The following is a 54,735-nucleotide window of genomic DNA, read 5'->3' as shown; positions in this document are numbered from 1 at the left end:
TTTGGCATAAGAGCTACATCCTAACATTTCTTTTAGCTTTACTGGCTACAAAGCTGCAGCAACATGGAAATTAACTTACATTTTTGTTCGCACACTATTCATAAAAAGACATAAATGAATCACAATCATTGTACGCACATATTCGTCCGCAATTTGCTTTCCTTTTGTTGGTCGTCATAATGTCTCCAGTAGATGGGAGCGGAGCCTGGAGAGTCTCGTCCTCGCTGGAGAGATGAAATGAAAGAAAGATGAGTCAATTAATGCGATGCAACGAGAATAATGTCTTTTGACGTGGGGAATGTAGTCTGAGGCTCACATATTGTCACTGCAGATGCACAAACACAAAAACACAATTACTGTGCGCATGCATCTGTGTGTGTGAGAGAGTTTTTGTCTTGGATCTGATGATCTTTGTTAATGGTTTGTGACATGCGGTCGGCCAGAGGACACATCATTGAATCATATTGGTCGCTGCTCATATTAGATTTTCTTGTTTTCTTTTCGTCACGTGACACAAGACACATCTCCCACCTGAGGCTGCTCTTACCTTCCTCGTTAATGTGCATGGGGTTTCATTTTCTCACAGGATCGATCCGATTTGGACCGCAGATGTGGAGGAGGGAGAGAGAGAGAGGGAGAGAGCGATGGAGAGAGAGAGAGAGAGAGAGAGAGAGAGAGAGAGCTGTTAATTTTCTTTGAGTGTCGAAGCATTATCTGCTTTTTAGAGGGTGTTGTTGTTCAGAAGCAGCCGGCTGGAGAGCAGTGCCTGCTGTACCTAATCGGAACAGAGAGCGTGACGCCCTGATTAAAAACCCAATGAAAGCACTCTCTCTCTCTCTCTCACACACACACACACACACACACACACGCACACAGACACGCACACACAAGCAATCCATGTATGCTTTGAAATCAACAACGCTCTCCAAACCTTCTCTTTGCTTAATTTACACACTTAGATGAAAGCACATTACGTTGGAGGTGCACAGAAAAAAAGACATCTGTATCAGGAGCAGATTTCAGTGTGTTCTGCTCGGGTGAAATGAACGTCTGTACCTGGACTCACGTCTACTGGGTGAGGTACAGTCTCCCAGTGTGAAGGGCAACACTGATCAGCACATGATGTGCTGTGGCTTGAATCCCACAATGGCTGTGATTTCAATGCTACAGCTACACGCTAGCATCCTCCTCAGTCATCTAACGATCGTCATCCTCTCGCCTGTGTGCAATCTGCGTTGATGCACATTCGGACTAGACATCGACGTAGTGCAGAGAACATGATGCCACAACGATCTTCTACTATTTTGTCCACACGGGTGTCGCTGCAGGATCCCGTCGCCACGTTGATTTACACTGCAGGTGTCCAAACGCCTGCTCCTCCTCCACCACTCAACCTCTGATCTGAACATTCAGCACTTCATTCGCTTTAGGGCAGATGATGAAGGGGTACAGGTGTGGGATGTGGAGGCAATATGTCTTACAGGAGCTTATACTGCATGGCCCGTCTCTGGTCTATGCATGCTCCTTTGAATGGAAGGTATTTCTTATGTACGCGTAAAATAATAAAAAATACAATTTATCGAAACATTTCCCCAACGTTCAAAAGTGCAATGGATGTTTCCAAAACCGCTGCCTCGAGGACTCGAGTGGATGTTTTGGGCCGATGAAGCAGACGTCATATCAAAGCCGGGTAAACCGCATGTATGCCAACACACACACACACACACACACACACACACACACACACACACACACTGAAGTCTGTGGATGCTACACTTCAGTGAAGGACAAGGCGGTTATTCATCTTTCACCCTCATCGCTCTGCTCGCTCTCTCCGCCTCTCTGTCTCAGTATCTCCCCTCTCTCACCTTTTATTCTCTGCCCTCCAAGTTCTCCTCTCCGCCCGGTGGTCTTGAGTGGTGTGTTATGAAAAGAGTACGGGAGGAGAGGGAGAATCTAAATTAATTTCCACGTCTATATCTCCCTCCATCCACCTGCTCTCGCTTTAGCAGAATGTAACCTGGAGTCAAGCCCAAGCCTCCATGACGAGAGGATTGCAATTATTTCTTCAATGCTTTTATCGCACCTCATAATCATCTTCATCCACCTAAGTTCTCTTTTTTAAAGCCTTTATTTGGAAATTGAGGGCAGAGCACAGATGCACTTTTCCGTAAGCGCTTAAGCTTACACGAGTAAATATATACACGTCAAAGTGTTCCCAAGCATGTCAAAATTATCCGTTTACGACCTCAAAGCTCTGCAGATATACACTAAACATGTTTTAGGTGAAGTTAACAAATAGAAAGCGTTTTATATTGCAGGCGACACTGCTTTTCAAAAGCATCTGACACAAGTAACCCAGACTATTTTTAATCTTTTTATGTATATAATACAATTTTTGTGAGGTTTCTTTTCGGGCAAAATAAGGAAACATGTATAATTTGTGAGGTGTGGCTCAGGTGGTGGAGCGGGTTGTCTGCTGATGGATGGTTGATTCAGATTCAACTTTATTGTCATTGCACGAATACTGAGATAAAGAAATGTAGATTGCGTCTATCCGGAGTGCAAAAGAGAAGCAGTTGAAGTGCAGCGTGGTGAAGTATGATGAAGACGTGGGGACAGTATGGTTCAATTCTAGATGTGGTGGACCGATTGCTTCCTCCTCTCCTGTCTTTATACATTGAACCACAATCTTTCCCAGATCTGAAGCAAACGGTTGATAAATTAGTGGAACTCAGCAGCTGTTTGGAAGCGAGGTGCGAAACATGAAGTTTGCACTTGACAGACTAAACATGCAAAACAACTTGTACTGACCCTGGAGGACCTCGCTCAGGGACATGTTGTTGTCGAAATTGCTGCAAGTTTTATTTATTCAACTCGGCCTCCCACACGTTCCAGACAGTGTGAGGATTATTTCACCTTTGCTCACCTTTACACCTCTATTGCTGCCCTGCATTAACTCTGAGAAAATAAGGAGGGCCATAAAAAAAACACATGTAGTGAATGATAATAGGTTGTTTTCTATCCAGCATGAGCAAATCTGCACACTTCTCACCTAAAGTGAGTGGAAACTATGCATTTAATGCAATAACTTCCTTTTTCCTGCTGCTCCACTTCCTGTCCTTGTCGTGCTTTACTCCTCATATGTCCGATCTGCACGAGGGGAGATAAGAAATGCATTAATCACCACTGGTGCTTGCAACTCCCCTGACAATCTTTAAAGCACACACACAAACACAAAAGATGATAAACTTTGCACATCCTCAAGCGCTTCGAAACTTCATGAAACAGTCGTTTAAGAACTTGGGGCATCTCACAGGGTTTAAAGAAGCAAGGCTTAGAGAGCCAGGTTGGGGAAGGTCAGGGAGAAGGGCACAGAGGATGGAGCTGAGGAAAGAGGAAAAGGATCCTGGAAAGGAGGAAGGTGGACGTTGAGGATTGGAGCACAGAGGGAGAGATTAACCGGCTGAGAAAAAGAAATAGGTCTAAATAAGAATATATAAAGCGTGAACAAGGGGAGGATTGACAAGTGAGTGGGTAGAAGTGAAGGGAAAATGGAGGCTTTGACAGAAATACAGTATGAAATTGGTTGTGGAGTTAGAGTGCGTTTGGAGACTCGCTGCCGGAGAGGACATGAAATGAGAGGATTGTGCAAAGAGGATAAGGGAGAAAGAAAGTGAGAGACCGTCGAAGCCTTTGGTGGTTACCTCCATTCACCTCAGACTGAACAATATATTCTCTGCCATAAGCGAAACAACACACCCACGTGCATGTGCTCACTCTTTTCTCTTTCACACTTAAACACACACAAGGTAGGATGCTGATCCCTGAACCTTGACTCAGCCATTGAGCCTGTGTCGCCACACTTTCCCTCTCTGTCTTCATCTCTCTGTCCCTCTACGGTTGATGTGAAATCAGGCCTGAAACGCGAAGAGATTATTCCAGCACAGTGCAGTTTATTACACCAGAACCACGCTCTGACGCAGATGCATCCAGTGTGGAGCTTTCCCTCAATACAGTACACTGCACAGGCCACTTGACTCACTCCTGTTGTTTTCCCCCTTTGGTAATGATTTTATATAAATATTATAAAGGTAGAGACTAAACCTAGAAGGTGCACTTAGCCAAGTGAAGAGAGAGTGAGCTTATGGCCAGGAAAGCTTTTCATAAACAGAGACCAGGCAGGAACTGGCACATTGCATTTGACTGCACTGTGAACTCACTGATGTGATGTAATGCAGCATTATAGTTGCTTAAAATAGCCCGCTGCAGCCATGCAACATACAGCTATGGTATGTAGGATGACTCCATGCAAACATGTATGGGCAGATTTGTAGTTCACGACCAGCACTCTACCAGATGAACAGGAAGTGCTTTGTTATTTCATGTTCATATAAGATATCTTGACTTTTAGTCCTTTAGTCCTAAAAGCTGGATCCTTCCCATAATGCAACATCATATGTTGTTGCACTCTCCTTAGCAGATCTCTTGTAATTGTCAAGTCAAAGCCGAGATAACACAGACGATCGCCATCTGTCAAGGGATGGAGGAAGTAGGACCCAAACGCCGTAAAACAGTTAAAAGAATATTTCTTTCCAACAATAAAGGGTTCTTAAAAAGAGACCAGGAAGACAGAGAGTACGAACCGACAAGGACACAGGAGACAAAATGCAAGAGCGAGGTAACGAGCAACAGGTGGACACGATGAGGGCAGCACAGGTGAAGGAAACACACAACCAGGAACCAGGTAGACACACAATCCAACACAATCACCAGGGCAGGAAGTGCAGAGACACAGAGGACACATTGAGTCTGTTGCACGGCTAAAATACTGACTATGATGTAAAAAACAAAATGGTGGAGTCCTCCTTTAACGTAATATTTGCCATCAAGGCAACCTCTGTCGCTATGACTACGAGTGTGTGTGCATCAATGTGTGTTCACATTTAAGTGTGTGTGTGTGTGTGTGTGATGCCTGTGTCCCATCAGTAGATTACAACTGACAGACACACAAAAAGGTGTGATCCTGTTGGATTCCTCGATGTGTAGCCAGTGTGTGTGTTTTCATGCAGCGGTCGCTCATGAGTGTAGACGTGTGCAGGACATCTGATAACAAGCCAATCGACGTGGCTGATGGAGAGGGCTGAGTGATGACGGAGCTCTGTCTCCCGGAGGAGGATGAGACCGAGGACGATGGACGATGTGTTCGGATGCAGCCGGAGCTGCTTTCTATCGCTCACGACCGCCTAACACCTGAGACCAGGACCACGGCTGCAGCTGATACGCGCCTCGTTGCTAAAGAGAGCACACACACAGCGACTCATTGTCTCGGCGGGAGCTTTGCCAAAGTAACAGAAAAAAAAACACAGTTTGTTTTATAATGCATTGCATCTGCAGAGAGAGGCTTGATCCTGTAGCGTCTGAGCTCCGGACACCAATTACCTTGTGATGTATTACATTTCATGCGTGCAGAAGAGAAAAACATTGATGAATGAGGCTCAGGCTCATATTAATCACTGCACTCTAGTTGCACTGAGAAGCTAAATGGTAATCTTCCTTCATTTTGGCACCTGGCGTGGGACTCCTGCGCACAGCTGAAATGCAGCCTTGGACTGTTATTAGGAGGTATTGATCACCCTCTTATCACCAGCTGCGGGACCACAGAAACAGACACACACACAGAAATTTATTATCAAGCAGACGTTCCAGTATACATACAGTTTACAAGTAGCCTGTCTCTATATAGATCCCATATTGATTGATTTTTTTACACAACCGCTCCCTATACTGTAAATGACAAATAGAAGCACAACTCTCTACAGCGCTAAACAAGCACACACACACAAAGAGACCACCACAATGTCTCTAGATGATCAGTGATGGTACTACAACCAGGCAAATAGCTCAGTGGGGATGAATCAAAGGAAACGGCAGCAAAATCCTTCCTCGTCTATGCAACCATTCACACATGCAACATAATATGTTCAGCTGGACGGGATGGGGGGGCGAGCAATTCAAAAAGTATTGCTAGCCCCTGTTCTTTTTTAGAAAGACTAATCATCACAGCGCACACATAAGCACAGGCATGTTCAACGCGCTCAACACACAGCAATAAGAAATCTACCGTCAGGTGCCAGCTTCCACTCGGCGGCAGAGCATCACATATGTGAGCCTGCATGGGAATCAGAGAGCCTGCAGAGGAGAGATAAACAGAAAAGCAAGGCATGCCCTTTTTCTGTGTGTGTGTGTGTGTTTGTGTGTGTGTATGTGTGTGTGCATCAGCAGCTGCGCTCTACCTTTCAGGATGATACGAGCCTGAAGGAGTTAGGGCCACAGTTCAGTTCAATAATGATATACTTATTGCCATCTTTTCCCCCCAATAGTTGTTCTATCTGCTGCTTCTCCTCTGGACGCCTCGTCTCCCAGCTCATGAATACAAACTGAAAACAAGAAAAACCAAACACATCCAGTCGGGTACGCTTAGCTGTTGCTTAAAAACGAAATATCTGACAGAACTAATAATACACTAGAATATTTTTTGATGACTACATTTGATGTTTGTACAAGGTTAATCCAAAAAGAGAATAAAAGTATGTAAAAAATTATCTTGTATTATCTTTTACAGAAGAGTCGCATAAGGAAACGATATTTTTATTAAAGCAATATTGTTTTTGATTTACATATGAGGACATGAGGATTGCATTAAGATAGATTTGAAAACATTACATACACATATACAATACAAGACTTAATTGCAACCATTGCGCTCCTCTGGACAATTTTCAAATATCTATATCTTGTTCCATATTGAGTTATTTGGAAGCCGGGGTTCTCAGCCTTTTGTAACTTGAGTCCAACTTCTGATTGGCAGCAGATTTCTGAGGACCACCTGCCTAAATAAATATTTAAATATAACAAAACAGTAGAAGAAATAAGCTTTAAATCTGTGTTAAACGTCTGTCAGCTGTAATGACCAAAATACATTTTCTGCTTACCTTAAGTCATCCTGAAACTAAATTTAAATGTGCTTCATGTGAGATTGGGTATCTTTCTATTATCTCTCAATGGCTGTCAACATGGTGACAACTGAGCTAACAGCTAACAGCTAACAGCTAACATGTTGACAGAGACAGAGCAGAGTTCACCTGAAGGGGAACTGGAGGTGCTACTCTTCAGCGATGATGCTTCTCGTCAGGACGGCATTATCAGCCTTAATAAGCATGTACATGACAGTAGTGCAGAGTGGCGGCTGTGAGCTAAGAAGAGAGTCTGCACACATCCAGGAACACGCATGTCGGCTGGCTGCGTAAACAATGCACAAAGCAGCTCAGATCAGAAACACACAGAGGCGGAGCGACTTCATCCTCTGCTCGAGGAGACAATGCTTTGAGCATCACATTTAACACTTTTAATGTATTCAGGGTCCTATTTCCTCCTTACATCACTTTTTTTTAAAGATCTTTAAGATTAAATTGTGATGGGTTTATAACAATCAAGTTGGGGATCCTGTTGGTTGATCCTACCAACAGACAACATCCATATCCCTCATTTGTTTTTCCAATTTCTATCATCCTGCATCTTCTTTCATCATAAGGGATATACTCAAAAAAACAAGTTGTTGCTTTGAACTTTCGGGTCCACTTTGAAAGCAATATTCCTCGTGCATGTCAAGTGAGAGTCGAAGTGTATGTGGTAGAGAAAGCATCAGTGTTATCTTTTTCTGCTTTGATCTCTCTTGCTATTATCCACTTTTGCCCGCGGTCAAGTGTGCAGCTGTCATGGCTCCCCATGAAACAAGGATGCAGACGGAAGGGGGGGGGGGGGATCCTGAGTGATGGCTGCGATGAGACCTCAAGTCTTCGCTGTCGCCGCACACAACGCAGCTTATGTAAGCGCGAGGTAACGGAGGGAGATGGAGACAATGAGCGGAGAAAATAGAAAGAAGGGGAAGAGAGAACTGCGTCAGGCAAAAGCAGGAAAAGAAAGAGAAGAAGATAGAGGAAGGGACGAGAGCTGTCATCATCAAGAGTCTGACTCATTCCTACTGTTCTGGATATAGCACTGAGCTGAGAGGCATGTACGACAGCTTCCAGAACAATTATATTCCTTCAAATCAGGATTAGCTTCATAATATGTGAGAGAAGGAAACTACACAGAGAAATAACTCAATTTACACTGAGACGGCCACCAGAAACATGTCTAGTTCCTATAGTCCAAACATTTAGACATTCATTCTGTCCAGATATTGTTTGTCACAAAGACTTTAAATTACATTTCTGCTTGAAAAGAAACATCTTGCATCACTAAACATTGCTGCACTTACAGTTTAGTACGAAATAAATATTGCATCTTTGTTAAAGCACATTTCAGCTGTTTGGAGATGGAGGTTTTGCAGAATCCAGCTTCATGTTGAACACCTCATAGCGGCAGCATGGTCAGACATATGATTCAGCTTCTCTCCCATTGTGTCTGTAGTTATCTGCAGAGGCAAATTAAGGGCCTCGGCTTGGCATGTTCTCCCTCTGTAAGTGCCTCCAGAAAGGACTGGCTGTGAAAGCTGCAGTCAAATAGCTGTAATTATCTACAATCAGTTGACAACCAGGGGCCGGCTGAAAGGCTGCGAGCACACAAACACGCCAGAGGGAAAGAAGCGTTGAAGGACCAGAGGCTATAATATTACTGGGGAAAAAAGAAAAGAAAATGGTGCCGATGTTAGTTTCAAAATCAGCCGATAACGGTTGTGAGCATCACGCCATAATTGAGATCACAAACGAAGCCGCGGCGTCGATGTGAATACTAATCAGAGTCAGAAATGACAACAGGACTCACTCATGTCGATAAGCCTTTTGTCTCCGACAAAACTTGAAGGTTTCTCTCCAAAAAAACATCTTTATCAAAGGATGTCGCTTTAAAGGAAACACATTTTACACAACCTACTTTTCACAGTATATTTTACCCATAAAGCCTGAGAGGATAATATTTCTAATGCACAGGTTGCTACTGATTGCGCAGACGGGCAGAGAGATATGAAGTGCATGAAGGCTCCTATATTTTACGGAGAAGGCGGTTGAAGGAGTACGGTTCAGGATGTCATCATGCAGCAGTCATTCCTCTTGACAGCAATTGTGTTAAAGCAAATGAGAGAGAGGCAACTGTTTCAGCAAGATGGATTTACAATTTTACCAAACCCACGAAGGTTGAAAACATGCTGAATGTCAGAGAGGATACGAGTACACTCACAGTAAACCGAGAAGCTTGGTATCATCAGCTTAATATACACATCTTGTGTTTGTGTAACTGACACATGAGTGCAAATTATTTCTTTATCACTGCTTTTACATCAAATAGTCTCCAAAATCCACAGAAATTCTTCTTTCTCTGACCTCTCTGCAGCTCTCCGTCCTACTCTCACTGTGTGCAAATGAGAGATTTATCTGAACGTGACGAGCAGTTTCACAAATTCCCAATCAGTTTCAGACGCTGGAATGAGATATTGATCACACAGGCCTAACATGAAGGACCATCAGCGAGTGTGGAGCTTCAGACCTCGACAAAGACCACAAAAAAAAAGCATTTTGGAATCCGCGATCACGTGACCAAAGCTGTCCAGACTCATGTGGTCATCCGCGAGCAGTAGTAATAGATCGCGCTCTTCCTCAGCAAATGAGGTTGCACATTACTCGTCTCCCAGAGGCGGACGAGCTTCTGCCAGAGCATTAAGGGCTGTGACAGAAGCTGTGAAGCGTTGGCCTGGAACCGCTGCACTAAAAGGCTGAACAGCCTCCGATGAATAGATGGTAATTAATACAGTACAGCGGTATAGTCTCTGGGCAAATTACCCTATCAATAAAAGGGCTGATCATGAGAGACGGAGAGCAAGGGAGGGAAGGAGGGAGAGAGAGAAAACTACATATTAGGGCCACACAATTCTCAGGTGTGAAAGTGAATTTCTTAACAAAGAGACAGAAACAGAAGGTAAGATCATTTGTGGCAGGCTAACACAAAATACATCATAACACCTAAAACATACAATGGGCTCTGTAGCAGCGGGATCATGAAGTTGAAGTTAATGTTCACAATGAAACACTATTATTTCTTTGCCTTTTAAGAATTTCAAAGTCTCTTCTCTCTTCTTTGCTTCTACCTTCACTCGATCTCCTGCACGCTCGTCCCCATAATGATGAAACAAGGCCGCAAGATATTATAGAAAAGACCAATAAGGAAAATCTTTCTTCTACTCTTCTTCTCTGAAGATTAAAAGACACATGTGCAGGTCACCCGAGCGTTCCTCTGGGTCAGCGTCTCCGTCCTCTCAGACTCATCTCTCAGGACATTACACCTCTGCTTCCCCCTCCCCTCTCACGACGGAGAAAAGGAGGGACAGTTCATCACATCGTTTGGACATTTGAACATTTACCCGCCCGAGGGCACGGTCCGGATAGCATCGGAGCGCTCCGCTCAGCAGGACTCTCACTCGCGATCCGGTCAGTTCCATGTTGTGGCCTCTGAGGGGTCAAAAGGCCGAGCGAGCTGCCTGAAGAGATACAGAGAAAAACACAAGTCCCGCAGTGACTCCAGGACAGCATGAAGGCTTTGGTTTGAGATTCAAAGTGAAAAGCGAGCGGCGCTCGGACATATGACTGAATCCTTGTGGATCCAGTGTCATTCCTCTCCAAATGCAGGTTCTACACTGTCAGCACATCTGAGAGGGAGGCTGTTTGTGACTTGTGAGGCGGCCACTAACTTACTCTCATGATGGCAGAGCTTGTTTTGGCCATTTCATTTATATTAAATAGCATTTAGGGACAAAGTGACTGCCACAATAAATACAAAATGCAATACGAGCAGTTCCATCATGCCGATCCAGTTCTACTTCCTCTTCACTGTTTATGATGATCATGATTCAATAGTTTTTTTTTGTCCAAGGCCGAGTCAACAACAAGTGTCATAACTCAAATTCTTCAAGACGAGTCAAGTTAAGCCTTTTTGAAATTGAAAGACACGATGCGAGTCTCTGAATGTTGATCATTAAGATGAAATAGCTTTAGAGATTTTTGTTCTTTCAAAGGATTTTACAGAACAATCTCAAATCAAGGCCCACTTTAACCTGCAGCGTTTCTAATGTCAAGAATGAGCTTTCATGCTTAAATTGTAAGCCGACAGTGTGAACGAAATACTATGAATAGAGCGATAACGGCACTTTCATGTCAGCGTACATCTGCATGTCACAAAAAAAACTCCTTGAGAAGACCTTAAGATACGTCTGAGGGCTCTGGAAAAGGCTTTGTAGACTTTGAGAACTCGAGTGCATAATGTGTTAATAATCTTTTTAAATAGCCTTTTAAGGTGAGTGTCACTTTTCTATTTTCCCTGATTCAACCACATCAAAACACGAGTCATGAATGTGTTTATCTTCTAATCTCCAATTACAGGCTTTAAGCACAAAAACTCAAACAAATGAAGTCTCAGAAGAGTAAAGTAAAAGTTATGTCCTCACTTTTGTGAACTGAAGGGTTCAGGAAGCTTCAAGTTGCTCAGTTTGAACAAAGTGTCACCTGAAGACGACCTCACTCGGACAATACATTTGTCCTGGTAGAGATGTGATGGATTGTACAACTCAAATGGTGCAAACCTTTTCACACAAGCGTTTATGGTGTTGGAGAAGTACAGATAGTTTCAAACAGACACAGCCCTCCTCACCATGGAAAGGTGTAAGTTAAGGATTGTTTTTTATGCTCATACGGTCGGGGGAAACCTTCAGTTTGACCCATTCTGAGGCCTTAAGTCTGTCTATAGCTGCTGAAAAATCACAGCTATTAAAGGTGCAATGTATGATATTCAGAGCATTAATGGAGTAGTAAACAACGCTGCTCTACGTAAAGATGTAGAGGAGTGGTTAGCCGCTCTGCATGATCCCATACTCTGCTCTTACAGCCGATAACGCCATCCGACCAATGGCGCCGTTGCAGCACCGTAGCGCCCACCCTCCGGTCCCCTCTCACTGTTAGCTACGCCACATGTTTTTCCCGCATAGTTTGAACTGTTAAGCGCTGTTAGCGCTGTTAGCGCTGCTAGCTGTGAGCCGCTGCCATGTTGAGATACGTCCAGAGCCGCATCAAAACGCTCCCAATCTCATATAAAGTATATTTAAATCCAATAGAAGTCCCCACAAGTCATTTAAGCCTGTGCGTTTGAGACGGTCGACACAGTTAATGTTGTTTCACGCTCCACTGTGGTCGCTCCTCAGTGTGTGTGTGGGGCCTGGAGCAGATCCCACCGGGCGCTGGACGGTCAGTGTGTCCTTGGAGCACAGTCCTCAATACGGGAGGACAAAAAGGAGGCCGGGAGCCGCTCGGATCTCTGCACTGACTTCATCTGGATTGTAGATGCCCGCGAGCAACATTTGCTCACTTTATTGGGCACGACATGTCCACATGGGGCTTTTGTCGCCCTTGAAACATTCTTTCAAGACTTTGTCGCAGTTTCACATTTTTACCTCAACACATGCCGAGAATGAGACAGAAGCAGATTACTTATTGACATCGCGAGGCTCCGTTTTAATGTTGGAAGACTTAATTAAGTCATCCCAATCAAATGGGCTTTTCAATTAGGACTGTTCCCTCAGATGATGCACTCTAACTGGTGATGAAGCTGTATCTTTGGGACGACGAATCAGTGGGGTGAGAGTGTGCACTTGGTCAATTATGTCTGCAGACAAGCTCATTACAGGCAAGAATAACACTAAATGAACACATGATGCCTCTATAATCGTCAGTCTGTGCTCTGTATACTGTAATATCAGATCCCTCAGCACATCACATGCTTAACATATTGTACACTTTGCGTTTTAAACAAACAAACAGATCAGTTGAGGGTTGCACAGCACGTTTACAACAATATGAATTTAAAGGTTTGAATGTTATTGCTATATTCTGATAGTTATTATATCGTAGTTATAGATATTTCAGTCTGAACCAAAGTGATGAGCCACCCAATTTGTTTTTAGGTTTCTTTAAAAACACCACAACTGACAGATTGGTTGTGTCAGTTTTGGGACACGACATCATGTGACGCAGCTCTTTGAGACCCGGGCCTTCTCTCGGCCAGTCTACCCACGGCGAAAGGTTACAGAGCTTATGTCCACTTCAAAGTGATAACTGATGGGTGAAGGTATGACTCACCAGCATCGCCACAAGTCTGTTTATCAACACTTTATCTCTCCTGCGACATAAAGGTGGCCTGAAACCAGCTCACCCTGATGTCACCCGACCGTCTTTACATCTGTTTACACTGCTTCCTGTTAGCGGCCTCCATCTCTCTCTGTCTCTGACACACACACACACACACACACACACACACACACACACACACACACACACACACACACACACAGTACAAGAGTAGTAACGCACTTCTGCAATAATTTCCGGAAGGAAACATAAAGATTATAATTTGAGTGACAACATTTTTATTGGTGTTTGATGGTCGGCTCATTAAAGGATTAAAAGTCCATCCGTCCTTCTGCTAATCTGAGTGGCAGCTCATCTGTTAGATTACAGACTTCCTTTGTGGAGCAAAGCAGCCTGAAACCCTGTCTTACAAGTACAGTGGCGCCCTCTGTTGGGGACTTATGAAACACAAAATCATTTCTAAAAAGGAGGCAATCAAAAAAGTGGGAAAGCTTTTCCAAATAAAATCTTAAACATCCACAACTCTAATTGTTTTTTTCTGTTTTCAAAACACAATAATTTGTTCTTCTTATACAGAATTTAAAAACCTGGGGAATTGACACCAAATAAGATTTAATAACATTTTTCTTATATGGCTCAGAGTTTCCTAAAACTCCACTGTGGCTTTCTTCTGCAGCTCTCTCTCTCTCTTTGGGATCCATCAGCTGTTAATGTCAACCCTCCCTCAGTCAACGCCTCTGACTGACACTCAATTCTTTTCTGTTTTTTTCATTCTCCTGCACCTGTGCTCGGCTGTCAGACGGTCCAGAGCCCGACTCTGCCGCCATCTCTGCCGAGGAACAACAGGCTCTGTGACAAAGGTTTGCAGACGCCGCCTGGAGGGACCCCAAATGTCGAGACAGGTAGGTCCTTATTGGAATCAGGACCAAAGGTTTAGGCTGCATCACAGTAGAAGAAGGCTAGCTGGGGGTGTAATGTTAACATCAGCCTTTAGATTCAGTTCGTATCCATCTGTCTCTGCAGTGGCTTTGCTTCATCTATTTATAGGGCTGCTAGGACATTAGCTCAACGTCTGGGTAGAAATGTCATGTAAGACGTATGGGCCTCACAGCTTTCATTTGTAAATGTGAAGGTCAAGAAACTGCTTTAAGTTCATTCATAAACTACGTTGACCTTTTACTTCTTATCATTTTGTGAAGCCAGTGTGAAACGCTGATGAGAAATGGAAATAACTTTCTCAAAGGGAAGAATAGACGTAAACGTTCTGGTCTGGTGAATCATCTCGTTTCTGGGATGTAATAGCTGGCACGTTTTCTAGAAAATAACAACATAGACTGAGCTGGCCTCTGATGCAGCCAGGGTCTTATGCATATTACATGCAAATGATGCACTAAATCTGCTGACTCATTTTTTAAACAAATTCAGTATTGAGCCACATCCATCTTCTTCCCTCTCTCTATCTCTCGGAAAGGGATGGAAGAGAGCTATGAGACATTTGAAGAGGAGTTAAGGCCACCAAGAGCAGATCCTCCTCCACAGAAGCCTGTTCGACAGATCCTCAGACCAGGTGGTGACACACACGCACACACAAACGCATGCGCACACGCACACGCACACACACACACACACACACACACACACACACACACATATAAAAGGCTTTGCACATATATTAATCTACTCTATAAATATATGGGAACAGCAGCACACCGGGCCACTGAAACTTGACCCCTTGTCAAAGGCAATACAGTGATAATGCTGAATGGATGGTGGGTGTAACACACCTCGCTCTCTACAGACAGACACCAAGTCCTGCTTGTGAGGCAGATAGCTCTGAAAGAAAGTCTAAAAAGACCATGTGGTCTGTTTATTTGCCAGTGCTTTGGGCCTGACTGAAATCCTGGTGTACAGTCTTTCAAGGTCCCCAGACGTTCAGTTTGTGTCAAGTTTACTTACATTTATGACAAAATACTTTAAAAAAAAGTAAAAGTATTGGAACTGCAAGGATGCTGAGCTTTACTGTGTTTAGTGCTCATGAGTAAATAGTATACATGCTAACACAGCAATAGGTTGGACGTGGTAAACATTATCTTAGCATATTAGCATGTTGCTAATGCGCAGGCTAATGGAGTCGCTAGCATGGCTGTTGACTCTTAATCTGTTATGTCTGTCTGTCTGTAATACAAAACTTTGTCAGAGTAGACTTGTATTTTATGTATATTAGAGTTTTATTGTCAGACAATAATAAAGTTGAATATAAATTAAATTAATGTGGATGAATGGATTTGAGGGAATGGTTGTCGTCGTTTAGCCCTCAGTACATTTCCATCTGTCTGTTTCAGAAATGTATGCGACGAGAAAAGTCAGAGAGGTTAGTTGGAAAACAATCAACATGAACCATTTTTCACATCTCTAATATGTCTTTTTTTTCTAAGCTATACATGTTGTTCTCCAACAGGAAATGCCTCAGTGTTCACAGCAACCGAGAGCAGAACCCAAGATTTTCCCCCGGGAGCCCAGCTTCCCCAGAACAAGTGAGTCATTTCCATCCTTGTCAGCTTTCAATGTTTACTCTACAATTACAATAACAATATCTCCTCTTGCTTTACTTTTCTTCAGCAGCCTTACGTAAAGCCTCGTCCATCCAAAACTTGACCAAAATTCAAACGCCGTGGGAGAATGTCACCCTCAACCGATGTCTGTTTGTGGCCATTACCATCCTGGTGCTCACCTCTGGCTTTCAGAGGCTTCATGGCAAGTAAACTAAAAGCAGAACCACAGTTTGAAATGACATGCCCGCTGAGACTGAATGGGCTCTTTTTGAAAAAAACAAACAGAAACCCTGCGTGGTCAAGGGGCCGCAGAGGAGGAAGAAGTTGAACTGACAGTGAGAAGGACGAGCGTAGTACGACACAAGAGACAACCACCAGAGGTAAAGACAAATAACGTGAGACATTTATTCACCGACATGTAGATAAACAGATGTAAGGTGTCAGCTACGGTGTGTGTTCTCCCCCTCAGCCCGAGACAACTCTTTGGGATGTCATATTGCAGTGGCTACCAGACCTTGATGATGAAGAGGAGGATGATGATGACGATGATGGAAAAGTCAAAATACAAAAGTCAAAGAGAGGAGCGACAGCACGAGCATCAAGAGGTGTCAGAAATAAACCACTACTGGACAAAAAACTACTGAAAGCAAGAGAGGGGCTCTCCTTCAAGGACAGGAGAGCCAAAAGAGGCAAGGACGAAGAAATTAAAGACAAGAAAGGAAAAGACCAAAAGGAGGAACCTGAAGCAGCAGAGGAGGAAGATGAGGAAGGAGTAAAGGAAGAGGAAGAGTCTGAGAAGAATATAAAGCTGGAGGAAAAGAAAAAGAAAAAAGACTCAAAGGGATGAATTGATTCTTTTTACTGCGGCAGACGGCAAAGTATTTTCTAATCCATCTTCACCAGAATTGATTTAATATTTTTGAGTGGTAATGTTAAATTCAATCGTAGATATTATCTGTCAAAGCTTGCAAATACCTCCACAAGACTTCAAATAATGTTGTTGCTTTGCATAACATGTAATGTAACATGATTCTATGTAATGAAACACTGAGTTACCTGGGAAGACATTTGCGTCTTTATTTCATTTCATCTTCTGGCGGCTTCCTCTTAGATCTCCATGTGATTGTTTGATCCCCTTTAGTTTAGATAGATCTACGTATTTAATAAACTGCAGTTAATTGTCAATATTACCTCGCTAGAAGGTATTGAATGTGGCCAACTAAAGATTAAGGTTGTGGGTTATGACTCCGCAGTAAAGTAAAGCTTTTATCCTGATCTGAAATCTCCATTTAGATATTTGAAGGACTTTTACATTGTTGTTGTTCTCTTCTGCTTTGATCCATTCACACCATCAATGAATCTTTCTGTGTGATATCTTTGTCAAAACACAGACTTTGAGATGCAAATGCTTTTTCTTCACAGAATTTAATTACAAAAACAGAATGCTAAAAGATTAGCCATTTTCAACATAGCTCCAAATCCAGAAACTAAGCATTTATACAAAACAGTGTGGTCATACAAGCTGACCTACACATTTACGTGAAGCAAATAAATGCATGAAAATCTACTAAATGTAGACTTTAAACATCATTTAAAAAAAACACCATGAAAGAAAGCAATCATGATTCACCGGTTGGGGGATCAATTAGCCATCAGGCCCTCAGGAGGAGGGGGCCTCATCGGCATGGGAGGCATGGGCATCTGAGGAGGCATGTGGGGGGTTCCTGGAGCGCCAGGCGGGAGAGGGGGCATCCCCCCTGGAGGGGGAGGGGGCATAGAATCATTTGGTAGGCGATGTCCAACTCCACTCATGAGAGGAGGGGGGCGCTTCACACCCACAGGAGGTGGGGGTCCACTGGACTGGGGAATAGCTTTCTCCATTTTGAAGTGGAACTGTAGGAAGAACTGGAGGGGGGAAATAACATGGGAGACCGGTTAAACCATGTCCACGTTCCTCACAACAAACACACGGTTTGGCTTTGTGGTAACAAATGTTCATCCGCTCATCACTACCTGTTTAGTTTCCCTGTTCCAGTGGGTCCAGAAGCGGTTTTCTGCTTTATCAATTTCTCTACTGGGGACCTACAAAAAAAAAAGTTATGTCAAAGCAAGAATGCCAATATAAAGAGGAGCACAGTAAAAGTGCAGCTTCCACTCACCTTAAAGGCAATAGTCTCATATGGTTCAGCAGCCAAAAGCAGGTACTGCCAGCGACGATCAGGAGGCTCGATGCGCTGTTCGTAAGCAGACATGAAGCGATGCCGGGGTCCAATTCCTTCAGCGATCTCTGGGTAGTCGATCTGGTGAACAGAGAGCGTGAATTTCAGATGTGCGATCAAAACTTTTTTTTTTACAGTGATTATTAGATTTTTTCTCTGAATATATATTAAGTGAAGATTTAATGTTGACTTCCTCTGGAAAAGAAACTTTTGTAAAATTAAAAACTTCCAAACAGATTTTCCAAATGTTTTCCCACCGAACAAACTAACCTGGAAAAGTAAGGACTGCTGTCCAGTCTCTGAGTCCCTCTGTTTGGTTACTATAAAGAAGAGAAAGACATGGACCATATGTTGAAATGCAATACATTTGCAAGTGAAACCTCAAACTGCTAAAAGTAAATGATGACTGTACCAATTCATAACCAGCAGCCAGCTTACCTTTGTATCCTGGTCGGCCAATTTTGACAAACTTCTTGACCTCAACTTTTACTTTTGCTGGGGCTGGCTGAGCAGGAGCTTCTTTTGCCTCCTTGGCTGCTCTCCGTGCTCTGAAACAAACAAAATAAATAGTTTTTAAATGTTAAATCAACTCCCTGGACAAGACAACATATAGAATTTGCACATTGCACTTACAAGTTGGTCTGATGTTTCTTTCCTTGTGTGTGAGCCAAGTAGCTGCCCTGTAATTTAAAAGAGAGCAGTTTGTCAAACAAGACACACAAAAAACAAGAATTAACACCAAATCCATAAAACAAATTGGGAAAGTTTCAGTGTTTGGCACCATACCTCATTGTTATGAAGTGTCAAGCAAAGTTTGCACTCATATGATCCTAAATGATTTTTCATAAAGTAGGGGTCTTTGTTGATGTCAATTGTCTCCAGGGCCAGCTGACGTAACCGCTCTCGCCTATCACGGTTACTCTCGGAGGCCGATGCCACCCCACCGCTCCCCGTCTTCCCTCCAGCTCGATGCTGGAAATCCATCTTTGCAAGGTGATGAGCTCAATCACCCAGAGAGACACACGTTTTTCCCAGTCAGCACTGGACAGATGCCCCAAATTAATCCTTCTTGATTATCTGAAGAAAAATAAAGCACAGGTTGTTACAAAGCAAATAAAATAAATAAACTGAACGTAGAGAAAGAATCGATATTTACAATTACTACCATCCTGTTGTAACACCACTTATAAGTAAACTTTAGAAGATTGTTGACATGACTGTATTGATTATTTACTAAATTGCACAACATAGATATTACTATGATTTGCATGCAGTTGCGTGTCTTATATGCATGCACACCATTTGAGAAGCAGGTTAAGTAGAGAAAGTTAATTCAAAAGACATGTAATACAACAAATACACCCGGAATATGGTGGCAACTGATCACATGTTAAATGTGTCCCTAGACTAGCTTTTTACAATGCAATGAGTCGTCAGACCCCTTTTGACTGGGATTATGCTAACTTCCCTCGCAATGAATCGGTCTAATTACAAGGAAGTAAAGCAAGAAGTTAACAGGACAGTCGTGTAGCCAATTATTTCCTTATAGCTTATAACTAATTTACACCAGTTAGGGGGAGGCGGTTATCACGCCACAACACAAATGTACCCTTACAAACTCTAGTGAACTACAGCATCGTAAAGCACCGCTAGCTCCTCAATACAATGCGACACGGTGTATGCTAAGCTAGCGGTGTTAGCAGCTAATAGTTGATGGATTTTAAGAAATATGAATGGTCAAACGACCAAATAAACATATCCAGCGTTGTATATATGAGCATAGCGTTGGTAGTTCCACGTCAACACGATAAATAAACATGAAAATATATGTAAAAGTTAAATGTGTTCAAAACACTCACCGACTATACGACGTTAGGATCATGCCAACGTAGGTTTGTCGTGCGCATGTGCAAGAAGTTTCTTCTCAGGATTTTGTCGGTTTTCAAACCTTTTCAGGCGCATTACTGCCCCCTTCTGGACTGGAGCGAGGGCCGGCTGAACTTTCCTGATAAAATATGGACCTCTTTGTTATATCATGGCCTTTCAAATAAACTTTTCAGACTGAAACAAGAAAACGTCTAAATATCAAATAAAACGTAGATCTGATTAGTCTTATATGACCTATTCTTGATCAAAGGAGCGTGTACGGTTTGTAAACCCACAGTTCGCCTAGTTTGACCCTCACCAACCACCGTAAGTTACTATACAGAAGAGTGTCACTACCATCCGAGAGGAAGGTGTGTGTGTCCGGTGTTTGACATGAAGGAGAAGTCTGTCTCCACTGTATTTGCTTGATACATACATTAGTAAACACCCCGTAGCATTTCGCGAACACAAAACAGCGGGAAAGCGACGTTGAACTGACGGTATTGACACTACTTACCGTTGTTATCTCACGCCATTAGTATGCTGTCGGTGAGAAGGGCTCGGCTGTAGCCGAAGTTTCCCCTTTAACCTGTGTGCCTGCGTCAGTGACCGTGATGCGTTTCAACGAGAAGGAGCTGATGTCCTTGAGCCGCCAGCCCTCGGAGATGGCAGCCGAGCTGGGGATGCGAGGGCCCAAGAAAGGAGACGGTAACACAGTTGATTCCTGCTGCGATGCAGCTCTTCTCACATCCACTTCCGTGTTATGTAGCGTGGACAGCGGACAGCTCGGATCAGCAACCGCCAAAGAAATGTCAAGTTCATGTTATTCATCAGCTGTGTAAAGTCTCTGCGGTGATATCTCATCTCTGTTCCCTTTTGTTGTTATACAGTTGTAAAGAAGAGGCTGGTGAAACTCGTCGTTAACTTCCTCTTTTATTTCAGAACTGATGAGGAGGAGGTCAGTTGGATTAATACTCCTTATATCTACTGTATTACTTCACCACGTCCCCTCTGTATTCATTGTGGTTAACTGTTTGTTATGATTAAGTGGAACCAACAACATTAAGTCACTTTTTATTCGTCAGCCAATTGGAGCTTTGCTGCTGGAGCAGTGTCGGGTGGAGAGGGAGGACACTCAGGCTTTCTCCATTGGTGAGTTAACTTACATTCAACATTTCACATGACTCACCCTCACTTTCTCACTTGCTGACTGATTTAATATCCTTATTAGTCAAATGAGTGGATTCACATTGTTGATATGTCACCGAACATGTATCCATTACCTATGACTGTAGATTACAGTTTGTGAATTTTCAGATTTGCATTTGTGAGTAATGTTTTGTGTTTCTCTTTGTAGCATTTCTGGATGAAGCAGAGAGGAAGTATCTATTTGAGTGTAACTCAGAAGAGCAGTGTGGGGAGTGGGTCGACTGCATCATCAAGGCCAGGTAGGACTAGACTCTCCCAAACAGGATGATTTCCCTCATCCAATGTCCAATACATTTTTCATCTCATCTCTTGCAGTTACGAGTTCATGAGGAAGAACCTGATATTCTATCGAACTGAAATCCACAGACTCACTGGCAAGGTAAGGTCCGTCTCAGCAGAGGCACTAAAGGCCACACAGATGGTGCTTCTATCGAACAGTGTCGGTCTAGAAAGGAATGATGGAAGTGTATTCGTGCCATGCTTTTGAAATCAAAGTATCATCAAGATCAACAAAGGATAGCTTGATCAGTTTAGGTTTGATTTAATAAGCTTTTGCTGTTTTATGATTTATGCCAAAACACACATAACAATAGAAATATGTGGAACTTAATTTGTGCTACTTAAATCATACATTAAGTACTTTAGAAACACTTAAAAGCCATATATATTTTCTGAAACAATCTCATGCCCTCTCAGGATGATCCAGAGACCTTGAAAATGGTTCTTAATGAAAACTGTTCATAGCAAAGTTTATGAAAAATTATGATAGTTAAATGCATTTTTTTTAAGAGCCACTTATTAAATTCCACCTCCCTATACTGCACTGTGGCAGAGGCAGAAGTCTCAAAGATATCAAAACCCGAACTAAACATTTAATATAAAGTTTGATTCTGCGTCAATATCCGGGAATTTGCTCTGTACACTCTGAGCATTTGTTTTATTACAGTCTTTACTCATCTGCTTCTTTCTCCCCAGGACCCCTTGGAGCAGTACGGTATATCAGATGAAACTCGCTTCCAGGTCACCAACGGCCTGCAGCTTATGCCTCGGGATACATCCTCCCTGTAGACCAGCGAGCTGTGTTCAGATGGACATTTTCTTTCACTTTAATCTCCCCGCCATTCCAACAATCTCTCCGCAATGGTTTGAACACCATGGCATTACAATAAGCACACTTTTTATTTATTTTTTAGCTCTTCACTGCTCTGAATGTATGGTTCCAGACTTACAGAGTTATTCTTATGCACACATGTTGCAACAAAGTATATGCAGCCATGCAAAGTAATGGGTTGATAAATCATTACAGGTAACACTGTTGAACTTGACACTTTGTTGTCTTGGATTTAGGGGATTTTTAAAGCCATTTTCTGTATAATTGTCAGACCTTTTCTTGGTTACTTGGTTGTCAGTATAACATGTTTTATACTATATTTCCTTTTGGACATACTCAACTGTTAGACGATATGATTTGAGAGCGTCTGATTGTAATTGTGCTGTAGAACTGCGGCTGTAACTTTCTTTTAGAACGGTTCGTAATTGAGCTTCACTAGTTTTAACAAGAACTAAACCCGGGAATATAAATCATGTTAATCATGATGATGAATGCTGTTTAAAGAAGCTTATGATTATTGCCCACTTCAGAAAAACCTTCGGCAGTTTTTAAACTGCATGGGCACTTTAATCTGCTGAGTTGAGCCATCCATTTTACTTCAGTTTTGTTTTTAGCTCTCCCATTACATATTTATCATCTTGCCCATTTAGTTTTAAAAGCTATACTTTTGCACATATTACTGGGTGTTAAGGGTCTTCTTTTTTAGATTTTCAATAATTTACTTGAAAGTACTGTATCTTTTCTGTGGCACTTTGAATCAGATTCCTTAAGATAACCTGTTGGACTGGGCTCTTGACATGTTTTTTGAATATCTCTCCAATGTGTTTGTCACTGCAGCAGCTTTGCGAGTTGCAGCTGGTGGTGAGCTGATTGTGCTCACAACCACATTTCACCAACAGTGCAGAGTCCACCAACAAACGGGATATGCTATTAAATGTGTCTTTATTTTTTAAGCTTTTGCACATGAAATGTGTTTAGTCTGTTTTTAGTTCATGTCAGGTTTTGTGTTTCCCTTGCATCCATTTTATTTTACTAATAAAGCCATTTGAAAGATACTGTAAATTGATGTGGTTTGAAATCTGTTAACTAGAATGAATTCAACAAAAGTAACATGTTATTTCATACATTATATACAATCATGTTTAATGGCTCGCAATGGTGCTGCAAAGTGTGTTTAGATAGGATAAGTGGTTTGGATAATGGAATGGTATACTGTCCTCACTTGATGTGTGAAACCTGAAGTTATGTTTTTAGCTTTATGTTAAATGCTTTTTTGTTTCCAAAGATGTATTTTCTTATTTTGCATTGCTTCATGTTCAGGCCATATAATTGTCCTTGACCAAAATAGTTGCCCGTCTTTGTGACAGTGACACGTTTCCTTAGCAACGCAAAATGTGTGATTCAAAAAACCGTGACGTCACATCCTTCCCGTGATGCTTTGCGGACCCAAATTGAACGATCGGCAAAAGAAAACAATTGTGTTTTGTATGCTCTGTTTTAAAGAGTCAAACGAATAAAACAAGACATTTTAACTGGAATTAACACTACAAATAAAAACACTTTAACGGTCCAGAACAGGAAGATTTACTCCGGTCACGGTGGGTGTAAATGAAAGAGGAGATTGTGAACAAACAATGTCGCTAATGTATTAGCCGGGTACAGCTAGCGTTAGCGTAGCTTTGTATGCTGGATGACTAACAGTTACATCGTTTTGGTTTTAAATAACTTTAGTGTCACGATTACAGATCAACAAGTACCTTCACACCAAACAAGTTCGTTGATTCGTGGAGCCAGCGAGTAAAAACATTAAGCCATGATGGTTTTACATCTACCGTTACAAGTTGCTCACTTTAACTAGTTTTACGTTAATGTTGTTAGCAGAAGACGGAGCTGATCGCATGTAACTACTGTAATAGCTACTGTAACTAACTACTGTAACTCTAACTACTGTAGTAGCTACTGTAACTCTAACTACTGTAGTAGCTACTGTAACTAACTACTGTAGTAGCTACTGTAACTAACTAAGTTACTGTAATAGCTACTGTAACTCTAACTACTGTAGTAGCTACTGTAATAGCTACTGTAACTAACTACTGTCATTGTCGTTTACGGACGGATTTGCCGGTGTTAAACGACGGCACAATAGTTTAACAGTTGTTTGCCATTATATCCACGATTGCTCTTTGAAGGTCACTTTTTAGCATCATTACCATCCAGTTTAATGTACTGTTACTTTCTTTAGCGTCTGTATCGGAGCATCATCCTCTGACTAGAGTGATGCTCAGGCAGCCTTCAGTCGTCAGTTTGGTGAAGTGGATCGTTTATTCTGCCAGCTCAAAAGATATAGTAGCTTAGGTTATAGGTTAGGCTTCACTACACCAAAGTGTTGCTGAATCAAGGAGTTTATTAATCAATGAGTCGATCTCCAGAAAACTAAAACATTTACTACCCATCCAAGGTTTCATTGTCTTCATAAAATACAGGATCTATGATGAAAATATGTGTTTATTATTCATACATTTACGTAATTAACAAGCTACCTAAAAAAATTGCAGGTTCACAGCTTCCTAAATATGGACATATTTCTTATCTTTATGTTTAAATTATATACAAATACATTGAAAACCCTACATGGTGACATATATTTTGCTCAAAAGTCATTTATGAGCTAATTACACTTTGCTGTTAGTATCAGGACTGACCAGAAATCTGCAAGTCATAGATAAGAGAGTGTGCATTTCCAATTATGTCATCAGACATGTGCATTCAGGACATTTTTGTATGACTTTACAAATGTGTTGATCAGTCTTAACCTTTTTTTCAGGCATCATGGATCAGGACTATGAGTGCAGGCTGCTCAGGCAGATCAATATTCAAAATGAGAACGCAAGCCCCATAGTAAGTATATTACACACACAATTGTACATAAAGGAGCTGTGTTTCCTCCTTTAATGCACGATGATAGCGCCTTCCAAAGTAGCAAAGGACATAGATGGGCGGAGATGGTGTTACTCTCCATGTGTTGGAAGAACAAACGTTTTAACAGGCCAGTCTCCTCTTCTTTTTTTTTGACGATGTCACGAGTGTTGAGTGAAAACAAGACCTCACCAGCCAAATGACTGGGTTTTGTGAATGATGCCTCCTGTTGTTGACACCTCAGACAAATGCACCATCTGCCACCTAAATGATCTTCCTGCTTTGACCAAGTTTTCACATCACTGTCCAAGGCCTGTTTGCGTTTGGCCTCCCGTCAGAAAATGCTTTCTCCTCTCACCCAACTTGTGTAGAAAGCGGTGGGAGCGGTGCGGGCTCTAACACCCACAAGCTCCCCCTTGTCCTCCCCGAGCAAGCACGGCGATCGCTTTATTCCCTCCCGGGCTGGAGCCAACTGGAGTGTTAACTTCCACCGCATCAATGTGAGTCTGCCGCAATACTCCCAGGACTTCACCGTCTTTCCTACCTAAAGAACAATGTTTCTCAAGATCAACGTGTTTATTATCGCTCATAAAGGGAAAACTCAAAACCCCTTGTTATTCTTATTTTGCTTGTCCAAAATTGTTTTTCAATAATTACTTTTCATACATTTTTTAGGAAATTGAAAAGTCACACAATCAAAACAGAAAAACCAAAGATGGCACAACCGACAGCAACAAAGGTAATCAATCCACCTTTATATCCAGAAACTAGACATGGCCCACGTTTTAATAATAGATTGTAATACACTGTTTTTCTCTACAGTTTCATTGCTACTGTGATGTTTTGAAAATAACGAGTGCTTAAACCAACACATATTTTCATTATCCATTCCTTGTTTGGTTTCTAGGGAATACTATAAATGTACTCTAGACATTTGCAAGCTTTACATTTTTGCTTGAAAAACTACTGCAATGTCAAATTGTCAAATTTATCATGTCAATCGGCTCTAAAGAGGACTGCCTTTTAGAACATTATCTATTTCAAAGTGACGTTTTACTGTGAAATTTAAGTTATTATAGGGACATTATTATGATAGTTATCCTCGGACTGTCTGGTCTTAAAAGACAATTACTCTCTGGTGTCCCCTTTTTTCAGCAATTCTTTACACATGCCTCCGTCTGCTCCAGTCAAAGTTGATAATTTGACCTTTTCTTATTTACTGAGCCTCGACCGGCTCATGGAAATTGGCGATAAGGACGAAACAAAGCTTTGTGAAAAAATTCTCTCTGATCTTCAAAAATGGGAGAGAGGGTTGTAAAATTGCAGAGGGAGCGGTGTTTGAACTTAATCATTGCAACGGCCTGGTTTTGATTTCCCCTCTGTCTCTTCCTCTGCCGCCAGCGGATGGCCTGGCGTACTCGGCTCTGCTGAAGAACGAGCTGTTAGGAGCCGGCATCGAGAAAGTCCAGGACCCCCAGTCAGAAGACCGCCGTCTGCAGCCATCTACTCCAGCCAAGAGAAGCCTATTTAGTGTAAGAAATGATTCACATGGCTGCAACTTTCAATGCACTAGTTTCATGGGGACTTTTTTTTCTGAATCAGTAATCATCCGTTTTTGTTTCGTAGTATTCTATAAGTGCAAAGAGGGCTTTGCCGGAAGAGGATGGAAACACAGTCTCTCCATATTCTCTATCGCCCGTCAGTAGCAACAGGTAATATGTTTTCCGCGTCATTCCTCAAATGCCCTCTCTACCATTTTTGGAAAAAGTAGCACCGTCTTACTTCTTCCTTGTGTGGTGCGTTGCAGCCAGAAACTGCTGCGGTCGCCAAGAAAACCTACACGCAAAATATCCAAAATACCTTTTAAAGTCTTGGATGCTCCAGAGCTTCAGGACGACTTCTACCTCAACCTCGTAGACTGGTCCTCTCTGAATGTACTCAGTGTTGGACTGGGTACCTGTGTGTACCTGTGGAGCGCCTGCACCAGCCAGGTGTGTGTGTGTGTGATCTGTCAACACAAAGAGTGCATTGAGCAAAGCAAAGAGACAGCGAGGCATCCAGCAGATGTCTCGACTGCGGTTGAAAATGACCTAAAAGTATACACTTCCCTCTCATATGATGTTTCCAATCATACTGGAGCTCTCAATCACTGTTTGTGTATCACACATTAACTAAAAGAGTCTGAAGATGCTTTTTGGACGTAAGCTGCCTTTTTGGACGTCACGTTAATCTGTCATTTTTTTCCTCGCCATCTTTTTAGGTAACGCGTCTATGCGACCTTTCTGTAGAAGGAGATTCAGTAACGTCCGTCGGCTGGTCAGAGAGGGTGAGTTTGTCATCTGTTACCATCCTTTCACGTCTCTAATACGTTTTTACTACAACCTGCACACTTAAAAGCACAGAGTTGTTGATAATGTACTCAGATTATTAATCTGAAAAAGATGCGTCATGGGAAAGCACCGTTAGATGCAAATGGGGTTTTGGTGTGTTTGGTTGTAAACTTTTTTTTCTTCGTTGTTGTTGTCGTTATTGACTCGTGTTGAGGATGATATTCAAAGTGTGCCGTCTGTTTTTTAGGGTAACCTGGTGGCAGTGGGGACTCATAAAGGCTACGTACAGATCTGGGACGCAGCAGCAGGAAAAAAGCTCTCGGTACTCGAGGGACACACGGCCAGAGTGGGTGAGTTGTGATGGAGCGATGAAGGCGGGGACAGTCGCCGGAGTATTTATTACAACCTTTATTCACTTGACAGTTGTTTTAGCAACATCTCTCACTCACACCTGGTGAATCATCTCCCACCTTCCGATTTCATTCTCCGCCGCCAGGTGCGTTGGCGTGGAATGCCGACCAGCTGTCGTCCGGGAGCCGCGATCGAGTGATCCTCCAGCGGGACATCAGGGCCCCGCCTCTCCAGTCAGAGCGCCGTCTCCAAGGACACAGACAGGAAGTGTGCGGGCTCAAGTGGAGCACGGACCACCAGCTGCTCGCCTCGGGTGGAAATGACAACAAGGTGATGGAGACGGAGCATCTCACCTGTCTGTGAGCCACGCGGCAGTGACGGGACCACTTTGTTTTCTTCATGAAACTTTTCTCTCTCTCCTCAACCTGCCGCCTGTAGTTACTCGTGTGGAACCACTCGAGCGTCCTCCCGGTGCAGCAGTACACGGAGCACTTGGCCGCAGTGAAGGCCATCGCCTGGTCGCCCCACCAGCACGGCCTGCTGGCCTCCGGAGGCGGCACGGCCGACCGCTGCATTCGCTTCTGGAACACGCTCACCGGACAGCCGTTGCAGTGCACGGACACCGGCTCTCAGGTCTGCAACCTGGCCTGGTCCAAGCACACCAATGAACTGGTGAGTCGCCGGAAAGCTTTTGCTCGCCGATCATACGGCATCTTCAAAATATCATTTGCACACGCCAGGGACTGAACTAAATTGAGGCGACTCCTGAATAGTGTTGGTAAATATGGGGAAAAACACTGTTTCCTGCAGGTCAGCACACACGGCTATTCCCAGAACCAGATCCTGGTGTGGAAGTATCCCTCTCTCACTCAAGTGGCCAAACTTACTGGACATTCCTACAGAGTACTCTACCTGGTCAGTATAAGTACTCTGTGTCTTCTTTTTGTCCGTCTGCAGAACAATGGGCCACGCACAAGGACATTTTCGTAGTCTTTTCTTCACTTTCTCTCGCCACAGCACGGTGATCATTCAATGGGAGCTCGTCAGATAATTTGTCGTTTTGCAGTTTGAGATGTTCGTGTTCATAATGTTGTGTTATACAGTAGCATTAGTAATTTTGTTTGGTGATTTTGTGAGGCTGTATGATTACATTTAGAATTACATTAGCAATAATGTTGAATAGCAGAGTTAAACTAATGTCATACCAATTTTGAAGGATAATCTTTGCAGGGTTTTCAAACCCTACGTGAATAAATAAAGTCATGAAATATACAGTTAATTCGTAAAAATGTGATGACAGCAAACGTGATAACTACAATGTCTGGATAACATTGCTGAAAGTTCTCCTGAATCACAAGCAACTTAACAAATCAAAATCTGTGGAAATGAATTGAAATCTTTAAGCATCTAACAAAAGAAGGGAAGGAAACCGAGCCCCAAAATACCCTTCAATGACTTTGATGTTGTCCTGTTGTGAAACTGGACATTCAGAGTGTGGTATTGTGTTTGTTTGCAGGCCATGTCCCCCGACGGAGAGGCGATTGTGACGGGAGCTGGAGATGAAACGCTTCGTTTTTGGAACGTCTTTAGTAAAATGAGATCCACTAAGGTATTTATTTGTCCTCTCCCTTTCTCATTTCACGTGGAAGACCCATGTCTCCGTCGTCTGCCTTTCTCTGTCCGTCATGTGTGATTCACATCCTTCCTCCCTCCCTCTCTTAGGAATCTGTGTCGGTGCTGAACCTCTTCACCAGGATCCGGTAGTCGGCCGCCGCTCTACTACGAGGGCTTAATGTCGGGGAGGGGACTTAACTTTGCATGTTTCAAACTGTAAACGAGTCCCTTCTCTTTCAGCATTGACCTCAGTAGTCTGCAGAGCCCACACACACACACACACACACACACACACCCCTCGATTGCTCTTAGTTATTTAGCCGAGTTGTAGCTGGAGGCGGGAGGGAGCTGGAGAGATGCACAGCCGGGGTGTCGAGGGCAGAGGAGATGTGCATGTACAGTATTCCACTTCCTCCTTGACGGAGCCGCCGGCTCCTCCAACAAACCGGAGAGCTCTGACGACGAGGAGAATGTGGGCGGCGCTTCTCTCCCAATGTGATTATGTTTTGTTTACAGACTGACATTGTGCTTTCCTGCCAAAATATTGAGTTTGTCCTTTTGATTGTCTTATTTATTTTTATTCTATTTTCCTTTCTTTTTCTTTTTTTTTTAAGGCTGGCAGATTTTATTTTGTGTGTGTAACTGCAGTTGTTGGTGTGACCTGTGGAGTATGTTTGCAAAACAAAGTCCAGGCTTGTCTTTTTGTTTTTTTAATTTTCACTAAGAGACAATAATGTTTCATGTACACTGATAACCGACGACATAATCCTGTGTTCTTCTCCAGAACTGTAAACGCTGAACGAGGTTCGAGCAAATCGGCCTGTTCTCTTTTGTAAATCTTCTATTAAGTTCATTTTAGTCAGTTGATATTAAGCAGTATTGGCTCGTTGTTTTATAATCTCAAGGAAATGAGCCGTTGAGAAAGCGGCCGCTCACAAAAGGAAGATTTGAACGCGTCTTGTGTCTCACTCGTGGATTTTTTCTTGAGTGGAAAATCCAGCGAGCGGTGTTAAAACACAACTCTTTGTCTAAAGCACACAGTCAAAACATTTGGGAGCAAATCAGAGTGGAAATGCTGCTTTGTGCCGTGTCTGCTAAGATATTCAGGCTCCAGGCGTCTTGTCTTGAGCTCCTTCACACCGTGTCTGTGCGGAGCAGTCATGCAAATTCTATTTGTTTGGTTTGTTATATATCTGAGAAGAAGAAGAAAAAATCATATCGGCAACATTTCCCCCCCAGTTTTGATTATCTTTTTTCCCTCGTTTGAATGTTTGAGTCAACTAGCGTGCCACGTTTAAACCAATGCTATTTATTTGTGTTGTGAAGAAAAGGTTATTGTACAGAAATGGCATGTTTGTTTACTAATAATATCCGGGGGGGAAGTTGATGGGCAGTTTCACTGCCAAGACCGAGGACGTTTGTTTGAATGCCACTTCAAAATCAAGACAATGCTGCAAACTTGAATTACAGAAAGAATGTTAAAAAGAAATATTTCTGTACTGAGAGATAATCAACAATTAAACGATCATATCTTGTGTCGTCGTTGTTTTATTGCGCAACAACTTGAGAGTAAAATCAGCCTGCTGCTGCAGGAAAATGGGCGACATCATCTTGCGTCGCTCTATCTCGCCCGGGTCAATGAATCCATCTTACAAACAAGTATTTGATGCATTACAACATATTGTAATATGTTATAAACAGCACATGAATAACCCACAATGCTTCACTGCGTGAGACATTCCTTCATTACCATGAACATGGGCGCTGTAACTTTTCCTTATTTGTTTTTCTCTCCACAAATGCACAATAAGTCTGTTACTGTTGAAAGCTTATATTGATTGACCATTTTTATGTGGACGAATAATAAAAAAAAAAAACATCCACAGAGCTTTTTAGAAATTTGTCTTTCCTAAAAAAAACATTATGGTTATGAATTAATTATTTAAAAAATATTGGCTGGTCCAAAATAAATGTTTTGTTTATCTCTGAAGATAATCAATGTTGGGTTGCTGCTTATAACGAGACTAATGACTAATGAGCCAATAGTATAGTGATGTTGGTATCATGAGAAAATCTTCCTGCGCCCATTTTAAGTCCCAGCATGCCCCAAATATGTAATTTTTCCATTTTTAAACCGAATGACACAGTTTTTTGACCGAATCTCCTTCCTAACAGACCAAGGTTTTGTTTTATTGTGTTTTTTGTTGAAGATTCTGATTCTTTAGGTCCTAATCTTTCCAAAAAGGTGTCTTATTGACGCTCCAGGAGGCTTTTTTGGAGAATCTGGCTCATATCATGCTGGATGTTCATAGTTACGATCAACACATCTTTTAAAAGTGATTTTTTTGCAGATATACATTTTTTTCCCAAGACTTTGCTGAACAAATACATACAATAAATGCAAGTATTGGAATTAATTTGGGGTTCCTACGACTATGGGAATATGGGCTCCATGCCGAATGCCTTACGCAGAACTCAGAAAGGAACAAATGGACTAAATAATTACTGGCATACATTTTTTTTTACAATGTTCTATGTCTCCACATCTATTCGTTAGTCGTATCATTCTACTGTCAGATTATGGGTTCTATTGATTTTGAAAAGCCAAAGCAGATAATTTAAATGTTTTTACAATAATCTGTCTTCATTTCATTTTTTTCTCAACTCAATTGACATGTTCTTTCCCCAAATGAGCACCAGAGGGCGCCATCCTGTGAGCAGACCCTCCACTGCTGCCACCACACCCATCAGCCTTCACCATGACACCCTGAAGGTGAGAATCAGATTCAACACTCACTGGAGGTGTACATCCTGCTCCCTTAACACGGTATGCAGAAAGTGAAACAGCCCAACAAATTGGATCTGATTTCACTGTATCCTCAGTTACGCAAAGAAAACAAACAAAAAAATAGAGTTTTTAATGGCTGCAAAACATCCTGCGGCCTCATCGTGTTGTCTGCTAATTGTCATCCTGCCCACACTCATTTCACCCAGAGCTTGAATAAGAATAAATGCTCACTGCCTCCCAAAGCTGCACACCTCTGCTCGTGCCCGGTGGTCTGGCCACACGGCCTCTTGCCGGTTTAATAAGCAGCGACTTTATGAGGTTTTGCATGTTTAATGTCGTCCACTTCCCAGAGAGACTACAGATGAACATGAGCCTGTAAATCTGTCCCGTTCACACACAATGTTAATTCATTTGCATTGACCCTTCTTAAAGGAAAAACAACTGGATCTTCATCTGTGTAATTAACAGCTGAGGGGTCACAGTTACAGATATCAGAAAATGGCTAATACTGAATACTGGCTGGCTACTGTGGACTTGAAAAAATGATCCTCTTTTTTTTGTAAATCAGTGATGAAGATCAGATGCTGTAGTCCTCGTGACTCAGCTCCTCTCAACGTCAGAACCTGAGCTTTTCTCCCCTTTCAGACTATTATAATGTCATCTAAAACATGCGTCGTCCATTATAGTGATCAGAAAAAAAAATCCTCTGAATGGAAGACATTCAGCATGGTCTTCCAGCTCGTGCGTGGCTCTCGGTGGGCAGATGTTAACATTAAGCCCTGAAAGCAGACAGTGGGACGGAGGGGGATTGCTAATATGCATAATCCTGCCTCCTGATGTTTCTATCAAGAGGCGCGGAGCGTGATGTTCGTTATACAACTAAAGCCTCACAACAGAGCAGGATCTTCCCCCAGGTTCCTCCGTAAGCCAGACTCTTGAGTTGTATTGATGAACGGCCTACAGAGGTATCAAAGGAACCAGGCTTTTGTGAGAACTAATGGCTGCAGCCGACCCAAGCTTCTTTTGTCATTTTTTTTTCAGAGCACAGAGGGGGTCAATCATGAGCGTCATCCACAAATAGTACACTCACTCACTGAAGCGGCCCCCCCTTTGCAGTCATACACTGGGGGCTGATGGGGTGTTCCTCCACAGCCACACGATGACAAGCCCCGCTGTGATGACTACATAATTAATTGATTAATAGTAGTGCATGTGAGAGTGATTCAAGTCATAAATACACTCTGGTGGGAAAGAAACATGTGGAGGCGACGGTCTGGTGCCCAGAGTTACAAAGGGCTCCTAACAACTATAGATAGTGACGTTTACATATGAAAACTAGTGAATCATGTCATATGTATGTAATAATAAACTTACAAAAGCATGCGTGTGCCTTCAAATCTCTAAATCTGCCTCAAAACACATCCAAGTCGCAGTTAATTGTAGTCACAAACTCTGGTTTTATGAACTCAGAGGATACTGTACATGCTAGTTTACTGTGCATGTGTGCTACACGCTTCTGCGATGATGTCATAGGTGAGGATTGTTGTAAGCGGTAACCACAGTATGAGCATCGGCTCAGTTTGAGTTGCATTGGCAGAGTTCCTGTTGGCGATCTGCTCGAGCTCCTTGACTGCAGCGGAGTGAAGAGAAGTTTGTCATCCAGCAGCAAAACAGTCCACGAGCGTCTGCACGCCGCTACTTGTGAACAAGTAATCATAAGATTCACAGTTATTAACAGGTTTCCTTTGTATTCGTTTTCAAGTCGTTGGCTGCACGGTGACAGCTTTTCATTTTCCTGACAGGAAGGATTCCTCATGATTCTTAAGCTTCTTAATAACCCGTGGTTTGCTGATTATTATTGCAATCGTGAATTCTAATTCACAAGGAGATAATCTAATACTTGTAAAGCACTTTGTTTGGTTATCCTGTGGTTGAGACGAGGAGGTCAGAGTCATGAAGCCCAGAAGGATCCAGACCCTCTGCTGACTGAACATGTTACACCAATAATCCTAAACTCAAATTAACAACTGCACATTTAAATCATTCGCATACAAGTAATAATTAGACACATAGATCAGTTGTTCTTGTCCACTAGACACTGACATCTTATACAATGGTTACATCATGGTTTGTGATGCTGACGGATGATTGTTTAACCATTTATTCAGATTTCATGCATGAAGGTTTCATTGTTGACTATGGTCAATATAAGTTTTTGCTGTCTTAAGTCCAAATCTGGTTACTGTGTGTGATGTGTTGCTTCGTGTGAGCTAAAAGCTAAGCAGCTTTGTTAGAATGACATCACTATTGAATCTCAATGAAGATCAATTAGGCTCAAACTAAGCGTGTACAACTCAACGTTGTCTATCTGGAAATGAAGATGAATTAAATGTATTCAGCCCAGCCGTTTTCTTTTTACACAGCAATCAATTGAACCAATTACAATTTCCACTGCCCTTAACACGTCACTCTTGTTGTTTCCCTCACCAATTAATGTGATGCATAATCTTGATCTGCACAATTCCGAGTTAATTCACTTATGAGCGCCTCACCCTAAGGTGCTCAGTATTTTTGCACTCTTGGGACACATTTCAATTTAATTTGTATCTCTGTGTATGTGTGTGTGAGATGTTTCCTCCATCAGATTGCAATTTACGCGCTGACACAAAGTTAGAAAACAGCATTGATTTGAACCACCAGTCCTCAAATAGAAACATGCTAAACCCCCACATGTTTAATTCATATGCATCCTAAACCTTCATATAATATAACGCGTCTGCTAGTTTGGGCCGCACCCTTAACAAGGTCTGGAGGAGAGAAGAAGAAGAAAAATCAGCGTCAATTGGCCTCCCCCTTGCAGTCGTCACTCCAGCTCGTCCCGCCTCCTGCCCGTCTCCTCCGGGCAGCAGACGTATATAAACACGCTGATCCATCTTCCTCCAGCCTACCCAGTAACATCACGGTAGCCAGGACGTGGAGCTCGGAGGAGAGGGCGCAAACAGCCCCAGATCGCGGCTGCTTTCCACAGCAAACCCACCAGTGGAAGAGACGCGGCGGCATCACCTGTTGTGTCCATCGATGCGCGGTAAGTCCACCACTTCCAGCCGCTGTCCTGCTCCTTTCATCACGCGAATGCAATGTCAGGCTGTTCAATGGAGAGAGAGAAAATATGCATATGTTTGCAATGCCTCTCGCTCCACAACCTTTCCTGATTATTTTTTTATTTTTTGCACAAACAAATACGCTGAAGCGAAAGAAAAGACCGAGTCATAAAACAAAAACACGAATATCTGTTTGAATCCCGACGGTGTCTGCTGGAAATGAAATGACAATCCCTTCCTCCTCTTCCTGCCTCGCCTGAGAGGTGGGGGCAATGTTTATCATGTCGTCATGTTGCCGTGATTTAAGAGAGAAAACATATATCTGACCTCACTTTGACGAGCAGCGGGGCCGCTGCACGTTACATGAGTCACGTCATCGGAGCTCTTTTGGCTTTTCCAAACCTCCGGAGAGAAAACTTCGGTGCAGCAACAGGTGGCATGTCTTTTTTTCTTTCTTCTTCTTCTTCTTTTTTTTTTCTTCTTCCCGGGCCGAAGTCGAGGCGATGGAGGAGATGGACGTGGAGGAAGTGTAGGGCGTCATTCAGCACCGAGACACTGGACAGCTCCCACGTCGAGGGCTCGTTTCTCTTGAGCTGGAACAACAGGTTTATCTGCTTCCATAGCTTACATTTTAAATCATTCTGAGACGTCCTGTGAATATTAACAAAACCCAAAATGCTCAGTATTCAAATGGAAATGCTGCTTGGAAACTAAATCGACGATTTTTTTTTTTTAGATGTTTGAATGTGAGCCTGCAGGAGCAACAGCAACACAAGTCAATTGTGTATAATCAACACTATATTAAAAAGACTCCAGTGAATATGATGTATGATCTCCTCTTGGGTCTCCTCTTGGTCTAAATGGAGTACTGTCTCTGCCCAGCACTCCTCTTTCCTCTAGTTTACACTACCAGACCCCCCTTCCCTCCTTCCTTGCTTCCTTCCTCTCACTAAACTGTCCCCATCTTCCCATCCCCCTCTTCCACTGACTCCCAGTCTTGTTGCATAGCTACCAGCTCAGAAACATACTGGAGATGCAGGACAATCTATCTGTCTCTTTTTCTCTCCCTCCTTCTCTCTCAGTCCAAATGAGACTTATTAGAACGAAAGCACACATCACTGAGTGGACGGCCTCGCGTTCACATTTCCATTTTCTCATTTTAAACGGGGTGTAATTGCAAATTGTGCACAGCTTGGGGTTTCTGTTCATCGCATACGGTGAACAACGTTTATTCTAAGTGCTGTGCTGTGATCCTCACTGTTCCTCCCCTCCTCCTCTTCCTCCTCCTCCTCCTCCGGTTTCCCTCTTTTGAGAGGAGCTGAAAGGTTGGCATTACAACAACAAAGGAGGGATGGAATGTCAACAGGCTTCAGAGAGAAACGGGTTGAGGAAAACACGGGGATGAGAATTGGATGTAGTATTTCCATCCCCGACATTTGAAGTTCACCACCTGTCAACGCACCGCCGGGTGCTTGCAACACCTGGAACACATGTATATCCTGAAACGCTCCGTGACTCTGGGGGTCAATGTGGAAACAGGGAAGGGAAGATACCAACTCAATCGGTGCAATGCCCTGTGGTGTTACAACTCTTTTTCTTTTTTTTTTTAACACAGATTAAAGCAGTGGAGGTGGAGGTTCAAACCAAAAAGGAGAAGATCCTTTGGAAAAGTATTGGTCGTGCTGAGTGGAAGACTAGTGATTTTGTTGTGAAGCTGATCAGAGAACAACAAGTCCCAGTCTGCCTCTCAGCACAAGCAGAGCTCTTCAGTCCACGTCAGCTTCCACCTGCAAGGCTCTTCAGGATGTGTTCACGTTTCCATGTTGGCATTGTACAACGGAGGCCTCCCGCAGTTAAAAAATGGACTTAAAATGTTCTGATTGATCCGTGCCTGCACAACGCTGCTGTGACTTTATGTTCAGCATTTTATTTACGTTGAAAATTGCGATCAAAAAGCATCATGCTACTCGTGAAACTGATGCACAGACAATGAGAAACGCTTCAAAGCCTCTGGGAGAAACTGTTATGATAGCAGACAGAGGCACACTCTGTACAAAACAGCCTGTTTTAAAGTCATAATTAATCTGCATTTGACTTGTATATTGAGAAAAATAAAATCGGGATGTACAATTGTTACGTGTATTTCTGCATTTCCTCAAATCAGCATCAACACAACGGCATTACACGAACACATACACGACATATACGTCACACACCAGGTGCTGAGAAAAGCCCAAAGAAGAAGAAATCACTGGTCTCTCCTGGTCTCGTGTCCACTAACTCTCTCCATTCTCCACTCAGACGTATTACTCCTGCTCGGTAAGCTGTCCGGCTCCAGAAAGCTTTACTAACACTGTACTAGGTTCAACACTCAGAGGAAGAAATACACGTCGACCATCAGGAGGTCGAATCCCTCTGTGGACTTCAGTGGCCGCCTCAGTCTCTGTGACGGACAGCGGTTGGTGACTCGTGAGGTCGTGAGGTCGTTTCCTTGATATGAGTTTTGAGTGACCAGGTGAACGAAGTCTTCCTCGTGGTATCAGAGTACATGTTGAAGATATCACATCACCGACTACGCAGGCAAACGTCCTCATTATTAAACAAAGTGTTGGGAGGCTGACCTGACTGCCTGCACGGGGATTAAGAGCACTATAGTGCCGGTGACAAGGGCCCATTAGGATCAGAAGTAATTAGGGAACGAGTCTCTGATACACAGGATCTATCTCTTTTTGTATGTTTTTTCTTCTTTTTATTACACTTTGCTGCCAGTTTTTTGTCAGAGTGTATGCAGAGCGAGGCCTTTTCTGAGCTTTGATTAATATCAGTCAACACACCGGAGCAAATATAAAGATATCTAGAGTCACTGAGTCATGAAGAAGTCACACAAGCCGCTCTGCTCTGGTGTTCACGTACCAGCCAAATAAATATATAGTAACACACTCAGATGTACAACTAAAAGACTTTAAAACCATGACGTGTCTGCATTATGTCAAATTCTCCCAGCTGTGCTTAACCTTTTGGAAACCCGTGCCAATTTCAAGTCCCAGCATGCCCCATTTAGACAATCTTTTGGCATAAAAATATGTATTCTTTTTCCATTTTTGAACCAAACAACACAGTTTCTTGACTGAAACTCCTCCCTAACAGGCCAAGACTTTGCTTTATTGTGATTTATGTTGCAGATTATGATTCTTTAGGTCCTAATCTTTCCAAAAAGGTGTCTTATTGACCGCTCTAAGAGGCTTTTTTGGGGGAATCTGGCTCATATCATGCTGGATGTTAAAAGTGATTCTTTTTTTGCAGATATACATTTTTTCCTCAAGACTTTGCTGAACAAGTACATACAATAAACACAAGTATTGGAATCAATTTGGAGTTCCTACAACGATTCAAACACAGTGGAAAAGGAGGTTTGGAGTCAACATTGGTTCCACAGTTTTCTAGAGAACAATTATTTCTGAGAAAATGTGATTTTCAAAAGATTGGATGAAAAGAAAATGAAGAATTGAGCTTTCAGACATTTGTCAAACACCACATAGCCTTCATCTGCCTCTCCTCCAGGAAACCTGCATGAGTGACCTCACAGGATCCCGTTTGTGTTACGAGAGGCAGACGATGGCGAGAACAGAAAGTCAAGAACACCGCGAACAGAGAAAACATAAACATCTTAATAAAGGCGCTTACATTTACAGAAATGTTATCTGATGAATGCAAGTCATTAAAATCCAAAGCTGACATGAAACCCAACATGATACCTCAGAATAACAAATCATCTTTATCTCCGCTGACTCTCCACGTAGAAATCAATCACGTCATTATCCCCCGTTAATAACGCGCGATGCTTACGGCCCCTTCGGCTCAGAAAAGCTTGCAATGTTTAATTAAATGTGCGTGGTGGCTGCTCTCGCTCAGACTGCACCCTGTCGGTCTCCAGATTGGCGGCACGCTGGTTTTTCATATAGAAAAACCGGGGACTGGCTTGCGTTGCTAAGCAACACAAAAGAGTCAAGTGCGTTTGTCTATTGGCCAATAGGAACGCAGAGAAAGTTTCAAGGTTTTTTTTGCAGAAGGTCCTGTAATAACATCTCTCACAAGGAAAAAAAAAACTGTCCATATTCATGTTTCATACGAGTGTATAAATAGCGTTCAGACGATTTTGTCTGGCAGAACTCATAAAAGTCTCTTTGCTGCTTTGATAAAGAGTTTAACCCTCGTTTTGTGTTGATTTTGTTGTTGCTCAGCAGGTGTTGTGGGTCTGTTGGACCCGCTGTATGTTTTTTAATTCAACACAATCAAACGATTTGGTGTTAAAATACTCAACAGGTGTTTTCTTCATCCCAATTAGAAGCAAAATAAACAGCAAATATGGTTAATAATTTAATTCAGGTGCACAATTTCTACACTTTTATGAGCCTGAACATCCTGTGTGTAACATTTTGTCTGATATATGTTCTTCACAGAAAATGAGCCAAAAAAAAATAAAAATAAAATAATGAATCATATTATTTTTGTTTTCATGGAAAAATGAAAACGGGTCCCACAGACCCGAACACCACACGAGGGTTAAAAGGTGGTTGATGTGTTGTTGGTTCTAACACAACAGAACCGAACCTCAATTTATGAAAATAACTACACATATAGAAACTGAGATGGTCAGTAGTGAATTTCAGCCTTTTATACGTCACTCATGTACAGTTCTTACTGCTTATATATTTACAACTTTTATTCATTTTCTTTTCTTTTTTTCTTGACTGTTTTAATATTTTCTTCACTGTTTTTAATTCTGCATCATGTTTTGCTTTTAATGGTTTTATGTGAAGCACTTTGAATCGCCTACACATGACTATTGTTCATCAATAAAGAAAGGGATCAGAGGAGCAGGTTGCATCCAGTCTTTTGCCCAAATGACAGAATCACACATCACATCATGACCACACGTGCTGCTTTATTTATCTAGTTTTGGCTGGATCGAAAACCTAATCTACGATGACCTCGTGAGAGCAGATGGCTGACGGCTTCACTAAGAATACAAAGTGCCATCGGAAATAGTAGCGCATGTGTAAAAGCAAGTGTACAACAGGTGACACGATGCATCACACACATCCTCAGGAGCACAGACCTCGTGTAAAGCCTGCGCTGCCTCCTCGTTGTCATTACTATCTGGGCAGCGAGCCCGGCGACGGTATGCCAACTGTCCCCCTGCTGTCTGTACTGGCACCTGTCGGCGGCGGCCTGGCACCTCCAGACGACTCTGGAGGGGGGGGGGGGGAGGGCGTCAGGTGTCAGCAGGTGTCTGCATGCGGTCTGGGGTCCAGCAGGAATCGGGGGAGAAGGCGTCCGCTCGTCATCGAACCGCGGCTGAGGTTTGACGAGCAGACGCTCATCAATCCTCTCGTGATGCAGACGCTCCACGTCACGGCAGATTGTGCTTGGCATTAAATAAATACTGACATCTAAACAGGGTCATCTTTAATATATTGTTGATCAGCACTGTAGGACTCAGAATGTCGGCCTTCAGCCATGTGTGAGGCATCTGTTCAGTAATAGCCCACTTTATGAGAATTACAAAGTAATCAATAAGGGTCATGGCAATGTTTAGCTAAGGCGGCGTCTGCTGTATAAATAAACAGACATTTAAATGATCCTGACACCAACTGTGTAAGTTAATAGTTTCTGTCCCTCTGATTTTATTGGCCTTTAAATAAAGAAGCTAATCAAGGATCTGATTAAAATAAGCTGCACTAAAAGTGAAGCAGCCGAGCAAGAGGGGAACTATATTTAGTGGAACTAAATCCTCAATGACTTAACCTTTTAAAGCATTTTCTGACTTATAATTATGTGTTATGCTTGTTTTTAACCATCATTACCTGAGCGCCTTGAACAGCGTATGCCACACTAGTAAACATGGAAGTCCATGTCAGAATCCAAATGTTTAATTAATATACTGAATAAAAAAAGTTCCTCTATACGTTTCTGACGCGGTAAAAGCAATCCGTCCACTACATTCAGGAAAATCCAATTTAATTCCACGTGTTTTCTTTTATATTTTGACATGTATTTACGCAGGGAGGTTGAGCTGTTCCTCAGCAATTAAAGGTGTTTTGACACTCAAAAACAGTCACATCTGAGCTCTGGGAGTTAACTGATTTAAGTGTGTGACCTTCCTTCTCGCTAAAGAGCAAAGTAGGTTGTTAAATCTGACTCGTGCTGTGAAATGAGATCTTTTGTACTGTAATGTGCACAGCGCTTAGAACACAAGACACTGTTTCGGTGAGTTAAGGTAAAAATGCATCACGTATGAAAGATGAAGATAAAAGCTTTGGGGGAAAAAAATATCTTTTGATTTAAGCAACATTTTTGACAAAATGTCTAGAATCTATTCACTGCGTGTTGAATGCTCACTGCAAGGAAGATCAAGGAGAAACAACTTTGATAAAGTAATTATAGAGGCATTTCAGTTCAGTTACATGGTCAATATGCACAAAGGGAGAACATTTAATTAAAATAAATTAACATTCTGAATGGATCAATTGTGCCACTAAATCAGCAATATGGAGATAGACATAATACTGCAGGTCATATGGGCAGAGCCTTGGATTATTAATCATAGCGTTGTGTTGCATGCCGTAAAAGAAGCTCTTTCGTACGATCACAGGGGCAAAAATATGCTAATATGATAAATGAGCTTACTATTTGATTGAATTCCTGTTTTGCACTTTAAACTTGGTGGAACAGCGTTTAACAGTAAAGCAACAGGAAAATGATTTTCAAGCAGCTTTGTTTCACGTTCATAAAAATGTCTCCAATTATATATTTACACAGAACAGAACAAAACATATTCAGGGTCACAATGAACAATATTTGAGGCTTGAATATTTCAGATCACATTTTTTTGGCAGATAACAGAGGCTTCAGTCCAAAAACGTCGGTCTCCAATGTTAACCACATAGTGTGCAGCACAAACACTGTTGAAACAAATCAATGTCAACATCAGTATTTTTCATATATTATCATAATGTAGAAAACTTGCAGGTTACATGATAAAACAAAAATATGATTAATTACTTTTTTTTCAGAATAATCTGGGTTTGATATCCATGATGTGAGACAGTCAGGTCGCATCAATGCCTTCAAACACTTCAACCGATCTGCGATGTTAATTCATTGTAAATTAGCACACTGGTCAAATGAATATTATTCTATATTCAACAAACTGAGGCCGTCCACAGACATAAAGCACAGCAAGCAGGTTCAGCAGAAAAGTTACCAGCTGCACGGCCAAATATTCCAAAAGAAATAAATAGCACAGACATAGAAAAGAGAAATGACACACAAGTAAAACACTGAATTATTTTTAAGTCTGATGTGTACCTTACAAAAAGTATGATTTTGGAGTTTGAAAGTTGAACTATACATGTTTGAAATGATCAAAACCAAAGCCTGGTTCCTTTTCATCTGCTGGGCTATACAACCTTTATTTACACTGAAGAGGACGTGAACGTCACACATTAAGGTTAACTTAAAGGCACAATGAGTAGGATATCCCGAAAAAACATAATGTATGACTCAAACATAAAATAATCCCTCACAATCATCACCGATGACTCATTACTAGTGTGCGGCGGTGTCTCTGCAGCACACACTCTGCATCCCGTTGCCTGTGTTTTCTCCTTTCTTTTCATTTTGCTGTGTTTTTCTTGACTGGGCATCAACCTCTACGAAAACATAGAGACCGGGTGTCAGATTGCACCCAGAGGCAAACACGGCGCCAACTCGGAATGTCCTTTACAAACCGGAAATCAATAAATCGTACTTATTGCGGCTAAAAAAAAAATAATAGAAGAAATGTCCGGTGATGTGAAAAGGGACGAAGCCACTGGAGGCCAACAAAGAAAAAAAGAAACAAAAAAAGACAAGGCTTCTGATCTTCAGCACACGCCTCCCTCCCGCTGGAGGGAAACTGAAATCTGGAACACTGTCACAGGTAACGGCCGCTGGGGTCACAGGTGAGCCGTCGGCTGGAGGTGAGTCGGGACAGTCGGCGCTAGGTGGTCTTCACCAGGTCGTAGACGTGGACGTGGACGTCATCGTCATATTTGATATAGTACACTGTGGGCTTCGCTGGGACCTGGTAGATGACCAAGCCCGTCCTCTTCAGACCGTTATCTGTGACGTACTCCACCTGTTTACCCACAAGGCTCTCTGGCTCCTCACCTGGCTTCCTGTCTGCCGGCAGCAGATGTTTGTTCTCTGGGCGACGGACAAAGAACACAAAAAATTAACTACAATGTAACAGGTGCAAGTACATTCTTACAATGCTTTATTAATGTATCTTGGTTATTAACTTTATAGCATTTCATGATTTATCTGCAGTTTGAACCCGGTCCTCTGCCAAACCCGTTTAATTGTTCGTGGTTTAGTGTTTCGTTATCCTGACTATGCACATTTGCTCTCTTCTGACACATGAAACATTCACAGTCGTATGCATACGAATACTAACTCTCCTGTTGCTTCACCTGACTCGGGCAGCACGCGGAGATCTCCGTCCTTGTAGTCGTCCCACAGCTGGTACATGTACAGCACCGGGTCCTTCTCGTAAGTGATGTAGTACCAGTGGGTCATGACGGGGGCTCGGGACAGCACCATGCCTCGCCACTCGTTTTTCTCGCCGTCCTCCTTCTCAAAGAGATGCTCGACAGCGCGGCCCACCAGCTCCTCCGCCCCGGGAGGCACCTTGATCTTATTGTTCACTGCGGGAAGAAGACGTTGAAATGCCTGTGAACTGGAAAATTGTATCGCTCCCAGTATAGTAGGACGTTCAAATAATATCATATTTTCTTACAATGCTGACAAAGCACTGATAGAATCTGCAAAAACTCCTCCACGGACTATCAGTTGTGCTTAATGTTAGCTTTGTATTAGCTCACTGAAGTCGAGAAATGTTTGAGATCAAAACATGTTTATCTGATATATCGAATAAAACAAATTAAACAACAGTACAGGATCGACTAGACTGTGTTAGTTTGTCAAGTTAACGCATCACTTTCTTAATTATTTTTCTGCTTTCTTCAACAAACTCATTCATGCCGAGACACAACATAAGTGATGAGTTTCATGATTCTGTCAGCCACAACAAGCAGTAACAAAGTGGTGAACATTAGCAATGAGCAACCTCACAAGAAGAGAATGAGAAAATCACAACAGAAAATCTTTTTAAAAAAAAGCCCATGACAGCGCTGTTTGATGGCAGTTATCCCAGAGGAACTGAGAAGCACACAGTTTGACAAAGTGTGACCAGAGTAATGACAAAAATCCAACATACTTCTCAGCACTTTACTGTTCACAAAATGCACATCCAAGCAAATACAAAATATGTCCATAAATAGAGAAAACAATGTCACACTCACCGACTTTCTCTTCCAACACTTGCAGGTTGGACACCCGGGTGTCTTTGAAGACTTCAATGCCATACACGCAGTCAAAGCCGTCATATTTGACCATGTAGAGAGAGGTGTTCACAGTTAGGCGCTCCAGGACGGTGCCTTTCCACTTGGTCACGTTCCCCTTCTCCCTCCAGGAGTGCTGAATCCGTCGGCCGAGCAGGTTGTCGGGGTCTGGGCTCAGGGTCGCCACCGAGCTCTCACTCAGCTCTTCGCTGCTACGCTTCCTGTGAACACGGAGGGAATGAGGTCCATATTACTTCATGTGTGACGGTTGTAGACCTTAAAGGCCTATTGCAAACATCCAGGGTGCCAAACGGTGAACTTTTAAAAATGCACATGTGTGTTTAAGCCTGTCATATATATATTCACAGATGTCATGCCACAGCTTAATGGATTTCCATCATGTTTGGCCGTCTTCACGCCTTACATTAGTGTGTCCACACGTGCCATTACTAACATGAAGGATAGCTAGGAGAGCTAACAATCACTGTGAAGCTTTATCCGAGCCAACGGTGCTTTTAAATCACAGCAAACATGTTTGTTCAGACTAATTCAATATGTTACATCAAATTATCTATTACAACAACTTTTTCTCTGCACTCGATCTACATGTGATTTGATCTTTAAGAGCTGAAATAAGCAAGCACATTGTATTAACAGTTTGACAGTAATGTTTAATTAAGTTTCAAATTGATTGTGTTTGAATGGCCACAGTAGACTATATGCTGCTGTGTCGAACACGTGCATACAGATAACACATTGAATTACATTCATCTCAATGAAATGTAAAACAACACATCTGGGTCAAAAGAGTTTCATCAGATCCTACCTGCCCCGTTTCTTTGACATGTTTCCATAAATTCACACAGCCCTGCGAGACACAACACAGTTTCGTTAGCCAACACGAACGGACCAGCTGACGACCACATTATTCTCTCACCTTCATACATATACATTAAAACAGTGTTTGGTTTTGATGTTAGTCCGCTTCGAGCTCAGTTAACCACAGCCACGCAAACAAGCCAGCACCGGATGTAAACAACGTGAATGCTAACTAACCTAGCTCAGTATCGACTAACAGGTCATATGTGTTTACACGGCCAGTCGACAGGAAAATACATGTGTAACTTCACCAAGAACTGAATAAATGTCGACGTGTATGTGAGGAATGTGAAGCTAAAGTGAGTCTACAGTAGGAAACAGACAGGTAGACAGTCTCAATGAAGCACTTCGGGGACTGTTCATTTTTACATGAGTTACATTTCTGAGAATTGTACATTTCTACACATTAGCTAGCTGAACAAAAGGAAATGCATCGCCATGTATGCGCTGGTTTTACACACTGGTTGTAGCTTCAAGATTAACGGACAAACAGATGAACCAACTGCCATGTTTCATCAGATCGAAAAGTGCGATTGGCGGGAACCGGCAGAATACAATGTTTGTCCTACCTGATCAATAACTTCACATGTGTTTGTCTTTACAGAGCAGATTCCACCACCTAACACTAACGTAAGGCAGACACACGGAAACGACACTGATTTGTGGACTACAACTACCAGAAGAAACTAGCTGTTGTCGAAGCATTCTGGGATTTGTAGTCAACTGTATGTACTTCTCTTGTAATTACTTGTAATTTGGAGCAAAGTTTAATCACGTTGGTTCATTTCAGTGTTTAATTTATTTTCGAACAGTTTTTTTGCATCACCACTTTGTTCTATTTTAGACGTTGAAGATATGGCGAAGCTTACGAAGCGTCGAAACTACGTTTCCCAGAATTCCGCACGAGCCAAGCACACGTTAAGTCCGTTGACTGTTGCACAGTTCCATGCGGAAGCTCGTTTCCGACACAGCCTGTGAGTCATTACGAGAAACTATTGCAAAATAAGGAATGTGTCTCTCAAAATAACGAGGAACTCTCAATGTTTTGAGTGTTTCATTGGTTGGAAATGCTAACTCGTTATTTTGAGATGGTTTCTCTTTTTTTCCGATAGTGTATTTCACTGTAATTTTACAGTTTATGACAGCATGTTACCGTGTTTTTATTTATTTATTTATTTTTTACAAAGGGTCATATAATCTTCTACTTTTACATACAAAAATAGAAATAGAAAACACAAGAATTCACATACAATACAATATTGGTGTCGTTTATAACACAAACTTAATCATTCATACAGATAATTTTGTAAAACAAATACAATTTGGAACATTTTTATTCCAAAACTGAAGAGGTATACTGTTATGAAGAAAACAATAACTACACACAATTTACACGTGTAAATGTGACCTGCATCTCCACTTAGCCATGCTCAAAAGGATGACTAAAGCTGTGCTGTCCAAAATCACCATCAGGAACAGCCAATCACACCTTCTCTCTCAAAATAATGATTAGAGTGTTATGAGAAGTTTCATTAATAAAATGTGCCATATCATCCTCGTAGAAACATCAGCCTATAATCAACTGTATGATGTTGATGGATCGGGACTCACTGAACTTGGAGAAGTGTATTTCATGCTGATAAATGATGGTTATCTGCCGCTATGGTGAACTTTAAATATACATGTGATGGATTAATAGTTAACTGTAAGTTAGTTATTATGAAATACTGTAAGATACCGTTGTAACTCAACCGTGAATTTACATCAACTCATTACAGTGAAGGTATTGAGGACGTTTGTGAAAGGCCTTGTGCTTTGATACTCAAACCACATCTTGGATTGAGCTGCAATGCTAATTTCCGCCACAAGATGTCGCACTAAACACAAAAACTCAGCCAAAGGTTCTTTTAACAGACTTCAGATGATGGACTCACAAGTGTGGAGAGTGAATGATGCAGTACCCTTGGGTGCCTGTCTGACAGCTATTTCAGGGTGAAAGTGTTTGGTTTTATCTTGTGCCAAACCACCTGTGTGTGTCTGTGTGTATGACTCACCTGTGATGTGAACACACTGCGTAAACCTTAACCATTGATGTATTGTATAGCCCCATTTCTTTGGAGAAAAAAACGTACACAGCCTATTTATTCTTTCATTTATCCGCCCATTCATGGTAAATTCTATACTTTTTTAAATTAAAATACCAATACTTTGACACACAAATAGCCATTCACCTTGTGTAATACATATTTAATGACCAGAGCAGTCAGGTTCTTGGCATTTGCTGAAAACCAATTAAGCAACATAGACAAAAATGGAAAGCCAATCATTTGATTGAATTGATGTTTGCATTACATTATTTTCTAATTCTAATTATGATTAGCATGAGCAGTAAACTGGAGTTGTTAAAAATGACTCGTGCAGAATGTTAACACGAGGGAAATAAGTTTGAGCAAACTGCTAGTTAATAGCTGAACATTAACACTAAAGTTATTAACACTAACGTTACCCCACCAAGCTAGCTAGCTTAAGCTGTTGAGCTCACGTTAAACCAAAGGTAACTTTAGTTACACACTAGTGACACTGGCAACTTGGCGGCACAATTCTTTTGTAATTGTTTTATAACTTACAGTGAGGCGAAGCGTGAGGAACAAGGCGGCTGCCGTGATTGGCCTTTGAAATTTCTATATTTGCTGCCATATTAATTGTCTCAATGGTTGTCTTTTTTTATTTTATTTATGTTATTGAATAGTTTCAAAGATTGTAGGAGCCATAATTTGTGTGTATTCATCTTAATAAACAAATCTTCGGAGAGAACACATGAACTGTGTCCGTCTGGACAAAGTGAACACATTGTCTGCTGAAATGTGTGAAAATACTGAAATGTGTGAAAATGCTGTTGACCCAAATTGTGTGCATTTCATTGACACATCTGTGAGAGTACACTGAGACCACGCCCTTGTGTACCGGGCAATTTGCGAGTTTGGGGTGGATTTCTTTTCAAACGGATTCCAGTAAGTTCAGACTCATCATATTTAAATTAAAAAACATTTGGACTAAAAGGAATAAATGATTCACTACCCCACATATTATTCCCGACAGTGTGAAAGCGTTCTCACAGCATTTTAGACCTTCATCATGTCGAGGAAAGAAACGTGCAGAAACTGAAAAGTTGACAGAATGAATAAAATATGATAAATAAATAATTTGACCTCATTAGTGGCAGGTCCAAATTTGGAATGGGAACAGGACGGATGTGGGGGACTCAAACCTCGGCTACAACCGTGATCACGATATGCTCATGTCCAGTGTGTCTGCCTTTGAAAAAATGCTAAAAACAGAAAGGTGAAGGTATTTTTGTTCAGGTTAACCTCCCGTACTTCTTGAATCAACCAGCCACAGAAACAGTTTGCTCTTAACTGGATTTAGCTTATTTTACCCACTCAGAGAGCTGTAGCGTCTTCCATTAGCAGCAGGTTAGTTTTCTCTTTCGGATAATCCAAGATAGATAGGAGACGGTATTAATTCCCAGTGGGGAAACTCACACAGACAACAGACGAGGTTCTCAGACAAAAAACACCAGAAAATGCCACATGAAACAAGACAACAAGACACATAACCGACATAGAAAGATGCTGAATTTAAATCTAAAAACCACAACTAAAGGTGTTCATTAAAAAATCAAACCGCTGCCGGGACAAAAGAGCTTCCCGGTCGCTCAGTCGAACACTTTAACATCCTGAATCTCTCTGAATGAACTTCTGAGTCCTTTAACAACACAATGTAGTGGACGGCTTTCAGAGGAAACAATCGTTTTTAACTTGGCTCAATCCTGGATTAAGACAATATGATGAGCACGTAAAATTAGTTCTCTGCGGACAAATTGCCTGTGAGGTGAGAGTCAGTGCTGGTGCTGTAAAGCTCTTCAAGAGAAAGCCAGTGTTGTATATTTTTTGGCCCCGTTGTTGTCACAGCAACAGAAAGACCTGGATGTTAGACTCTTTTATTTTGTGTTACATCCAGCACCTTGATGCTCAGCAGGCGTTCAGTAAATCAGTGGAGGTCACTCAGTTTTCAGGGCAAAACCACGAATGGAGTGAGTCTCAGCACCTTTTAGTTGTTACATCTGAACCACCTGAATTTGTGGATTCATATTGACTGTTTTGCATATGCAAGGCCCTCAAAATATGAATCCGTATGGTTACTGCTGACTGACGCCTCTTGCTGCTGATTTCCTGCAACATTTCTCACCGGCTGCCATCTGGGGAGGGGAGCCCACAGCGGCCGTCTCTCCTGGGACGCCGTGGCGTCTCCAGAAATAGAGGTCTCCTCCTCTCCTTCCGACTCTTCAACTCTTCCAGGTGTCAGTCACTCCCATTTGCATTATTGGTTAGTGCAAAAAAACAAACAAACTCACAGATCATCCACTGCTGCACAGAAAAGACTCGCATCCTGCTGAGGAATACGGTTGATGGTTTTTGTCAAGTGTAGCAGGGAGATTGCGTTGCAGTTGTAAAGTCAACCCAAGGTTAGTATGCGTGTGTGTGTGTGTGTGTGTGTGTGTGTGTGCTCATTGATTAGATATCTCTATTATTAGCTACATCCCTGTGCAACCTGAACTATGGTTTTAAAGAGATGGCATATTATGGATGTGTCATACATATGTGGAGGTGAATAGAACTTGACTGTGATGTGTGTGTGTGTGTGTGTGTGTGTGTGTGTGTGTGTGTGTGTGTGTGTGTGTGTGTGTGTGTGTGTGTGTGTGTGTGTGAAGCACGGTGTTGGAGCTAAAAAGAAATGTGCTGCTGATGACGTTAATGAACAGGGTTGTGTTTCTTCCTGGAACGCACATCCTTTCCTCTCTGAAGACGCTCAACAGAACCGTGTGAAGGAACAGTTCCTCGAGTGTTGAGACGTTGATTATGAATAGTTTTAGTCTGTGAGAGCAGATGCAGAACAACACAAGAGCTCGTGTATCCGGATGGCGGCTGGCTATTTTCTTTTCTTTTTTCATATTTCATCTATATGTAGATAAATGCTGAAGCCCCTTTGCTGCCGAGATTGTTTCACATGTTGGTTTGTTTTTATATATATTGAAATGTTGTGTGTGTAAATAAGACTTTTCTCAAAGAGGCACCTGTATTTGGCTTATGACGACACATCTTTACGTATTCAGTCTAATAAATGAAATTCCCAAAAGTCCAAATTCACCATTTTTCATGAGAGAATACTTCACATTTGCATAGCATGTGTAATTTAATCTCATCTGATGATGAAGTGCTGTTGCATCAGGTTGACAGTTTTCGTCTCCCTGAGGTGTTTCGCTCGTCGGTTCATCAACTCGTGCTGTGTGTGAACATGCGAGCTCACAGGATGCTTTGGGCCTCGTGCGTTGTGGACAATCCTGGTGTTTCCGCCTCTTCGTACCTTCTGATCACACATGATGGAGATTTATGTCTCATTGTCAGCTGGTGGTGAGATTCCTTTCAGCAGTTTGGGATTTTCTAGGGAGTCGATGTCTAGTGAAGACTGAAGCAAGCATTTATATGTCTTAAAAACTGTAGAGTACTTCAGAAGCACAAAAAAACAACTCTCTAAAGTAACAATGATGCCACAAAGTTTGATTAAAGTGCCACAGACGTAACCATGAGATTAACAGCCGTCCCTTCTGAGAGCTGAAGGTAGTCATAGCTTCTGCCGCCCGGCACTCAAAATGTCTCAATATAATTATATCCAGTCGGTGTGATAGAAGTAAATCCTCTTATTAATTGGTTCTTAGGATTGTCTCGCTCTTGCTGTCACAGCTAATTGACCCCAGGAATGAAGTGGAGTACACCTGCCTTCATTTGTGCACAACTCTAATTAACACCACCGCCAGAGATAGATGCATGTGTGTGTGTGTGTGCATCTCAGTGTGTGTGACATGGGATCAGGTGACCCCAATCAACACAGTCAGACCAATATGGAGACTGAAGAGATAGAGAAGTGACTTTAGCTTTTATTTGGAGTCGTGTTTCTGTCCACCAGGCGCTAAGGGTGTGTGTCCGTCTGCTGTTCGGTGCTGAGCGAGTAGTGTACAGCGGGTTGTTGGAGCATAAACCACACTGTTGAGAGTGGCTATAAAATGAACACTTTCCAAACTTCCAAATTGAACACATAGCTTTTTCTGCCACAAATTGGACTTTTTCAAATGAATTTCAAGGTCCGTTCTCGCCGATCTAATCCCAAGTGACTGGAGTAAACGGGACGGGTTCAGCGTCACGCTCAAGGACGCTGATGGACGGCGTATCTGTGGTGGAGATGCAATGGGACACCGCTTACGGGACGGCCTCTTTCACCATGAGCTCGCCACCTCAGAGGACACGGACGTCCATCCGTTTGCTCCTCACGCTTTCAGAAACGAGTTGAGCTTTATGTTTCCCCGCTGAGATGATGCTCAGCACTGAACGCATCGATCACTTCACCACCCAGAGGTGCTATTGCATATGATGTTGCTTACAGTTCATTTTGATGAGCTGCGTTACTTTCCAGTATCCATCTGCCTGCCCACGCTTTCTCTCCCTTGTTCTTCAATCCTTTAATCTCTGACTTCACAGCTCTGATTCCTACCGTATCCATTCAGACTCTCCTCTCCTTTTGTTTCTCTCAGTGCGTTTTAGACTTTCACAATGTGTGTGTCTTGCTGTCACTGTTTCCTAAACAGCAGGGGTGCTGCTCTGTGAGTGGATGCTGATGCTGCGTGCTGATTCCATACGAGCTAATCTGATGCCTTTATATAGTGTTTGTGTGGGTGTGTTTATTTTTGTGTGCATTTGTGCATATTAAGTGTTATTTCTTTTCACAGAAATGTGTCTTTTAAGCAGCAACAGGCTCTTAACAGACACGTCTCCAAAGGGCACTGTCCTAGTAGAAGTAGAAAGTAGCATGAACTAGAAATACTCAATCATAACTTTATTTATTAAACTTCTTAAACTTATTGAAGAAGAGATTTTAAAGAACTTATTGATTTTGAGCCTCATCTCCTCTGGCAGGTTGTTCTCAAGTATTTTACAATGAAAAAAGCGCTAAATATCTGTTTTTTTCCGGTAAACACTGGAACCTGCAACAACGTGAAGCCTTTGATTTGACAACATATCAGGATGTGATGTCATCTGATTGCAAAGCCGACAATCTGCTGCTTAAGTTTTGAATACATGTTTAGTTTTTCTTTTTTTAACACAGTCCGGTTTGTTCGTGAGAGTCTGTATGTCTGCAGTTATACCACAGGAGAGCTGTGCAGGAAGAACACGCCTCAGCCTGGGTAACGTGCGTGTGTGTGTGAGTGTGTGTGTGTGTGTGTGTGTGTGTGTGTGTGTGTGGTGACGTGCCAGTCGGGTGGGGACAAGCTGTGTGTCTCGGTCTGGAGCTTGTGGCTGAGGAAAAGACAGAAGGAAGCAGGGATGCAGCTTACCCTTCCAGTGACTCAGCAATTTCAGAGATGAGGTTTTTTTTTGTGTGTAAATAATCCCTTTTTTTCTCATTTCTGCTTCCTTCACTCCCTTTGCCCTTTTCGTACTCACCGCCTCTGCCCTCCTCCCTCTCAATCATCATTTGTGTCTCATTACTTAATTGTTTTGTACATAAAAATAACATCCCATCACTGTAATGACTCTCAATTAGACAAAAGAGGGACAGGAAATGTGATGACACATCCATTGTCTTAACATCGCCTCCTTTTCTAGAGCGAGGGATTGAGGTAACATGTAATACGGTGAAATGCAAAAAAAAAAAAATTTGATTATTCAAATTCTGTTGGCTTGCGGTGAGATCGTCGCTGACAGCCCTCATCTGTTTAGTGCAGAGAGAGAGAGAGACGTCAGTTGCACTTTGCTGAAAGCAGAGAGACGCAGGGACAGAAATAGACCATACTGGGATATCTGAGGAGAGGAGGAGAAGGGAGAGGCCCTGGGTATTCTGCCATCCTAGATAACACAGACTCTTTCCAGCGTGGCGGGGTGGAGGATGAACGCCAACAGAGACAATGAGGAGCATGAGCGGTCATGCGCCGAACTTGTGTCTCTGCGTCTGCATGCGAGGCGGTCGCAGCAGCGGCGGTGCTGTGATGGAAGAGAGAGGAAGGAAGGAGGGAAGGAAGGAAGGAAGGGGAAAGGAAATGAGCTTCCTATTAGATTAGGAAGAGAGACTGAAAGAGACACCGGTGAACGTTTGCAATGCAAGAAAGCACACGTCATGGCTGTAGGATGTATAGGATGTAGACAGAGGATTGACTTGATGTTAGTTTGTTAATCTGACTGCTGGTAATTTACACCATTCTTCAGTCTGACATTCTTGTTAAGCCAGATTATGTGTGGGAGGGCAGTGACCGAGGCTTCTCGCCGCTTACATTCAGTCGCCACTGTTTCTCGGGATATTAACCTGAAGTTTTTCACATCAGCCGAGCAAATAGGTCAACTGTGAGTTGTTGTTTTTCTACATGTTGGCTTCCATGACGAAATCTGCTGAACCTACAGATACAGTAGCGCTAACGTCAGCAGGCTAACGCTCACAACGCTAACAAGCGGATGTTTACATTTGACGATGTAAAGCGTTTCACTAATTAGCTCGACACATTAAGCACAACCGAGGCCGATGGGGATACCGTTAATGTTGCTGGGATTTGATCAACACCAGAGTGAGGGACTTTAGTGCACGAGAGGAAAAGTCAGGAGATTAAGATTCATCATCGAAAAGAGAAAAATGTCTGTACAAAATGTTCATCCAATAGACAAAGTCTCGTCGCTAGCATGGCTAACAACCTGCACAGCTGTGTCAATCTTTTTTTTATGCTTGTGGACCTTTTCATGCCATTGTTTTTCTGGCTCTCGCTCAGGAAGATGACATACATTTAAAGCCTTGGAGATGGCCAACAACGAGCACCAAAAAGGGAAGATTCTGTTGTGTCTACTGCCGTTCTCGGGTCTGGAACCGGGCTAATGCGATGCAGGAACTCTCTGAGGCCGCGGCTGTGACGCATCACCACGACATCAGCGATCAAGCGTCCTCAGATCGGAGTTCATGTTTTTTTTTCGCCATTTCAGTCCAAAAGTCAGCGGCGTCCTCGCGTTAGCCATGTCAGATTGAACAATGGGTCACGATGACCGGTTTGACTTTTCCTCAAAGCTCACTG

At 42.4% G+C, this 54,735-nt stretch overlaps 5 protein-coding genes across 5 annotated transcripts; 3 read left to right on the top strand and 2 right to left on the bottom strand.

The window, feature by feature from the left end:
- The first annotated feature begins 13,985 nt into the window (after positions 1-13,985).
- LOC137782214 (junctional sarcoplasmic reticulum protein 1) lies at positions 13,986-16,788 on the top strand. The gene is made up of 7 exons (XM_068571407.1): positions 13,986-14,092; positions 14,662-14,757; positions 15,533-15,561; positions 15,649-15,724; positions 15,813-15,944; positions 16,028-16,122; positions 16,212-16,788. Exons 2-7 carry the CDS (start codon positions 14,664-14,666, stop codon positions 16,587-16,589), a joined length of 804 nt encoding a protein of 267 aa, XP_068427508.1. The 5' UTR covers positions 13,986-14,092; positions 14,662-14,663; the 3' UTR covers positions 16,590-16,788.
- A 360-nt stretch (positions 16,789-17,148) lies between these two features.
- On the bottom strand, positions 17,149-19,962 carry sf3a2 (splicing factor 3a, subunit 2). Its single transcript, XM_068571175.1, has 8 exons — positions 19,821-19,962; positions 18,748-19,038; positions 18,595-18,641; positions 18,400-18,509; positions 18,232-18,281; positions 17,902-18,042; positions 17,756-17,824; positions 17,149-17,647 (listed from the first exon to the last, which is right to left on the bottom strand). Exons 2-8 carry the CDS (start codon positions 18,943-18,945, stop codon positions 17,384-17,386), a joined length of 879 nt encoding a protein of 292 aa, XP_068427276.1. The 5' UTR covers positions 18,946-19,038; positions 19,821-19,962; the 3' UTR covers positions 17,149-17,383.
- A 212-nt stretch (positions 19,963-20,174) lies between these two features.
- plekhj1 (pleckstrin homology domain containing, family J member 1) lies at positions 20,175-23,192 on the top strand. Its single transcript, XM_068571046.1, has 6 exons — positions 20,175-20,535; positions 20,718-20,785; positions 20,913-20,979; positions 21,185-21,275; positions 21,352-21,415; positions 22,012-23,192. The coding sequence occupies exons 1-6, from the start codon at positions 20,442-20,444 to the stop codon at positions 22,102-22,104; spliced, it is 477 nt and encodes a 158-aa protein (XP_068427147.1). The 5' UTR covers positions 20,175-20,441; the 3' UTR covers positions 22,105-23,192.
- Positions 23,193-23,582: 390 nt separating this feature from the next.
- Positions 23,583-30,893, top strand: LOC137782265 (fizzy-related protein homolog). The gene is made up of 14 exons (XM_068571478.1): positions 23,583-23,745; positions 24,972-25,045; positions 25,435-25,563; positions 25,739-25,802; positions 26,465-26,595; positions 26,690-26,775; positions 26,871-27,054; positions 27,324-27,389; positions 27,641-27,743; positions 27,890-28,074; positions 28,183-28,416; positions 28,555-28,659; positions 29,261-29,353; positions 29,467-30,893. Exons 2-14 carry the CDS (start codon positions 24,977-24,979, stop codon positions 29,506-29,508), a joined length of 1,491 nt encoding a protein of 496 aa, XP_068427579.1. The 5' UTR covers positions 23,583-23,745; positions 24,972-24,976; the 3' UTR covers positions 29,509-30,893.
- An 11,802-nt stretch (positions 30,894-42,695) lies between these two features.
- LOC137782401 (spindlin-1-like) lies at positions 42,696-46,290 on the bottom strand. Its single transcript, XM_068571681.1, has 5 exons — positions 46,142-46,290; positions 45,520-45,561; positions 44,655-44,914; positions 43,764-43,997; positions 42,696-43,497 (listed from the first exon to the last, which is right to left on the bottom strand). The coding sequence occupies exons 2-5, from the start codon at positions 45,537-45,539 to the stop codon at positions 43,292-43,294; spliced, it is 720 nt and encodes a 239-aa protein (XP_068427782.1). The 5' UTR covers positions 45,540-45,561; positions 46,142-46,290; the 3' UTR covers positions 42,696-43,291.
- Positions 46,291-54,735: the final 8,445 nt, after the last annotated feature.

This window comes from Clinocottus analis, unplaced genomic scaffold, assembly GCF_023055335.1.
Source record: "Clinocottus analis isolate CAN_PGR_092001 unplaced genomic scaffold, fCliAna1.0.p SCAF_11, whole genome shotgun sequence".
Classification (NCBI taxonomy): Eukaryota; Metazoa; Chordata; class Actinopteri; order Perciformes; family Cottidae; genus Clinocottus; species Clinocottus analis.
Note: the sequence above shows the minus strand (reverse complement) of the source record. Positions and strands in the feature narration are given on the sequence as shown.

Excerpts from the sequence above, each read along its gene's own strand:
- sf3a2 (XM_068571175.1), bottom strand. The coding sequence starts at position 18,945 with ATGGATTTCCAGCATCGAGCTGGAGGGAAGACGGGGAGCGGTGGGGTG. Across the intron at positions 18,510-18,594 it reads AAGAAACATCAGACCAACTT|AGCACGGAGAGCAGCCAAGG; the intron begins GTAAGTGCAATG and ends TGTTTGTTTCAG. Across the intron at positions 17,825-17,901 it reads ATGAGACTATTGCCTTTAAG|GTCCCCAGTAGAGAAATTGA; the intron begins GTGAGTGGAAGC and ends TTTTTTTTGTAG.
- LOC137782401 (XM_068571681.1), bottom strand. The coding sequence starts at position 45,539 with ATGTCAAAGAAACGGGGCAG. Across the intron at positions 43,998-44,654 it reads AGTGTTGGAAGAGAAAGTCG|TGAACAATAAGATCAAGGTG; the intron begins GTGAGTGTGACA and ends TTCTTCCCGCAG. Across the intron at positions 43,498-43,763 it reads CCGCGTGCTGCCCGAGTCAG|AGAACAAACATCTGCTGCCG; the intron begins GTGAAGCAACAG and ends TCCGTCGCCCAG.
- plekhj1 (XM_068571046.1), top strand. The coding sequence starts at position 20,442 with ATGCGTTTCAACGAGAAGGAGCTGATGTCCTTGAGCCGCCAGCCCTCG. Across the intron at positions 21,276-21,351 it reads GACTGCATCATCAAGGCCAG|TTACGAGTTCATGAGGAAGA; the intron begins GTAGGACTAGAC and ends CATCTCTTGCAG. Across the intron at positions 21,416-22,011 it reads TCCACAGACTCACTGGCAAG|GACCCCTTGGAGCAGTACGG; the intron begins GTAAGGTCCGTC and ends CTTTCTCCCCAG.
- LOC137782214 (XM_068571407.1), top strand. The coding sequence starts at position 14,664 with ATGGAAGAGAGCTATGAGACATTTGAAGAGGAGTTAAGGCCACCAAGA. Across the intron at positions 14,758-15,532 it reads TCGACAGATCCTCAGACCAG|AAATGTATGCGACGAGAAAA; the intron begins GTGGTGACACAC and ends TGTCTGTTTCAG. Across the intron at positions 16,123-16,211 it reads ACAAGAGACAACCACCAGAG|CCCGAGACAACTCTTTGGGA; the intron begins GTAAAGACAAAT and ends TCTCCCCCTCAG.
- LOC137782265 (XM_068571478.1), top strand. The coding sequence starts at position 24,977 with ATGGATCAGGACTATGAGTGCAGGCTGCTCAGGCAGATCAATATTCAA. Across the intron at positions 25,803-26,464 it reads CACAACCGACAGCAACAAAG|CGGATGGCCTGGCGTACTCG; the intron begins GTAATCAATCCA and ends CTCTGCCGCCAG. Across the intron at positions 27,055-27,323 it reads GGAGCGCCTGCACCAGCCAG|GTAACGCGTCTATGCGACCT; the intron begins GTGTGTGTGTGT and ends CCATCTTTTTAG.